The sequence below is a fragment of the Rhincodon typus genome, chromosome 33 (genome assembly GCF_021869965.1).
Source record: "Rhincodon typus isolate 14 chromosome 33, sRhiTyp1.1, whole genome shotgun sequence".
Classification (NCBI taxonomy): Eukaryota; Metazoa; Chordata; class Chondrichthyes; order Orectolobiformes; family Rhincodontidae; genus Rhincodon; species Rhincodon typus.
In genome coordinates this window covers 2,732,890-2,804,978 of record NC_063364.1, presented here as the reverse complement: position 1 = coordinate 2,804,978, position 72,089 = coordinate 2,732,890, and the positions used below count along the sequence as shown (strand labels likewise).

Genomic DNA, 72,089 nt, shown 5'->3' with positions numbered 1-72,089 from the left:
CTGGGGGGATGGTGAAGACTCGGCAGGGCTGAGTGTTGCTGTCTCCTCTGGAGCTGCTGGCTGTGGAGGCGGTGGACAGAGCGACGTCGGTGGTGGGCAGAGTTGCGTTGGCGGTGGCGGATGTGACGTCATCTGTGGGTTCTCCGACAGTGGCCTCATGGCCAATGGCGGCGGGCACATTGTGGGGAAGGTCCTGGGTAGGGTTGGGGATTTGGGAGGTGGAGGAAGCCCGTTTTGGGTGGCAGGCACCAGTAAGTTTACTGTACTTACGGTTTTTAGTGTCCAATAAAGCTGAGTAGAATTGTGAGTTCAGGTTGTGGATCCTACGAAGAATAAAAAACAGGAGAGGTCCTTTGCAGGTCTGGGAGAGGGAGGATTTGAGCTGGGGTAGACTTGATTGTAGTGCTCGGAAATGCCGGCGCATTGCTGCGAGTGTGTGTTTCAGGAGTCGCAGGGAGAAACGCTTCTGAAGGATCTCAATGCTATGAATGTCGACATTGTCATGGTTGGGGCCAAATTGGGAAGGCCTGAATGCAGACTGTAGTCCACTGGGGATGATCTGGTTCCGCAGGCAGGTACTAAGAAAGTTGATGTGGCTGTAGTACCTGGTTTGCTTCAGGACACGGTCGAGCAGTTTCAAGGCCGAAGAGATTATGAGAGAGTTGCAGTGGGAGAGAGATCCCCTGAGGTTTGTCCGGAGGGAGGAGGGTAACTTCTTCAGGGTATCTCCCCTCCCACTACCGCATCTCAAAACCAGCCCAGCTCGTCCCCGCCTCCCTAACCTGTTCTTCCTCCCACCTATCCCCTCCTCCCACCTCAAGCCGCACCCCCATTTCCTACCTACTAACCTCATCCTGCCCCCTTGACCTGTCCGTCCTCCCTGGACTGACCTATCTCCTCCCTACCTCTCCACCTACACTCACCTTTACTGGCTCCATCCCCGCCTCTTTGACCTGTCTGTTTCCTCTCTACCTATCTTCTTCTCTATCCATCTTCTATCTGCCTCCCCCTCTCTCCCTATTTATTTCAGAACCCCCTTCCCCTCCCCCATTCTGATGAAGGGTCAAGGCCCGAAATGTCAGCCTTCCTGCTCCTATGATGCTGCTTGGCCTGCTGTGTTCATCCAGCTCTACACCTTGTTATCTCAGATTTTCCAGCATCTGCAGTTCCTACTATCTCTTTCATTCCACTGACTCTGTCTATACTTCATCCTGCCTCAGGAAAGCAGCCAACATAATCAAAGACCCCTCCCACCCTGGTTATACTGTCTTCCACCTCTTCCACTGGGCAGGAAATACAAAAGTTTGAAAACATGTACCAACAGCGTCTTCCCCACTGTTATCAGACTTTTGAACGGACCTCTCATATATTAAGAGTTGATCATTCTCTGCACCTTCTCTATTGCTGTAACACTATATTCTGCATTATGTGCCATTACCCTGATGTACTTATGCAAGGTATGATTTGCCTAGCTAGCACACAGTACAATACTTTTCACTGTACATGTGACAATATCAAATCAAAATGAATATAGCAGATAGTGTGGCATGGGTCAATGAGCTGAGGTAATCTCCCTGATATTTTCCAGGTTAACTATCCTTAAATCGACTTCAATAAAAATGGTGAATGAGACAATACTGATCTGTCTCCTCCAATCCTTCAAAATGGAGGCCAAATGCAACCAGTTTCCAAGCATGACTTTTTAAATAACTTTTTGTCCACAGGTTATCTGGTCGTGATCACATTTCGATTTGTCGGATCCTGCTGTGCTCAAATTAGCTGACTCCAACATTGTAATAGTAACTATACCTCAGTGGTACCCGATTGGGTACTTTTGGGGTGGCCTGAGATTCTTAAATTGGCTACAGAGCAGCAAACGCTTTGCAATATTCTTTTGTGAAGCACGCCTTCCCGCCCATTACAGATTCAATTTTAAAAGATAAATAGATTAGCGGAGAGCCGTCACAAATCATGTTTTGAACATTTGTATCAGAGATAGCAGGAACTGCAGATGCTGGAGAATCTGAGATAACAAGGTGTAGAGCTGGATGAACACAGCAGGCCAAGCAGCATCAGAGGAGCAGGAAGGCTGACGTTTCGGGCCTAGACCCTTCATCAGAAATGGGGGAGGGGAAGGGGGTTCTGAAATAAATAGGGAGAGAGGGGGAGGCGGATAGAAGATGGATAGAGGAGAAGATAGGTGGAGAGGAGACAGACAGGTCAAAGAGGCGGGAATGGAGCCAGTAAAGCTGAGTGTAGGTGGGGAGTTAGGGAGGAGATAGGTCAGTCCAGGGAGGACGGACAGGTCAAGGGGGCGGGATGAGGTTAGTGGATAGGAGATGGGGGTGGGGCTTGATGTGGGAGGAGGGGATAGGTGGGAGGAAGGACAGGTTAGGGAGGTGGGGACAAGCTGGGCTGGTTTTGGGATGCGGTAGCGGGAGGGAAGATTTTGAAGCTTGTGAAGTCCACATTGATACCATTAGGCTGCAGGGTTCCCAAGCGGAATATGAGGTGCTGTTCCTGCAACCTTCGGGTGGCATCATTGTGGCACTGCAGGAGGCCCAGGATGGACATGTCGTCTGAGGAATGGGAGGGGGATTTGAAATGGTTCGCGACTGGGAGGTGCAGTTGTTTAGTGGGAACCAAGCGTAGGTGTTCTGCAAAGCGGTCCCCGAGTCTCCGCTTGGTTACCCCGATGTAGAGGAGGCCACAACGGGAACAGCGGATGCAGTACACCACATTAGCAGATGTGCAGGTGAACATCTGCTTGATGTGGAAAGTCTTCTTGGGGCCTGGGATGGGGGTGAAGGGGGAGGTGTAGGGGCAGGTGTAGCACTTCCTGAGGTTGCAGGGAAAAGTTCTGGGTGTGGTGGAGCTGGAGGGGAGTGTGGAGCGGACAAGGGAGTCACGGAGAGAGTGGTCCCTCCGGAAAGCAGATAAGGGTGGGGAGGGAAAGATGTCTTTGGTAGTGGGGTCGGATTGCAGATGGCGGAAGTGTCGGAGGATGATGCGTTGGATCCGGAGGTTGGTGGCGTGGTACGTGAGGAAACATTTGATTCTGTTTTCCGCTTAGGACAAAGGCTTGGGGCAATTGAGTGATGTTCACTTTCCCTCTTGAGAGAGAGAGAGTAACCAAAACAGAATTTGTTCCGGTAAGTACATGGGGAAATTTTATTTCGGAAAGAAGTGGGCGGATCCTAATAACATATTGGTTCAGCAAAATGGAAAGTCCGCATCAGGTTGCTGCTAATAAAAACAAAGTGGTCGGTGTGTCGGACTCAACAAGCAGCTGAGAAAGACCAGCACTGATCATTATGGACCACGATTCACACTCCAAGCAGTTCGTCTACGTGTTGGTGAAGGATTATTTGAAGTTTGCGTTGGATGGATCTCAGTCAGTTCCTGCGACTAGCAGCGCGGCTGAAACTCTGCGTAAGGCGGCCGCCCTTTTCCAGCGAGTCAGGGAACACGAGTTTGAACTCTACATCAAACAACTCAAACTCGCTTCCATAGAGGACGTGAAGCGAGCGTTTCCCATTCTAATGAACGAGATCTCCTCAGATGGGAAGGATAACTGGGGTAGACTTGTGGCTTTGTACGCGTTTTGTGGAGAGTTAGCGAGGCATTTGAGAAGGAGAGGCATTCCAGAGGAAGAACTGGTTGAGGACATGGCTCAGTGTATGGCTCATCACACGTGGACCCTCAAAGCTGCGTGGATCCAGGAGAAAGGCGGCTGGGTAGGAAATTGCTTACACTTCATCAAACACTCACCGCTAGATTACCCATTGTTCCGCTCTTTGCAGATGACGGAAGTTTGTGTCACGGTGTTGCATTCATTCATAAAATTTACTTCTGTTTTTTTTCAACTAGGAGAAGGGTTTCGTAGACTACTTTAAACAGGAAAACCCCGGATTTGTGGAATACTTCCGGCAGAAAAGTCCCCGATTTTCATATGCGAAGTTAGCAGCTGTCACAGGGATTATTGCAGCATTCTCCTTTGTGCTCTACCAACACTGAGAATAGGGAAGTGGCTGAGCTCTCTACACACCGTAACCGACCTGCAGAAGAACATTGACTCCTGACGGGAGAATCTGGACTTGGGTTTTATTAACCTTTTATAACGTTTGTTTCATCTCAGCGAATTCATAACGTTGAAATACAGTAAACTCTGATTTGTAATAAAATGTACATTTTTTATTTAAATAAATATTTCAGTAAGAAGGTTTGCATTTGTGTAGAGCCTGTCATAATCTCAGGATATTTGCAAACACTACAGCCAAATCTAGTGTTTCAGATGTGATGTCACTGTTGTAATGTTGGATATCCCACAAAGTACAATATGATAATAACCATGTAATTTGTTCTAATGATGTTGGTTAAAGGATAAACCTTGGCTAGGACCCCAAGATAGGAGAGTGGTAGTATCTTTTACATTTGTATGAGGGACAGCTAGGAGCCTTTAAACGTTTGGGAGAGGTAAAGAACATGAGAGTAGGAAATAGTAGGTTTTGTGAATTGGAATACCAGATACCAAGGTGTAGAGCTGGATGAACACAGCAGGCCAAGCAGCATCAGCGGAGCAGGAAGGCTGACGTTTTGGGCCTAGACCCTTACTATCTTGTGAATTGGAAATTGTGTTTGATGAACTTTCTGAAGTTTTTTGAAGTTGTTACAAACAAACTTGCTCAAGGCGAGTACAGTTAGATTTTCAGAAGGCTTTTGATAAAATCCTGCATAGGTTGGTTAGAGGTAGATAATGTTGAATTAACGATTGACTAACAGACAGAAAACAGACTGTAGGAATAAATGGATTATTTTTGTGTTGACAGCCTATGACTATGGGAGTCTGTGAGGATCACTCCTTGGGCTCCAGCTGATCACAATATATAGCAATGATTTGAAGTTGGGGACCAAATGTGATATTTCCAAATTTGCGGATGAATCAAAGCTAAGTGGGAGTGTGTAATATTTCTGAAGAACAGTCATATTGGATTTGAAACATTAACTCTGCTTCTCTCTCCACAATACTGCCAGACCTGCTAAGTTTCTCCAGCACTTTTTTTTCATTTCAGATTTCCAGCATCTGCTCTGTTTTGCTTTTATTTAAGTGGATTATATGTTGTAAGGAAGATGTAAAGTGGCTTCAGGAGAATTTAGATAGGCATAGCAAATGGGCAAGAACATGGCATATAAAATGTGAGGTTATCCACTTTAGTAAGAGAAACATGTAGAGTATTTCTTAAATGGTGAGAGGTTGGAAAATGTAGATGAAAAATATCCATATTACAGAGGAGGAGGTGCTGGACGTCTTAAAATGCATAAAGGGAAGCTGGGGAACTGATTGCTGGGCTCTTTGCTGAGATATTTGTATCATTCGAAAGCCACAGGTGAGGTGCTGGAAGACTGGAGGTTGGCTTACATGCTGCCACTATTTAAGAAAGATAATAAGGAAAAGCCAGGGAACTATAGACTGGTGAGCCTGACATCGGTGGTGGGCAAGTTGTTGGAGGGGATCCTGAGGGACAGGATTTACATGTTATTTGGAAAGGCAAGGACTGATTAGGGTTAGTAAACATGGCTTTGTGCGTGGGAAATCATGTCTAACTTGAGTTTTTTAAAAGAAGTAATGAAGAGGATTGATAAAGGCAGAGCAATGGAAATGATCTATGTGGACTTCGGTAAGGTGTTTGACAAGGTTCCGCATGGTAGAGTGGTTCGCAAAGTTAGATCACGTGGACTACAGGGAGAACTAGCCATTTGGACACACAGTTGGCTCAAAGGTAGAAGACAGAGGGTGGTGGTGGTGGAGGGTTGTTTTTCGGACTGGAAGCCTGCAACCAGCGGTGTGCCAGGAGGATCAGTGTTGGGTCCACTGCTTTTTATCATTTATACAAATGATTTGGATGTGAATGTAGGAGGTAATGGTTAGTAAGTTTGTAGATGACACCAAACTTGGTGGTGTAGTGGATAGCCAAGGAAGTTACCCCAGAGTACAACGGGACCTTGATCAGATGGGCTGGTGGGCTGAGGAGTGGCAGATGGAGTTTAATTTAAATAAATGTGAAGTGTTGCATTTTGGAAAGGCAAATCAGGCCAGGACTTATTCACATATTGGTAAGGTCCTGGGGAGTGTTGCTGAACAAATAGATCCTGGAATGCAGGTTTATAGTTCCTTGAAAGTGTAGTCGCAGATGGACAGGATAGTGAAGAAGGCATCTGGTATGCTTTCCTTTATTAGTCAGTGCATTGAGTATAGGAGTTGGGAGGTCATGTTGCGGCTGTACAAGTCATTGGTTAGGCCACTTTTGGAACAATGCGTTCAATTCTGGTCTCCCTGCTACAGGAAGGATGTTGTGAAACTTGAAAAGGTTCAGAAAAAATTTACAAGGATGTTGCCAGGGTTGAAGGGTTTGAACTATAGGGAGAAGCTGAATAGGCTGGTGCTTTTTTCCGTAGACAGTCGGAGGCTGAGGGGTGACCTTATAGAGGCTTATAAAATCATGAGGGGCATAGATAGGATGAATAGCCAAGGTCTTTTCCCCAGGGTAGCAGAGACCAAAACTAGAGGGCATAGGTTTAAGGTGAGAAGAAAAGATTTAAAAGTGACCTAGAGAGATAATTGTCATGGAGGTAATGCAAAAAAGGTTCAGCAGACTTGTTCCCAAGATGGAAGGACTGTCCTATGAAGGGAGATTAGGCAAACTGGGCCTTTTTCTCCAGCGTTTTGAAAAATGAGAGGTTATCTCATTGAAATCTACAAAATGCTTAAAGGGATTGGCAGGATAGATGCAGGTAAGTTAGTTACCCTATTTGGGAAGTCTAAAACCATGAGGTACAATTTAAAAATAAGTAGGATGCCATTTAGGTCTGAGATGAGCAGAAATGCTTTCTAAGAGGGTTGTGAACCTTTGGAATTCTCTACCAAAGAGGGTTGTGAAGGCTCAGTCTTTGAGTATGTGTCAGAGATTGATAAATTTCTGATTTCTGGCAGCATACAGAGCTGTGAGGATGGGATGATTAAAGCTTCGATTGATTTGATTTATTATAGTTACATATAGCAACATATAGTGAAAAGTATTGTAATACATGATAACTAGACAAATCATACCTTACATAAGTACATCAGGATAATAGAACAGAACGCTGAATATAGTGTTACAGCTACAGAGAAGGTGCAGAGAAAAATCAACACTTAATATATGAGAGGTCCATTCAAAAGTCTGATAAGTGGGGAAGGAGCTGTTAAGGGTACGTGTTTTCAAACTTTTGTGTCCTTTGCCCAACGGAAGAGAGTATAACCGGGGTGGGAGGGGTCTTTGATTATATTGGCTGCCTGAGATAACGGGAAGTGTAGACAGAGTCAATGGATGGAAGTCTGGTGTTCATGATGGACTGGGCTGCGTTCGCAACTCTCTAATTTCTTGCTGTCTTGGGCAGAGCAGTTGCTATGATGAATCTGGATAGGATGCTTTCTATGGTGCATCTATAAAAATTGGCAAGAGTCATTGTGGCCATGCAGAATTTCCTTAGCCTTCTGAGGAAGTAGAGACATTGGTGTGCTTTTTTAACTGTCACATCTTCGTGGATAGACCAGGATAGATCGTTGGTGACATTTATTCTGAGGAACTAGAAGCTCTTGACCACCCCCACTTCAGCACCATTGATACAGACAGGGGCATGTCCTCCACTCCACTTCCTGAAGTCGATGACCTTCGTTTTGCTGATATTGAGGGAGAGATTGTTGTCTTTACATCCACACCACTGAGCTCTCTATTTCCTTCCTGTACTCTGTCTCTTCGTTATTTGAGATCTGACCCACTACAGTCCTGTCATCAGCAAATTTGTAAATAGTGTTAGACCTGAATTTGGCTACACAGACATGAGTGTGTAAGGAGTATAGTAAGAGGCTGAGTACGCAGCCTTGCAGGGCAACGATGTTGAGGATTATTGTGGAGGAGGTATTGCAGACTATCCTTACTGATTGCAGTCTGTGGATCAAGAAGTCAAGGATCCAGTTGTAGAGCAAGGAGCAGGGTCCTTGGTCTTGGAGTTTGTAGAGAATTTTGTTACAATTATGGTGTTGAAGGTGGAGCTAACGTCAATAAATAGGAATCTGATGTAGGTGTCCTTGTTATCCATATGTTCAAGGGATGAGTGTAGGGCCAAGAAGATGGTGTTTGCTGTGGACCTATAGTGATGGGAGGCGAATTGTAGCGGATCAAGGCATTCTGGGAGGCTGAGGTTGATGTGTGCCATGGCTAACCTCTTGATGCCCTTCATAATGATGGATGTCAGAGGGATGGAAGTCATTAAGGCACATTGCTTGATTTTTCTTTGACACCGGGATGATAGTGGTCTTCTTGGGAACCCTACACTGGAATAAGGAGATGTTAAAGATGTCTGCAAATACTCGCGTCAGCTGGTCTGTGCAGGATCTGAGTGCATGGCCGGGGCTTCCATCCTGGTCAGTCGCTTTCCATGGGTTCATCTTCAAGAAGGCCAATCTGACATCTGCAACAGTGACCATGGGTACAGGTGCACCCAAGGCTGTTGGGGCGGGTGACAACATTTTACTGACATTCTGCTCAAAACGAGCATGGAACACATGGAGCTCATAGGGGAAGGATGCGTTGTCATCAGCGATTCTAGTCGATTTTGCTTTGTAGCCCGTTATATCATGTACATCTTGCCACAGTCGACGTCTGTTTGTGTGGTTAGTCTGGGACTCTAGTTTTGTCTTGGCATACCTGATGGCTTTACGAAGATCGTACCTGGATTTCCAATATAGGTCAGGGTCATTTGATTTGAACGCCTCAGACCTGGGCTGCAATAGGGAGTGAGTCTTCTGGTTCATCCATGGTTTCCAGTTGGGGAACACTGGGATTAATTTCTTAGGCACGCAGTCCTCAACACACTTACTGATAAAGTCCATGACGGCAGGTTGGCCACTGAGTTCTTAAATGTGCACCAGTCCACCAACTCCAAGCAGTCATGTAGGAGCTCGTTCATTACCTCAGACCAGCATTGTATGAATTATGATTGACTGTAATTGTGTTGAATGTCAATGTCAGTTTGGTGCAGCCAGTCCTGTAAGAATATGATGTGTCAGTAGGATCACATTTAGGAGACAGTGACTGTACCATAACATTTAAGTTAGCCATAGAACAGGACAAGGAGCAATCCAGAGTAAAATTCATGAATCAGAAGAAGGCCATCTTCAACTCAGTGAGAATGAATCTGGCCCTGCTAAACTGAAATAAAAGATTAACAGACAATTGCATTAATCAAACCAGAAAGGCAGCTACAACAACAAATTCATAGTGTGTTTGGGATTGTTTCTTAGAGCAATATGTCATGGAGCCAACCAAGGAGCAGGCTATTTGGAATCTGGTAATGGATAATGAGGCAAGTTTAAAAATGAATTCTGAGTAAAAGATCCCTAGGAAGTGGTGATCATAACGTGATAAAATTTAATATTCAGTTCAAGAGTGGCAGATGATTTTTTATAGAATCCCTTCAATGTGGAAACAGGCCCTTCAGCCCAACAAGTCGACACTGACCCTCAAAGCATCTCACCCAGACCCATCCCCTATAACCCACCTAATCTACACATTCCTGAACACTATGGGCAATTTAGCATGGCCAATCCACCTAGCCTACACATCTTTGGACTGTGGGAGGAGACACAGGGAGAATGTGCAAACTCCACACAGACAGTTGCCCAAGGGTGGAATTGAACCCAGGTCCCTGATACTGTGAGGTAGTAGTGCTAACCACTGAGCCACCATGCCACTGCTAATGGGCTTGTTACTGTGTTATATTTGTTTCTCTATCAAACAGTTATGTCACTTTTGAGATAACTGTCATTGTCTACCTTTGCAGTCCAATTTGCCAATGCTAAGCTGGTGTGTGGGAATCTGGAGGTAATACTAGAGAGGAAAACTACAGAGCCTAGAGAACATAGAAAGATAGGTAGCACTAAAGTAAGAAATATAAAGTGTGAGGTGGGGGCAGACTAAGACAGAAGTAATAACAACTACATTATGTTTGCTGTCCGTGTACGTGAATGAATGGTATCTGGCAAATAAGATTTTTGAATTGCAAGTGCAGGTAGCTGCATGGAAATATAATGTTGTAGCTCAACAAAGGTGAGGCCTGGGTCCAAATATTGGTCTTCAGGAAAAGTAGCAAAAGAAAGTATGAGGGGTAGCAGTATTCATTAAAGGCAGCATTAGAAAGTACAAAAACAGGATATCCCAGTCATCAAAGAAAGAATCTACTTAGCTAGAGCTAAGCAACAGTGCAGTTTACCTTTACATCACTGAGTACATTCTGTTGGCTGCCATCTATATGGGAAACAATCTGAGGGATAAATTTGCAAGCAAAATGCAGAAAAGTGCAGCAACTATAACTAATTATCATGAGAGACTTTAGCTAAATACAGACTACCAAATGGAGACTGGGTCATGGCTGAGGTATTAAAATGAGTCTTTAAAAAGAAGGAAGAATCGGTCTGAGTCATTATGATAGAGGTAACTGAAATAATGGATAGACTGAACATTGCTAAAGTGGTGTTATTGAACATGAGATAACAAGCAATAGAGCTGGATGAACACAGCAGGCCAAGCAGCATCAGAGGAGCAGGAAAGCTGACGTTTCGGGTCTAGACCCTTCTTCAGTGTTATTGAACAGGTTAGTTGTACTTAAAGTTGATTTGGCACCATGATTGGATGAGATGCTTCTGAAGATATTGAGGGAGGTGGGAATAGAAATTGTAGAGGCATTGGCCATAAACTTTCAATTCAATTTAGATATGGGTGTTGGGATCTGGAGAATTGCAAATGTTACATCCTTGTTCAATGAAAGATGTAAGGATAAGCCAAACAATTACAAATCAGTTAGTTTGATCTTGGTAATGCAGACACCCTCAGAAAGGACAATTTGGGACAAAATTAATGATCACTTAGGATATATGGATCAACTAAACAAAGATCCTTTAAAGCATGGACCTTTTAAGTGCAAATTCTGTTTAACTAGCTTGTTGAATATGTTGATTATGTAACAGAGGATTAATGAGGAGCAGTCACTTAGGATATGTGGATTAATTGAGCAAAACTAGTACAGATTTTTTAAGCGCAAATTGTGTTTAACTAACTTGTTTATGTTGATTAAGTAACAGACAGGATTAATGAGGGCAATGCAGTTGATGTCGTGTACGTGAACTGACAAAATTTGTTTGACAAGTTGCCAATCAACAGACTTGTGAGTAACATTAGAACTCATGGAATAAAAAGGGACATTAGCAACATGGATACAAAATTGCTTGAGTGACAGGGAACAGAGACTAATGGTGACCAATTGTTTTGCAGACCAACTGTTATTACTAAGACAGTGCTTTTCTTGCCACACATTAAATAGCTAATCTCGAGTATTTGGTGCATAATTTCAAAATTTGCAGGTGACAAAAAAACTTGTAAATTTTATGAAATACAAGGATGATAATTTTAAACTACAAAAGGACAGTTGTACAGTCAAGCAATTAGCAGATGCAATTTAATGCAGGGAAGGGTCATTTGATTCATTTTGGTGGAAAGAATGAGGAGAGGCAATTTAAAATGAAGGCTGCAATTCTAAAGGGAATGCAGAAGCAGAGGGACCTGGGCACAACGCATTGAAGGTAGCAGGGCAGTTTGAAATGTTGTTAATAAAGCATACAGGATTCTGGGTTGTATAAATAGAGGCTTTGGCACGAAAGCAAAGAAATTATGATAACACTGCATGAAACATTAGATTGACCTCGGCTGGAGGATTGAGTGTAATTGTACACACTGCACTTTAGGAAAGATGAAAAGGTGTTTACAATGGAGCAAAAAGGATTTCATGAGAATAGTTTCTGGGATGTGGAACTTCAATTATTGAACTGTTTGGAAAAGCTGGAGCTGTTTTCCTCGGAGAGAAGAAGATTGAAAGGAGATTTCATACATGTTCACATTTAAGGAGGTAATTCATGACTCTCAGCAAAAATACATCCCAGTCAGGGGGAAAGTTTCCAAAAGAGGGAATAAACCAACCATGGTTAACCAAGAAAGTTAAGGAGAGTATTAAGTTGAAAAAATAAAGCATACAAGGAGACAAAAGTCAGTGATAGCCCCAAAGACTGGAATAAATTCAGAATCCAGCAGGGGACTAGAAAGATAATAAAGACACAGAAAATACCAGGGCAAAAAGGAAGAGAGAGGTCAAAGCCACATAGGTCTCTTAGAAAATGAATCTGGGGAAGCAGTTATGGGAAGAAGGAAATGGCAAAAGAGTTCAACAGATATTTTACATCAGTCTTTATACTCCAAACATACCATTAATACTAAAGAATACAGAGGTTGGGGGTGTCGGGGCAGAATTAAGTACCATCAACATTGCTGGAGAAATAACATTAGTCAAACTAATAGGGTTAAAGGCAGGTATGTCCCCTGGGCCCTGATTTCTTGCAAAGTAGGATCCTCAGAGAAATAGCTGCAGAGATAACAGATACATTGGTTGTAATTTTCCAAAATTCCTTGGATTCTGGAGAAGAACCAGAGTATTGGAAAACTGCCAGTGTGACACCCCTAATCAAAAAGGTGGAGGCAAAGTAGCCTAACATCTTTTTAATTCATTCATGTAGATGTAGGCATTGCTAGCTAGGCAAGCAAATATTGCCCATTCCTAATTGCTTGGAGGGCAGTTAACAGGCAACCACATTGCTGTGGGTCTGGAATTGCATGTAGGCTGGACCAGGTAAGGATGGCAGTTTCCTTCCCTAAAGAACATTAGTGAACCACATAGGTTTTTCCTGACAATTGACAATGGTTTTGTAGTCATCATTAGACACTCAATTCTACATTTTAAAAATTGGATTCAAATTCCTCCATCCTCCATTGCAGGATTTGAACCTGTGACCCCAGAACATTATCCAAGTCTCTGGATTAATAGTTTAGTGATAATACCACTGGACCATCCCCTCCCCTATTGTTAGATAAGTATTGGAATCAATTAGTAAGTAGTACCAGAACATTTGAAAATCATAATCTAATCAAGCAGAGAGTCAGCATGACTTCATGAATACGAAATCAGGTCTGACTAATTTATCAGTGTTTTTAAGTAAGTCTCGACTTGAATAGATAGAGGTGAACCAGTAGAAATGTTGCATTTGTACTTCCAGAAGGCATTCGACCAGGTACCTCACAAAAAGTTAAGTAATAAGATAAGAGTACACTGTGTTGCGGATAGTATATTGACATGAATAGAGAATTGGGTCATGGGAGTTAAACAGGGAATGGAGATAAGGAAGGCATTTTCAGAATGGAACCTGTTACTGGTGTTTTGCCATGGCGATGAGCACTGGGGCAACTATTTTTTTACAATGTATGTTATTGACTCGGAGAAAGAAAGCTAGTTCTGGTCACAATGAGCAGTTTTGGTCCCCTTATTTAAGAAAATACATTATTTCATTGGAAGCAGTTCAGAGAAAGTTCACTAGGATGATCCCTGATATGGAGGAATTAGCTTATGAGCAAGAGGCTGGGATTCTACCTGTTGGAATTTAGAAAAATGAGAGGTGATCTCATTGAAATAAAATAACTCTTGCAGAGCTTTATAGGGTAAACAGTGAGAAGACACTTCCTCTCATGGGACAGTCTGGGACTAGAGGGCATTGTCTCAGAATTAAGGAGTGCAATTTAAGACTGAGATGTAAAGGAATTTCTTCTCTCAGAGAGTTGTGAGTCTTTGGAACTCCTAACCACAGAGAGCTGTGGGGCCAGAGACTTTGTGCAGAGACTTGTGTATATTTAACTCTGAGATAGTTGGATTCTTGATCAGTTGTGGAATCAGGGGTTGTGGGAGAAAAAGACAGGAAAGTGAACATGAGAAATGTCGGATCAACCACAATCCTATTGCATGGTGGAGCAGGCTCGAGGGGCTGAATGTCCTACTTCACTTCCTAATTCTTATAGTCTTACAATCTAAAACTGTAATGGAGAAATGGGCTGCTTTTAAAGGGGAAATTGTTTCGGGATAGTCAGACTACATGGCCACAAGGAGGAACAACAAACAAAGCTATCAGTGTACCTGGCTGATTATGAATAAAACAAAGCAGAAGAAAAGTGCATACTCACTTCCTGCTGAGTGAAAAAATCCTTTATCCCCTCTAAACCTCCTGCCCTTTATTTTAAATCTATGCCTTTTGGTATCGACCTCTCTACTAATATGGGAACACAGAAAATAGGAGCAGGAGCAGGCCATTTGGCCCTTCGAGCCTGTACCACCATTCAATACGATCATGACTGATCATGCAATCTCAGTATCCCATTCCCGCCCTCTCCCCATACCCCTTGATCCCTGTAGCTGCAAGGGCCACATCCAGCTCCCCCCTGAATATATCTAATGAACTGGCCCCAATAGCTTCCTGTGGGAGAGACTTCCATAGGCTCACAACTCTCTGAGTGAAGAAATTCTTCCTCATCTCAGTCCTGAATGGCTTACCCCTTATTCTTATACTGTGACCCCTAGTTCTGGACTTCCCCGACATTGGGAACATTCTTCCTGCATCTATCCTGTCCAGTCCCATTAGGATTTCGTATATTTCTATGCAATACCCCCTCATTCTTCTAAATTCCAGCAAACACAAGCCCATTCGATCCAGCCTTTCCTCATATGTCAGTCCTGCCATCCCGGGAATCAGTCTGGTGAACCTTCGCTGGACTCCCCCAGTAGCAAGAATATTCTTCCTCAGACTAGGAGACCAAAACTGCACACAATACTCAAGGTGTGGCCTCACCAAGGCCCTGTATAACTGCAGCAAGACATCCCTACTCCGATACTCAAATCCTCTCACTATGAAGGCCAGCATGCCATTAGCTTTCCTCACTGCCTGCTGCACCTGCATGCCAACCTTCAGCGACTGTTCCACCATGACACCCAGGTCTTGTTGCACCTCACCTTTTCCTAAACTGCCACCATTCAGATAATAATCTGCCTTCCTGCTTTTGTGACCAAAGTGGATAAACTCACTTTTATCCACATTGTGTTGCATATGCCGACTATTTGCCCACTCAGCCAGTCTGTCCAAGTCACCCTACAGCCTCTTAGCATCCTCTTCACAGCAAACTCTGCCACCCAGCTTAGTGTGGTCTGCAATATTGCAGAGATACTGCATTAAATTCCTTTGTTCAAATCGTCAATGTATATCGTGAACAGCTGAGGTTCAGCACTAAACCCTGTGTTACCTAACTTGTCACTACCTGCCACTTTAAAAAGGACTTGTTTATTCTAATTCTCTGCTTCCTGTCTACCAACCAGTTCTCTGTCCATGTCAATACATTACTTCCAATACCATAAGCTTTAATTTTCCTTACTAATCTCTTGTGTGGAACCTTGTCAAAAGCCTTTGAAAGTTCCGATACACAACATCTACTGATTCACCTTTGTCCACTCTACTGGTCAAATCCTCAAAAAATTCCAGAATATTTGTCAAGCATGATTTCCCTTTAGTGAATCCATGCTGACTAGAACCGATTCTTCCAAATGCTCAGTTATTACGTCCTTAATAATTGACTCCAGCATTTTCCCCACCACTGATGTCAGGTTAACTGGCCTATAATTCCCCATTTTCTCTCTCCCTGCTTTCTTAAAAGAGTGGGGTTACATTATCTGCCCTCCAGTCCATTGGAACTCTTCCAGAGTCGACAGAATGCTGGAAAATAATCTCAAATATATTTGCTATTTCTAGGGCCACTTCCTTAAATACTCTGGGTTGCAGAATATCAGGCCCTGGGGACTTATTGGGTTTTAATTCCATTAATTTCCCTGATACTATTTCCTGACTAATAAGGCTTTATTCAGTTCTTCCTTCATGCTAGACCCCTTGTCCCCTAGTATTTTCTGAAGATTATTTGTTTTCTCCTTAGTGAAGAGAGATCCAAAGTAATTGTTCAACTGGTCTGCCGTCTCTGTTGTTCATTATGAATTCACCTGATTCTAGCTGCAACAGACCTAATTTGTCTTCACCAGTCTTTTTCTCTTCACATGTCTACAAACGATTTTGCAGCCAGTTTTTACATTTTCTGCAAGCATACTTTCATATTCTATTTTCCCTTTCTGAATTAAACCGTTTGTCCTCCTCTGTTGAATTTTAAATTTCTCCCAGTCCTCAGGTTTGTTGTTCTTTCTGGCCAATTTATATACCTCCTCCTTGGCTTTAATGCTGTCCCTGATTTCCCTTGTTAGCCATGGTTGAGCCACCTTTCCTTTTTACTCCTACGCCAGACAGGGATGTACAATTGTTGAAGTTCATCCATGTATTCTTTAAATGTCTGCCATTGCCTATCCACTGTCAACCACTTAAGTATCCTTAGCCAGCTTATCCTAGCCAATGCATGCCTCATACAATCAAAGTTAGCTTTCTTTAAGTCCAGAACCCTAGTCTCTGATTTAACTGTGTCACTCTCCATCTTTGTGAAGAATTCTACCATATTATAGTCACTCTTCCCCAAAGGATTTCGCACCACAATGTTGCTAATTAATTCTCTCTCATTACACAATACCCAGTCTAGGATGGCCTGCTGTCTAGTTCATTCCTCAACATATTGGTTGAGGAAACCATCCCTCATACATTCCAGGAAATTCTCCTCCATCGCATTGCTACCAGTTTGGTTAGTCCAATCAATGTGTAGATTGAAGTCATCCATAATAACTGATTGCATGCATCTCTAATTTCCTATTTGATACAGTCCCCCAACATCACAACTACTGTTTGGTGGTCTGTACACAACTCCCACTAATGTCTTTTTCCCTCTGGTGTTCCGCAGCATCACCCGTACTGATTCCACATTATCCAGGCTAATTTCCTCCCTTACGATTGTGTTAATCTCCTCCTTCACCAGCAATACTATCCCACCTCCCTTTCCCTTCCGTTCATCTTTCCTGAAAATTGAATGACCCTGGATGTTGAGTTTCCATCATTGACCACCCTGGAGCTAGATCTCTGTGATCCCAATTACATTATATCCATTAGTAACTGTCTGCACAATTAATTCATCCACCATATTACAAATGCTCCTTGCATTTTGACACAGAGCCTTCAGACTCATTTTTTTTTGACATTTATTGCCTTTTTAGAATCATTGTGGCCCTTTTTGATTTTTGTCTTCAGTTTCTCTGCCTTCCGCTTCCACTTTTCCCATTACTGTCCTTCATTTCTGTCCCCACTTTACTTCCCTCTGACTTCCTGCATTGGTTTCCATCCCCCTGCCATATTAGTTTAAACCTTTCCAACAACACTAGCAAGCACTTCTGCTAGGAAATTGGTTCCAATCCTACCCAGGTGCAGACCGTCGGTTTGTACTGGTCCCACCTCCCCCAGCACCGGTTCCAATGTCCCAGGAATTTGAATCCCTCCCTCTTGCACCATCCTTCAAGCCACATATTCGTGTTTGCTATCTTTCCCTTCCTACTCTGACGAGCATGTGACACTGGTAGCATTCGCGAGATTACTACCTTTTGAGGTGCTACTTTTTAGTTTAACTCCTAACTCCCTAAAATCAGCTTGTAGGATCTAATTTTTTACCTATATCATTGGTGCCTATATACACAATGACAGCTGGCTGTTCACCCTCCCCCTGCAGAATTTCCTGCAGCTGCTCTGAGACATGCTTGTCCCTTGAACCAGGAAGGCAACATACTATCCTGGACTCTCTTTTGCGGCCACAGAAACGCCTATCTATTCCCCTTACAATTGAATCCCCTATCACTACAGCTCTGCCATTCTTTTTCCTGCCCTCCTGTGCAGCATAGCCAGTCACTGTGCCATGAACCAGGCTGCTGCCACCTTCCCCTGGTGAACCATCTCCCCCAAAATGTTTTGGAGGAAGATGACTGCAGGGGACCCCTGCACTACCTTCCTATTCTTCCTCTGCCTGTTGGTCACCCATTCCCTAAGTTCCTCAGTAAGTTTTATCTTGGTGTGACCAACTTACTGAGACTTATGGATGCTCCAAAGTGAATCCAGCTGCAGCTGCAGCTGCAGCTGCAGAGCTGTCAAGCGATCAGATAGGAGCAGCAGCTGGACACACTTGCTGCACATGAAGGAGTCAGGGACTTTGTAATTCCCACATCGCACAGGAGGAGCGTGACATGGGTCTGGGATCTCCTGCCATGACTTAACCCTTAAGTTAACAACAATAGCAAAGTGAAGAGAAAATAAGAGAGAAGAGAAACTTCTTACCAGTCACCAGCCACTCACTTGCCTGCTGTCTGTGACTTCACTGTTACACTTCCTTCTACTTCTCCTTTACACTTGTGTCTTTAGCAGCTGCAGTAGTTCGCTCCTGCTCCGGTTGCCTTGCCTCACTGCTGCTTGCCTTCCTCAGCAAAGCCCGGTGTTCACTTAAGCTTACACTTAAACCTCCAGCAGCACTTCAACCACAAAGCTGCCCTTCTCAAAATGGCTGCTTCGAAAATAGCCACTCTGCTATGGCTTGTCTTCCCTTTATTCGCTCCTTGCCTTCCTTTTATTCACCATCTGGCGCTTACCCTACCAAGGGAAAGATTTGTTCCTATCTACCCTATCTATGCCCCTCATAACTTTGTACACTTCAATCAGGCTTCCCCCTGAGCCTTCTCTGCTCTAAGGAGATCCAAGCCAATCTAGTTTCTCTTCATTGTTGAATCATTCCAGCTCAGGCAACATCTTGGTGAATCTCCTCTGCAACCTCCCTACTGCAATCACATCCTTCCGATAGTATGTTGGCCATAACTGCATGCAGTACTCTAGTTGTTGCCTAACTGATGTCTAATAGAGATCCATCATAACCTCCTTGATCTTGTATTTAATACTTTGATTAATAAAGCAAATACCACATAGGCCTTTTTAACCACCTTATCTACTGTCCCGTTGCCTTCAAGGATCTGTGGACATGCACAGCAAGGTCCCTCTGATCCTCAGTACTTCTTAGGGTCCTACGATTCATTAAGTACTTCCTTGCTTTGGTAGTCATCCAAAATTCGCCTCACACTTTTCCAGATTAAATTCCATTTACCATTGTTTTGCCCATCTGTCCAGACAGTCATTACTTTCTTGGAGTCAAAGACTTTTCTTTGTGGACGATAAACAGCAAAGGGTCCAGCACTGAACCTCACTTTGCACCACTGGACACAGGTTTCGAATCTGAAAAGCAACCTTTGAACATCACCCTTTGTCTCTTGTGAATAAGCCTATTTGGATCCAAATTATTAAATTGCCCTGGATCCCATGGCCTCATCCTTCCTTGAGCAGTCTGTCAGTTCACACCTTGTCAAAAACCTTACTGAAGTCCATGTGGACTATATCAATTGTATTACCCTCAATTTCAATTTTCCTTTATGATCTACCAACACTGAAAATAGGAAGATGACTGACACATAGCAAGCTTTCCAACATGTGAAAGCTGATTCATGAAGGGAATTTGTTCACATTATTATATTGTTTTTAAATGCATTCACAGGATACAGGTATTGCTGGCTAGGCCAGTATCTATTGACTGCCCCTAATTACCCTGGAGAAAGTGGTGATGAGCCACATTTTTGAACCACTGCAATCCTTGGATGCAGCTACACCTACAGTGCTGTTAATGAAGGAGTTCCAGGATTTTGACCAAACATTCGAAATGCTACATCTCACCCAGAAACTGAAAACATATAGTTTTAAATAACCTATAATTGAGATTTGATCTTTATTGAAATAAAGAGTCTGTGGTAAACTGTTCAAGTGACACTACTGGTTTGCAAACAGAGCCATTGTGTTCTGACACTTTGGGTATAGTTGGGATTTGGGTTTCTGTCACTTTGGAATAGTAAGATCTGTCAGAAATACCTTCAACGTTTTTGTTTACTTTTCTACTGTCAGTAATTAACTAAAATCAGGTACGGGGACACAGTGATATCGTGTTAATGTCAACCAGAGGTTAATGCTCTGAGGAGATAGGTTCAAATTCCACCATGGGAGCTGGTGGAATTTAAACTCAATTAATAAAGTTGGAAATAAAATCTAGTCTCAGTAATAATGATCATAAATCAGCGGTGTGGTGTATTTTAAAACTTCACTGTCCTTACCTGGTCTGGCCTACATGTGACTTCAAAACCACATGTGAGCTGACATTGGAAAAATTAAGATGAATCAAATCAGGACACCAATGGAAGGACAATGATATTTGATTTAGTACGAATGTGAAACAACATCAGAAATGGCAACATACTGAATAGAGTGGAAGAATTTCATACCCTTGGCAGGAACATGGCTTTAAACAATGTAAGGTTGGGGACTAGATATTCCCAACCATGGTATTTTCTTAAGGTAAAGTAGAAAAGAAGAAGAGTGCTAGAATTATTAATTTAGGATTAAATTAGAAATCATAGATTTTATTAAATGAACTGTCAGGTGGAGTATGGCGTTGAGAAATAGTAAGGGATTTGCTACAATATTTGGATTCCTATGTGGGTCTTGTTCTATGAGAAGAATCTGCCAATATCAATTACCATGGAAATAAGTCAGATAAAGGAATTGCTGGACATGTATCCCTGAAAAGCTAGAATCATGCAAAATAGCATAGATTTTAACCAACAGATGGGCAACAACACTTGGTCTGCCAGTAAACTCATTTTTACTTCTTAATAAATGTTTTGCTTCCGTACAACTCCAAGTAAGAGAGAGAGCCTGAGTTCTGGAACAGACCATGTGGGAGGTCTGAGAACAGGTCCAAAGTTCATCAAAAAAAAACCTTTCGGTGAAAGTTCACAGCAGACTGATTGTGAAATTACAAGCATCTCTGGAAATCAGAACCAGAAGAAAAACAAACAAAACAGTGAAATTTCATAGCTGACCTTGGAGAGACCTCATTATCGGAATTAGTCACAGCTGGGAGTGTCAGGATTTCATTGTTTAGCTAAATGTTCGTTTTTAAGACTTATAAAACTTATAACTTAGAACTTAAGTGTTAAGTTATCACAGAGCAGTGTTTTTAGGATAGTAAAACTGTGGTATTTTCTGAGTCTGTAGATTAAGATCTAGTGATGGCCTTCGATTTGTCCATTTCCCAAAATGAATCTTTGTGGCAAAGATTTTATTTGATGATCACGCGCAACCTGTCACACAGGGCTCTCCACTGTTAAATGACTTATAGTGCCATCATGGTTCTCCATGAAGAGATTGGTCATGCATTTTGTGAAGATAAGTCTCAAGTGCAGGCGGCCTTTCACGTTCATCAGTATAAAAGATGACTTTGAGTGAAATAGTGCATGCAAATACAGAGTAACTCTTGTCAAAACAAAATAAATCTCCATTCAACAATGTCCACAGGCTGTACTATTAGAACACCATTGGCACAATACTTGACAAATTTACAGACGTTTGCAGTCAGATATTAAAATAAAAGCACAATGCAGCAAGTTTCTGTATGGGTTCTGCACACCCTTTGTATCCTGTCAGATGTGGGAGGTTAGGGAGAAGCTCCTGATTACTAAGCCTACAGGAGTATGTTTGATTGCGAATCCTATTGGATCGGTTGGAGTTCAGTTATCTCAAACAAGTATGCTGTTTTGGAAAATGTGGGGGTTGATGGACTCACTGGGGAATGTAGCACTGGCAGCCCAAGTTTCCGGTACTAAAACTGGCTCTACTGGGGCTATGTCAGGTTCCAACTGATCGATTGTGATCGGGGTCTCTCTAGTCAGGGATGCAGACGTTTCTTTGGCCAACAGCAAGCCATCAGAATGCTCTGTTGCCTCTTTGGTGCCGGGGCAAAGATATTTTGGAGACAGTGCAGAATGGAGAGTGACCAGTTATTGTACACGTTGGTATCAATGACATAGGAAGAGAAAAGAACGAGGTTCTGAAGAGAGAATATAGGAAATTAGGCAGGAGTTTAAAAAGTAGGTCCTCAAGGGTATCAATATCTGGATTATACCCAGAGAGTAGGAATAGGAGGATAGAACAGATGAGTGTGTGGCTGAGGAGTTGGTACAGGGGGCAGGAATTTGCATTTTTGGACCATTGGAATCCCTTCTGGTGTAGAAGTAACCTGTATAAGGACATTTTGCACCTGTATTGGACGGGGACCAATATCCTGGTGAGGAAATTTGCTAGTGCTACTTGGGAAGATTTAACCTAGTAAGGAAAGGCGGGGTGGGATGGGGGTGGTATCCAAAGAGATATTGAGAAAAGAGATGAGTCTGAGACTAATACATTTGAGAAGTGGTGCAAGTCAAACAATCAAAGCAGGCAACAGCAAGGCAGAGAATGAGGTAAGACTGATAAATTAAACTGCATTTATTTCAATGTATGAGGCCTAACAGGTAAGGCAGATAAACTCAGTCCGTCGTTGAGAACATGGAACTGGAATATCATAGCTATTACAGAAATGTGGCTGAGGGGAAGATCAGGACTGATAGCTTAATGTTCCAGGGTATAGATGCTATAGGAAAGATGGAAAAGAGGCAAGAGAGGAGAGGCAGTGGAGTTTTTGATTAGGGACAAAATTACAGCTGTACTTAGGCAGGATATTCCTGGGAGTACATCGCTGAAGTTATTTGAGTGGAACTGAGAAATAAGAAAGGGATGATCTCTTTGTTGGGATTGTACTACAGGGATCCCCAATAGTCAGTGGGAAATTGAGAAGCAAATTTGTAAGGAGATCTCACTTATCTGTAAGAATGGTAGGGTAGTAGTGGTAGGAGATTTTAACTTTCCAAACATAGACTAATGATCAGGGCTTGGATGAGAAGAATTTGTCAAGTGTGTACAAGAAAATTTTACTGTTCAGTGTGTGGATGAACCTACTAGAGAAGGAGCAAAACTTGACCTTCTTGTGGGAAATAACGCAGGGCAAATCACTGAGGCGTCAGTGGGGAAGCACTTTGGGCTTGTGATCATAATTCTACTGGTTTTAAAAATGTAACAGAAAACCATAGACCTGATCCAAAAGTTAAAGTTCTAAATTGGAGGAAGGCCAATTTTGACGGTATTAGGCAAGAATGTTCAAAAGTTGATTGGGAGCGTATATTCACAGCTAAAGGGGTGGTTGGAAAGTGGGAGGCCTTCAAAAATGAGATGAGAATCCAGAGGCAGATTTCCTATCAATGTGAAAGGCAAGGCTTGTAGGTGTAGGGAATGCTGGATAACTAGAGAAATTGAGACTCTGGTCAAGAAAAAGAAGGAAACAGGTATGGATGGCTGCGATTGAGTGAATCCCTCAAAGAGTATCAGGGCAGTAGGAGTATACACGGGAGGGCAAAAAGAGGATATGAGATAGCTTTGCAAATAAGGCTAAGGAGAATCCAAAGAGATTCAACAAATACATTAAGGGCAAAAGTGTAACTAGGGAGAGAATAGAGCCCCTTAAAGATCAGTACGGCCGCCTATGTGTGGAATTGCAGGAGATGGGGGAGATACTAAATTAATACTTTGCGTCATTATTTACTGTAGAGAAGGATATGGAAACTAGAGAACTCAGAGAAATAAACAGTGATATCTTGAAAAGTGTCCATATTACAGGGGAGTAGGTGCTGGATGTCTTAAAATGCATAAAGGTGGATAAATCCCTGGGATCCGATCAGGTGTGTCCCAGAACTTTATGGGAAGTTAGGCGAGTGATTGCTGGGCTCCTTGCTGAGATATTTGGATCATTGATGGCTGTGAGTTAGATGTTGGAAGACTGGAGGGTGGCTAATGTGGTGCCATTATTTAAGAAAGGTAGTAAGGAAATGCCAGAGAAATATAGACCGACTAGCCTGATGTCAGACGTGGGAAAGTTGCTGGAGGGGATTCTGAGGGACAGGATCACATGTATTTGGAAAGGTAAGGACTGATTAGGGATAGTCAACAAGGCTTTGTGTGTGGAAAATCGTGCCTCACTAACTTGAATGAGTTTTTCAAAGAAGTGACAAAGAAGATTGATGAAGGCAGAGCAATAGACGTTGTCTGTGTGGACTTCAGTAAGGCGTTCAACAAGGTTCAACAAGGTTCCTCATGGTAGACTGGTTAGCAAGGTTAGATCACATTGAATCCAGGAAGAGCTAGCCATGGGGATGCAAAATTGGTTTGAACATAGGAGATAGAGGCTGGTTGTGGAGGGTTGTTTTTTGGACTGGAGACCTTTAACCAGCAGGTTGCCGAAAGGATCAGTGCTGGTTCCACTGCTTTTTGTCATTTATATAAATGATTTGGAATTGAATATTGGAGGAATAATTAGGAAGTTTGCAGCTGACACCACAATTGGTGATGTAGTGGTCAGTGAAGAAGGTTATCTCAGCGTACAACGGGTCCTTAATCAGATGGACTGAGGAATGGCAGATGGAGTTTAGATAAATGTGAGGTGTTGCATTTTGGTAAGGCAAATCAGGGCAGGACTTGGCACTTAATGGTACGGTCCTGGGGAGTGTTGCTGAACAAAGAGACACTGGGGTGCAAGTTCATCGTTCCTTGTAGGTGGAGTGACAGGTGGACAGGGTAGTGAGAAAGGCGTTTGGTATGCTTGCCTTTATTGGTCAGTGCATTGAATGTAGGAGTTGGGATATCATGTTGCAGTTGTACATGACATTGTTTAGGCTACTTTTGGAATACTGCATTCAATTCTGGTCTCCCTGCTATAGGAAAATGTTGTTAAACTTGAAAGGGTTTGCAAGGGGTTGGAGGGTTTGAGCAATAGACAGAGAATGAATAGGCCGGGGCTATTTTCCCTGGAGCATTGGAGGCTAAGGGGTGACCGTATAGATGTTTATAAAATGATGATGGGCATGAATATGGTGAATAGTCAAGGTTTTTATCCCAGGGTAGGGGAGTCCAAAACTGGAGGGCATACGTTTAAGGTGAGAAGGGAAAGATCTAAAAGGAATCTAAGAGACAACTTTATCACACAGAGTGTGGTGCATGGGTGGAATGAGCTGCCAGAAGAAGTAATGGAGACTGGTACAATTACAACATTTAAAAGGCATCTGGATGGCCACTTGAATAGGAAGAGTTTAGAGGGTTATGGGCCAGATGGAACCAGATTAAACATATCTGGCCAGCATGGACGTGTTGTACCAAAGGGTCCGTTTCCATGCTGTACAGTTCTGTGATTTTATGACTCTAAAATATGGCTAGAGAACTGAAAAGCTTTTTCCACACTGCCCTACGTTCCAATTAGAAACACTATGGAGAGAAAGCAGAATTAATATTTTGGGTCTGGTGACCCTCCTTCGGAACTGATTGTAGCTACAAAAATGTTGGTATATATTCTGAAGATGTGTTTCGGCAGGGGGGGGGTGGGGAGTGGGATGGGAAAGAGTAAATGACAGGTCAAGATGGAGCCCAGAGAGAGAGAGAGAAAACAACAGTTGGCCAGAAAAGGAATGGGTAAATGTCCTCGGAGAAGAATGAATAGCAGCTAATGGGGACCTTTCTTGGCTGACAATGGGTTGTTTGTGGTAGCACGCCATGCAATGACAAGGCCAGGTCTGTAGGGGTTGGGGTAAGGACACAGGAGGTGTTCAAGCCCTAAAATTGTTGAACTCGATGTTAAGTCCAGAAGGCTGTAGGGTTCCCAAGTGGAAAATGAGGTGCTGTTCTTCCAGTTTGTGCTGAACTTGTAACAAGTCTGAGACAGGTATATTGGCCAGGGAACACGGTGGTGTGTTCAAGTGGCAGGCAACCAGAAGCTCAGGGTCTTTCTGCTGACAGAACGTAGGTGATGCTCGACTTAACAGAACTGATTATTTTTGATCTTAAAAGCTGCTTTATTTATATTAGAAAAATCATCAGCTTTTTTAAGCGTCTTTCAATGGAAAGAACTTGTCACGCTCTTGGTCTGACCAACACATGAGTTGTGCCCCACATTCCAGTTAACTCAATTCAAGACATACTGCATTGATACAGTTGCCACAACCTGAAAAGAAATAAAAAGACTAGGTGTTAACTGTAGAAATTGTTACTGTGAGAATGTTAGCAGATGGCTATGTTTGCTTATGGTCAGAGTAGGGTTTGCATTAAGACTAAGGACAGGGTTACCACCAAGGGTATATTTGGGTAAGGTTAGGGACAGGGTCACGTTAGGGTTAGTGTCAAGCAAGGACCTGAGAGGATAGCATGGTCAGGGTGAAGGTGAGGGTGAGGATCAGGTTCAGAGTCACAGTGAGGGTGAGGGTGAGGGTCAGAGTCGGGATAAGGGTGAGGGTGAGGATCAGGTTCAGAGTCACGGTGAGGGTGAGGGTCAGAGTTGGGGTGAGGGTGAGGGCGAGGGTGATGGTGATGGTCAGAGTCAGGATAATGGTGACGGTCAGATTCGGGGTAAGGGTGAGGGTCAGAGTCAGGGTAAGGGTGGGGATGAGGGTCAGAGTCGGGATAAGGGTAAGGATCAGGGTGAGGATGAGGGTCAGAGTCAGGGTGAGGGTCAGAGTCGGGATAAGGGTAAGGGTCAGGGTCAGGATGAGGGTCAGAGTCGGGATAAGGGTAAGGGTAAGGATCAGGGTCAGGGTGAGGATGAGGGTCAGAGTCAGGGTGAGGATGAGGGTCAGAGTGAGGGAGGACCGAGGGGCGGGGCTAAGGCGTCAGGGGCGCGGTCGGGGCCGATGGGCGGAGCCTCCGAGGACAAAGTACACTCGGGGTCCTGGTCAACACGCGCGCTCCCGTTGTTGATGGAGGGTGGTGGCGCGCTGCTCGCTCCCAGGCCGGGGAACATGGCCGCGCTGCGAGCTGCGAAGAAGGCACTGCGCCTGGAAATGAAGCGGAAGGTGGCGGCGCTGAGTGACGCTGAGAAGCGGAGGCAGACAGAAGCCGTCAGCCGGCGGGTGAGTGACAGCGGGGCGACACCCGCCCACCGCCATGTCCCACCGATTACAGCAGGCCCAACCCCCCCCGCCCCCCGGAGGAGGCTTTCCAGCAACTTCCATCAGGCAGACCTGATTCCCCTCCCCCCGACTGAACTACCCCTCCCCCCTTTGGATCCGCCCCTTCACTGACTCCCTCCCCCCTTCAATGGCTCCCTCCTGTACACTGAATCCCTCCGCCCTTGATGGCCCCCCTCCCCCTGACTGAACCCCACCCTTGATAGCTCCTCTCTCCCTCATTGAACCCCTCCCCCTGACTGACCCCCACCCTTGATAGCTCCTCTCTCCCTCATTGAACTCTGCCCCCTGACTGACTCCCACCCTTGATAGCTCCCCTCTCCCTTTCTGAACTGCTCTCTCTTTGATGTTCCCCTCACCCTCCCCCTCACTGAACCCCTCTCTCCTCAATGACCCTCTTCCCCATAATGGCTCCCTTCCATCTCACTGATTCTCTCCCCATCACTGGTCTGAGATTGGAGATTAACTCTGTTTCTGTCAGCACAGATGCTGCCAGACCGGCTGAGTTCTCCAGCACTTTTTTGTTCTGTACTCCAGCATTTGTGGTATTTTGTTTTTACTTGAAGTTCTAGAATAGTCCAATGCTAATAAACATAGAATTCGGCTTGAGTTTATGCTTGAGTCTCTGTAGTTGGGGCTTTAGCCCTCTCTGCATGGAGGTCAAGATGATACTGTTCAGTCAATTAGGAATTCTGGTGGCATCAACTCACTATTACTGCTACTCCTTGTCTACTTTATTTCAGTGTTTTTGTTTATCCTGTTCAACCCTTCATAGTTCACCAATTATTCTTTGTTCAGCGTGGTCACTTGCTGTGTTACATTTGCAGTGCATAGCAAGACACATTGCTTCTCCCCCTTTCATCTCGTACGTTGCCCATTTCCCTGTTATCCAGTGGCTGCATTTTCTGCCTTACTCGACTAGTGTTTACATAAAACATGAAGAGAAGTCTGTAAATTCAGGAGACATGATACAATGGTGAACCATGTATGGTGGTATTCAAAGAGTCAACTCAAACCAGAGACCATACTGCAGCTTTCAGAAATGGTAATTTTTTTTCTGTAAAAGCTGATGTTATTTTTATTTACGTGCCCAGTTTATGTTCACATAACCCACAACAATTAAAAGGAAGAAAATAAAATTTTCCTTTCAATATCTCTAGCAGTATATATGAATTATAAGATTTTAATGAGATATTAATAGATTAAATGAAGGGGTAAAACTGCAACAAATAGATGTCAGGGCAGCCAAATAGGAGGTCAACAGCTTTGGATCTAAAACAGATAGAATATAGTACTTTCCAAAAAGGCACATGGCATTAAAGGGAGGTGGGGTGTCGAGTAGTCGTCTGTCAGCTCTCCAGCACCCTGGTTGTACTACACCTATGTGCATTTGTGGGCACCACACCTTATAAAGCATATATTGGCCTTTAAGGGCCTTAAATTGTATTATCTGGAAATTAAAAGGTTGAGTGGTTCTTTTAATCACTGTTTTCAAGATATTAAGATGAACAAATAAGATAGATAGAAACAATTCCTGCTTGTTGGGGAGTCTAGAAGTAAGGCATGGCCTAAATATTAGAATTAGATCTGTCAGGTGTGACCTTAGGTTATCGGTTTCCAGGTGGCTGCCGGAAATGGAAACAGAGAGGTCCAGGAAGGAGAGAGAGGTATCAGAGATGGTCCAGGTGAACTTAAGGTTGGGGTGGAAGGTGTTGGTGAAGTGGATGAACTGTTTGAGCTCCTCGTGAGAGCACGAGGCGGCGCTGATACAGTCATCAATGTAACGGAGGAAGAGGTGGTGTTTAGGGCCAGTGTAGGTACGGAAGAGGGATTGTTCCACGTAACCTACAAAGAGGCAGGCATAGCTTGGGCCTGGAAACCGATATCCATTTCAAGCCCACCAACTCCCACAGCTACCTAGAATACACCACCTCCCACCCACCTTCCTGCAAAAATGCCATCCCCTATTCCCAATTCCTTTGCCTCCGCCGCATCTGCTCCCAGGATGAGGCATTCCACTCCCGAACGTCTCAGATGTTCTTGTTTTTCAAGGACTGCAACTTCCCCCTCCCCCCCAACCCCAGTGGTCGATCGTGTCTCCCGCATTTTGTGCAACTCATCCCTCACACCCCCTCCCTGCAATAACAACCAAAACAGAATCCCCCTCGTCCTCACATACCACCGCACTAACCTCCAGATCCAACGCATCATCCTCCGACACTTCTGCCATCTGCAATCCGACCCCACCACCAAAGACATTTTTCCCTCCCCACGCTTATCTGCTTTCCAGAGGGACCACACTCTCTCTGAGACTCCCTTGTCTGCTCCACGTTCCCCTCCAGCCCCACCACACCCGGCACTTTTCCCTGCAACCGCAGGAAGTGCTACACCTGCCCCTACACCTCCCCCCTCACCCCCATCCCAGGCCCCACATCAAGCAGATGTACACCTACACATCTGCTAGTGTAGTATACGTTATCTGCTGTTCCCGTTGTGGCCTCCTGTACATCGGGGAAACCAAGCGGAGGCTCGGGGACCGCTTTGCGGAACACCTATGCTCGGTTCGCACTAAACAACTGCACCTCCCAGTCGTGAACCATTTCAACTCCCCCTCCCATTCCTCTGACGACATGTCCATCCTGGGCCTCCTGCAGTGCCACAACGATGCCACCCAAAGGTTGCAGGAACAGCAGCTCATATTCCGCTTGGGAACCCTGCAGCCCAATGGTATCAATGTGGACTTCACAAGCTTCAAAATCTCCCCTCCCCCTACCGTATCCCAAAACCAGCCCAGCTTGTCCCCGCCTCCCTAACCTGTCCTTCCTCCTACCTATCCCTTCCTCCCACATCAAGCCCCACCCCATCTCCTACCTACTATCCTCATCCCGCCCCCTTGACCTGTCTGTCCTCCCTGGACTGACCTATCCCCTCCCTACCTCCCCACCTACACTCACTTTTACTGGCTCCATCCCCGCCTCTTTGACCGGTCTGTCTCCTCTCCACCTATCTTCTCTATCCAGCTTTTATCCGCCTCCCCCTCTCTCCCTATTTATTTCAGAACCCCCTTCCCCTCCCCCATTTCTGAAGAAGAGTCTAGGCCGGAAACGTCAGCTTTCCTGCTCCTGTGATGCTGCTTGGCCTGCTGTGTTCCTCCAGCTCTGCATCTTGTTACCTCAGATTCTCCAGCATCTGCAGTTCCTACTATCTCTGACCTTAGGATAGACTTTATGTACAGAGTGTGGCACATGTTTACAGTGATTTTCCATATACTGTAATTGAAGGCTAGGTCAATTGTTAATTTTAATTCTGGGATTGATAGCTTTTTACTAAATAAAACTATTAAGGAATATGGTGTGTATCTATGGAATTAGGTTACAGAACAGCTGTGATCTCATTGGAAGAACAGGCTTAAGATGCTAAATAGCTTCCTATTGTTCCTATGTTCTTAGGATTCCTACTGACCACATCTGTCATTCTATTTCAGCTGATCGCTCACCCCAAGTACCAGAATTGCCAAAGAATCGCAGTCTTTTTAAGCATGTCTGATGAAATACAGACAGAAGATATAATAAAAGATGTTTTCCAGTGTGGAAAAGAATGTTTCATTCCTCGATATAAATCTGGAAGCAATCACATGGATATGGTGAAACTGGGCTCTGCTGAAGAAATTCACCGCCTTCCTCTGACGTCTTGGAGCATTCGTCAACCTGCTGAAGATGGTTCGCTGGAAGAAGCTTTAACTTCAGGTTGGTAGTGAATGTTTAGGATTTTAGGATGTGTGATGCTCTGAGGGTCGCTGTGGACTTGTTGTGCCGAGGGGCCTGTTTCCACACTGTAGGGATTCTGTGATTCTATGATAAACCATTCAGAATCTTCAGTATTCTACTTGATTAAGAGTTCTGTTTTTAACACCACATACCCTCACTGTTTTATGCCCCTTATCGGTGCATCTCCTAAAACCTTCATCCGTGCCTGTATTACCTCCAAATCTGATTATTTCAGTGCTTTTCAGCCTCCGTAAGTATATCTCTTCAGAGATCCGAAACTCTGCTGCCTGTATGTGAACTTGCACTTAGTCCCATTCATCCTTGTGCACACTGGTCCATTTTTGCTCTCAGCACCTCAATTTGTATGTTCTCATCCTTGTGTTCAAAATATACTGCCCAACCTTTGTGACCTCCTCCAACTATCTGAAACTCTATGTTCCTCAAACTCAGACCTCAGGATTTGGGTTCTGATGTTCAAAGTTACAGGTTAAGAGTACGTGATTTCCTCTCATGATTGAAGTACTTACCTCATCAACTGTGGTAACATTTGGGCTTTGTAAAAATACCACAGAAAGAAATTTAAGAAAAACAAATGACTGTTTGGTTTTTTTTTTACTTTTGTTCCTTTTTGTAATGTGTCTATGCAGTGAATTTTGTGGTGGTAGGTTGAATGTTGCCTCAGTTAATTTTCCATCAAGCTCAATTTGGATTGAATTTTAACTAGCTTGGCAAATTGGCTACTGAGATTGTTTTTAAAATCAGAAGTCACACAGCACCAGGTTATAGTCCAATAGGTTTATTTGAAATCACAAACTTTTGGATCTTAGCCCCTTTGTCAGGTGATGTGAGAGGGAATCAGACAGAACACAGAATTTATGGGCAGAGAGATCAAAAGATTGTACAAATGGTGCGAGTTGAGTGATGAATAATAAGTCCCTGCAGGTGATTTGAACTGTTTGACGGTGTGAGTAAAGTATCAACAGCTGAATAGCAAGCGAAGGGATCACCGAAAATCCGATTCAATGAGGCAGAGAGATAATTACAGAACATTCAAAATAAGATGGTGTTGGAGACAAACCAAATGACTGGAATAACACGATAGGTATAAGAGTCACATGCTGAGGGTCTAACCAAAGTCATAAGCAGTCCAAAACTGTACAAACTAATTAAGGTAGAGAGATCATGACAATTTATCAAGGTGATGGTGACAAAACAGGACAGTAAGGAAGATTTTACAGATACGGTGGGGTCACATGTAGTGCAGCATGAACCCAAGATCACGGTTGAAGCCATCTTCATGGGTATGGGTATCTTCATGAGTTCTGAGGAAGGGTCACCGGACCGAAACGTTAACCCTGTTTTCTCCTTCACTGATGCTGAGTTTTTCCAGCAAGTTTGTTTTTGTTCATGGGTATGGAACTTGGCTATCAGTTTCTGCTCGGCGATTCTGCATGGTTGTGTATCTCGAAGGCTGCCTTGGAGAGCACTTGCTCGAAGATAGGAGGCTGAATGTTCATGACAACCAGTTCTTTATCCAAGCACATGGAACAGCCATGGGGATCAAATGTGAACTTGTCTACTTTGGCAGGAAGAATAGAAAAGATGTATTCTATTAAATTGGGAGAGATTGCAGAATTTGTTGCTGCAGTGGGATCTGGGTGACCTGGTGCACATAATCACAAAAACAGTTAATGTGGACACGCAGCAAGTAATTAGGAATGCAAATGGAATGTTAATATTTATTGCAAGGGGATAGAACGTAAAAGTAGGGAAGTGTTCCTGAACCTGTACAAGCATTGATGAGCCCACAACTAGAGTATTGTGTATAGTTTTGGTTTCCTTATTTAAATAAAGAATATAAGGGAGTTTTTGTTCTTTCAGTGTATTGTGCATTTGTGGAATTCTTGTCCTCCAAAAGTAGTGGAGGTAGAGTCAATGACTTTATTCAAGGCAGAGTTGGTAGATTTTTGATAGACAAAGGATTCAAGGTTTATGGGGGAAAGTGGGATCAGCCATGATCTTATTGAACAGTGGAGTAGGCTTGAAGAGCTAAATGACCTAATCTTGATCCGAAGTTCCTTTGGAGTTTCTAAATTTGTATATGGCTTATCATTATCCATAATCTTTCATATTCTTGACCTTGTGATAAAATCTAGAATTCTATTAGTTGTTTTAGTCTGGTCAGCCTAGGGTGCTGCTTTTAATATCCAATGAATATAGCCCCCACATTCCCTCTGTTGTTTCATTCACAGTTTAATCACTACTGTGATATGTCAGACCAAATTGCATTGCCTTACATTTAATAATAGTATATTCTGTCTTCCATTTAGCCCATTCACACATCATGTCCCTTTGCAGCTTCTATTTTAGTAGCATCTGCACGTTCCGACACCACTAGATGCTTCGTTCTTAGTTAAACACACTAAAATTATCCCTGACATGGATGTTAACAGTGCTGCAATTACCAAGATTAGTTGTCTTCTTTCCTTAAAAAAGGCATTGTACATTGGCCATTCTCCAGTTCGCAGATCATACTGACATTAAATGAGTGCTGAAATATAATTTCTAGGGTCTTAGCAATTTCCTCTTTCATCTCCTTGCTCCACTTCACATCTGTACTCTCTTTCCTCATTTTCTGAAAATCTACCCTAGTCCAATCCAGCACTTTGTTTGTTTGTTTTTTTTCCCCTCCCTCTCTAGTTGGGCTACCTCCATTAATATCTCTCATTCTACAATCTATGTGCTCCTCCAGTTCTTGCTTCTTGAGGATCTCTTGGTGCTAGCTCTGGAATCCAATCTCCCACCCTCCCCATCCGACCCCAAGCTTCTATATTTCTTCAATTCTCTTTCTTTAAGATGCTCCTTAAAATCTGCTTCTTTCATCAAGATTTTGGCCATCTGTGCTCGCATCTCCCTACGTTAATCAGTGTCAAATTTTGCTTTACAATTCCTCTGAAGCTTTTGCAACTTTAATTCTACTAAAAGGTGTTACGTAAATGAAAGTTGTTACTGTTGGACCTTAAACCTTGTCATGCTGTCATCACTGCCCAAAAGGTACTTCCCAAAATTAGCTCCTTGACCTGAGCTATCTCATTATCCCTAATGAGATCAAACAGTGCCTTCATCTGCTTGAGGGAGGCGTCTTGCATATGTTTTGATCCCCTGCTAATTCCCTTATCTTTCTGATTGTAGATGTGTTTTGTATGTAACAGCTACTCTTCTTCACCTGCACCCTAACCCCTGGGCAAGGATTTCTCCTTGGCCCCCTCCTATTTCTCATCTGCAAGCTGCCCCTTAGCAACTGAAAGCAACAAATGCTGGAGTGGGTCAGGCATCATCCATGGAGAGAGATCAAGCTTTATCACAGTCATCCACGCTCAGAACGTTAGCTTGCTGTCTCTCCATGGATGCTGCTTGACTCACTGTGATCTCCTGCATTTGTTGTTTTTGGTTTGGATTTCAGCATCTGTGGTAATTTGCTCCTGCACCTTTAGCAGCACCCATGTCTTAACTGATTCCAGAACTGAGCTTCTCATTATGGCATCACTAAGACCACCTAGTTCCACCTCTTAAACATCACTCGACTTCACCTCTATCTGGGCTCATCTCCTGGTGACACCCTCCATTCATGTATTTATTATATCCGGATTTGACAATTAATTCACTCCTGGCTGCTTGCCCACATTCTAGCTTCTGTAAACTCCAGGTCTGTCAATTTGGACCAAGTTCTGTTCAGTCATCAACATTGTTCTTGATGATTCACATTTATTACTGATCAAGAAACACGTTGATTTTAAAATTCTCATCTTGTTCTCAAATTCCTCCATGGCCAAGTTTCTAACTTTAATCACCTGCAACCACACTACCCTCCTGCACATTCTGATTTTGCCCACTTCACTGTTGGCTGTGTCTTCAGTTGTCAAGATGATGAGTTCTAGAATTCTTGACTGTACCTCTTTACCCCTCTGCCTTGCTTTTCTCGTTTATGATGCATCTTAAAACCCACATCTCTGACCAAACTTCTAATCTCCATCCTAATGTTTCCTGATGTTGCTCAGTGTGATCCTGTGAAGTTCCTCATGATGTACTATAATGTAAAGGAACTTTGTAAACATAAGTTGTTGTTGTTAACCACTATTGAATCCCCTATCAACATTCCCAGGGTTACTTTTGACTAAACCGGACCATTCACTTAACTACTGGAGTTAACAAGCGGATCAAAGTTTGGGAATTCTGCAGCGAGTAATTTGGCTCTTGATTTCCCCAGGTCTGTTCACCATCTACAAGCCAAAAGTCAGAAGTGCAGTGGAATACTCTCCACTTGCATTGATGAGTGCGGCATCCAGCTGACAATGACTACCATTTAGAAGGACAATGATGGTAGACCCATTAGAACACCACCACCTGTGTTACAGACCATTCTGAATTGGAACTATATCACTTTTCCTTCTCTGTCACTGGGTCAAAATCCTTGAACTCTCTCTCTGACAGCACTGTGGGGGTACCTACACCACATGGTCTGTGATTGTTCATGAAGACAGCTCACCAGCACCTTTTTCAGGATAATTAGGGATGGACAATAAATGATGGCTTTGCCTGTGGTGCTCGCATTCTCATGACCAAAGGAAAGATTCCAAGATGTATTTCCTCCCCCTGCACGCAGCCTACGCAAGAGGCCTGCAGCCTGAAAACCCCTCTCAGTGCATTCTCCATTACTGATACTATAAGTTTGTATTTAAAGAGCTATTTGTTCAAATTTATTTTGCTTATAGTTGCAGTTCCTTTGGTGTCACCGTCATTATAATTAATTAATTTCCCCACCAGGTGGCAGAGTATGACAAAATTTAGCAAATTGGTGGGTTAAGCGGTGTTCTTATACACCAAAAGAAAGTTAAAACAATTGGTAATGAGGGGACAGTAATGCACTACACTGCCATCAATCAGTTCCTCAGAGGACATCCTGCTGCAATCAAAGATGCACTGTAAAGTCAGTAATCTGGAACAAATTGGAATAATTAATTTTATTGCTGTGAAACCTGCCACAACGAAATGCAGACATGAATTCCATTCTCTATTTTCACATTCACGAACTAAAGTTCTACTTGGTGACTGGACTTGTCTTAGAGCCACTGCCACCCTGTGTCCCTAACTGTGATAGGGCTTCAGTCCCATTTCAAGGGAAGATTTAGTGATGGTGCAGGAAGCACTCTTGAAGAAAATCTTGGTTAGCCATAGATTCTGCTTTTGTTTGCAATAGTGCTCCCAGGTACTTCACAAAGCTAGGGCAGATAGTGAGTAGGATGTGTGTGTGTCTGCCTGTCGTATTGCATGGGTGAGTGGGCGTGCGCACGTGTGTGTGTTATGCGGGTGGGTAGGAGCATTTTAGAATCTATGATGCTTTTGAAATATTTGATCAGTATCCTCTCTCATTTGTTTTATTGTACTCAGGCTGCACAATACAAATATCATTGTCACTCTTTTTGATCTGTTTCAGTCTGTGTGGAGTAGGTACAGAGTTCTTTTCAGACCTTTTTTGTTGTGCTTTGGTACAATTGAGTGGCTTTCTAGGCCTTTGCAGACTACAGTAGAGTTGCCCAAATTGGTGTGGGCCAGACTGTTTAATGACAGCAGATTTCAGTTCTTGTGTCTTGGTAATGAGTCCATGGTTTTGCAGGTTTGGAGACCAGTCACCTACTTGAGATACTTGGCCTCTGTATTTGGAGGAAAGTCCTTTCTATTTATGGGGATCTTCTAATTCTAAGTTTATTTTTGAAAACTGGTGACTATTGAATGAAAACAAGACAGAGGCAGGTGAAGAGTTACACAGTAATGTAGAGGCAAGAAAGAAAGTAAACGTCATTGTGGAGCCTAATTCATCTTGGGCCCCCATGACCCCCCGCTACTGACATTGCATCAACTGATTTCTCTCTATCAGCTTCAGTCCTGATTTGTCCCTGATGTACTGCCGGAATTATAATCCATGTGATTTTCAGCTTGTGCTAACACTTCTCTAAAGCATTACTTCCTTGTCTCCACATTGCAACTATTTGTAAACTTATAAGAGAATCATTAACCCTCTGTTTCTACATTATCATGAACCTTCCCTCCTCTCCTGTTTGTCATTCTCCCTTTCCTGGTTTAGTTTCCTGCTGTTCTCTGCTGCTCTTGTCATGAAGTTTGCAGTTGTTTTCAAGTCCCTGTATACTACAGCATGGAAGACTATTTGCTGTAATATAAAATTCTAAAATGATAATTGACCTGAGTTTCTGGGTGTGTGGTCCAGTAGACAGTCAGTCGATAGGAAGCAATAGCTGTAAACCATGAGATTTTTTTTACTGTCTCATTTAATCCAGTGACACTGAATCCACGTGTAGCCCCTATACCCAGCACGGATGCTGAACCCCCAACTCACACTGTACCTCTCTTTTCCACCCCCCCGCCATTATCGAAATTCCTGAAGAGGCCTTAGACAGTGTAGGCCACATTCATACCTTGGGAATCTAACGTCATCAAGGGCAGGCATTGATGAAGAGGGTCAGAACGACCTTCATTGTGCCAGTATAACCTTTGGCAGCCTGAGGAAGAGAATGTGTACCTCAAATCGACGAAATAACAAGTTCATGGTCGATAGTGCAGTAGTGACACCCACCCTCCTGTATGGGTCAGAGACATTGACAAGCTACACAAAGCAGTTCAAATCCCAGGGGCAGTACCACCAGCACTACCTGTGCAAGATCCAGGAAATCCATTTTCAGGAGAAGTGCATCAGTATCAGTGTTCCTGCTCAGTCCAGTATCACCAGCATCAACACGCAGGATCAGCTCTGCTGGGCAAGCCACATCACATTGCCTGAGATGAAACTCCCAAATCAAGTACTCCATTCAGAGCTTCAACACAGCAGTTCCCTGAGGAAGTCCTGCCTTGACAGAGAAAGGAGTGCATGGCAACCTAGGCATCCCGCTTTCCTATCTCCCCAACCACTGTTCGTCCCACCTGTGACTGATACTGTAGGTCTTTCACTGGAGTCGTCAGTCACCTGAGATCTAATTTTAAGTTAATTCATCCTCCAGCATGAGGGAGTGCCCAAGAAGAAGGTTAAATCATGATAGGCTCAGGATAAAACCTAGGCCTTGGCTGCTTGTTGTTAGTCAGCACAAACCATTTATCCACTGACCTCTTTGAGGCAACTTTTGTTTTTTTTTTATTTGCTGAGTTTAGCTTTACTCTGTTCTGAAGAAGTCATACTGGGCTTGGAACGTTAACACTGTTTCACTCTCTAGAGATGCTGGCAGACCTGCTGAATTTTTCCAGCACTTTGTTTTTATCCCAACTTTAGTCTGATTCAGAATGCTATCATTTCAATCAATTACAGCTTGAATTTCAATGCTGAAAGAAGCTTTATTGAAAAATCTGATGCACAGAACTATTTGCATTGATTCTAGATGGTCACATCCATATAGACAGGCATGAGAATCATTCGGCAAACACCAAATCTTTGATCTGGCCCTTTAAATGTGAGAATTCCGGATGTGAAAGCCGCTGTTTACATTTAAATGTGTCTTTCTTGTTAACAGATTTTGATACCAGGTGCAAATGTGGATTAATCATAGGTTTTACCACCATGGTGTCAATTCTACAACTTTCTCTATTGGTATAGTTCCTACCTGGAAAACTGAGCTTACTCTCAAAGCTTTGCACTGTGATATACTTCTTGCAGTGGAAACTGCATCTCCACCATCTCAAAACTGAGTTTGCTTCAGCCAGTTTAACAGATTTAAAACCGAGGAGAAATTAATTCTATGAAACGGTCATGAATCTGTGGAATTGACTACCCTAGATTGTGGTGAATGCTGGGACATTAAGTAAATTTAAGGAGGTGATAGAGTGATAGCTAATTAGTGATGGGTTGGAGGGTTATGGAGAGTTGGCAGGAAAGTTGAGGCCAAGATTAGATCAGTCCTGATTGTGTCAAATGGTAGAACAGGCTTGAGGGCTGAATTGGCTGCTCCTGCTTCTAGTTCTTTCATTCTTACATCCTTCATTCTATCTGACCTTCTTTCTCCGTCCCTGTATGTTGGTGTCTCCCTTACTGTCCGTGCCACTTATTTAAAGAGATATTTGTTAACAGGATAGCTTCCTGGAGCATAATGTGCAGCAGATATTAAGCATTTGTTAATTCATAAACTATCTTGAAATCAACATTGATTCCCAGAGATAAACATGTTAGATTTTCCTCTTTGGTGAAGGTGAGCTTACTATAGGTGAGCTGTTATCATACACTTGTGCACGATAATTCATTGGGTAGTCAGAAAATATTGACCAATTTGTGGCAAAGGCCTCTGGCCCACCAGCACAGAAGAGAAGAATTTATCTCAATCTTTCTCGATCATTATTGAGCAGAATGAGTCAGTAGAAATCCCTGAAAGCTGAGTGATCCATTCCGACTCCAGAGACTCCCAGAAACCAGCTTGACCCATACCTGGTCTCCTTTGTGGAGATCCAGGATCACAGTTTTGATTGAGAGCTGGGAACTGTTTATTGGAAGCACGCTATGGATCACAGTGACCATCTTATTGTTCTTGATCAGGGCCACATCTGTCAGCAGTCCCCTCCCTGGCAATGAAGAGTAACAGAAAAAATACAGCCCACACTTGGGACATGTGAACTTTCCAGTCTTGTTACTGTAACCCTGTCCAAGATTCACATTGACCTCATCGTACACGATCGGATCCACAGGAGTCAGCACATGGTTCATTGTGGAGCGCTGTACATCATAAACCACATCCAATTCTGACAAAGTAGAAAATGATCATTGAATATGATGACTATTAAAAACATTTTTAACCTCTAAATTGAGAGATATTTTTAATAAAATGTAGGGATGCAAACAAGTTAAGCACCGGCACAATGAGCAATAAGGAGGTGGAGGTGAAGGACAGTCACCTGTACTTCAGAAACAAAAATAGAAATTGCTGGAAAAGCTCAGGAGGTTTGAAGAGATATCAGGGTTGACGTTTCGAGTCTGGTGACCCTTCCTTCTCATCACAGATGCTGCCAGACCTGCTGAGCTTTTCTCGCAATTTCTGTTTTTGTTTCTGATTGATTTACAACATCTGCAGTTCTTTCGGTTTTATTTAGTACGCACCTGTACTTTAGCATATTTGTAGCTTTTCTAATGAATCATTCTGCAACTATTTTTCTTCACTTGGCGAGTTAAGATGACCTTGGGTCTTTCCTCAAACTTTCTGATGCTCTGGGTTGTGGATAATGTCAGTATTTTTCCTCACATCTTCCCTTCTCATATTTGAAGATGTGTGCCTTAATAGGGGACAGATGTATGAGCGGTATACCTTGCCTTCACCCAGTTAGTGCACTTTATTGAGGGGAACTTGTGTTGGGTGATCAAATGGCACCTCTTTCAGATGATCAGGATGAATAAAAAGAGATCATCCATGGAGAGATACTAAATTAATCTCCCACCACCACTGCCCTACTCTCTGATATAAGAAAAACCCTCTGCCCCCATCTCACAGAGCCATCACCTGTACCTACTTAGTGTTAAATTTCTTTTGTCACCAGCGACACTCTTTTGGGCAGTGCTACTTTTGTGCTGTACCCTCATGCCATTTGGAACTGACTGAGTTGCTATTCAAACTTATTTCACAGCTCAGCAAAGTTCATCCTGTCTTGTCTGGATTAGATTTGAACCCAGATGGTAAAGAGCAATGTCTTTTCCCACTTCACCTTGTAGTTCCCTATTCAGATGGGTTTAGGTACTCAGTTACAGTTGGAAAGACAGTAAGCCCTGAATATGTCCTTGCTGAGCATCTGCACCTTCAGCAGGCATCAGTGGATGATGATCAGAGATGGGAACCCTGGCTAATTTTCTTTTCTTGTATCCCAGTCCAGAGGTTCTGAACCCGGTGTTAGGATCCCTCGTTGGCTTTACCACCAAGTTTGTATGTTTCAGTACCTCCATGTGCTGTGCATCTAGCCATTGAGCCACACTGAGCCTTCACAACGCACCATCCAGCACATCTACACTCCATGGTTTTCTTTTTCTTTCTCATTTTTTAGTTATTAATGGATGTCTCATCGACCTGATAAATGTCCTAGTTTTATAAGACCTTAAAACCATAAGATTTAGGAACAGAATTAAGCCATTTGGCCAATGGAGTCTGTTCCACCATTGGATCATGGCTGATATGTTTTACAGTCCCATTCTCCTGTCTATTCGCCCTAACCTCTGATTCCCTTACTGATCAAGAATCTACCTATCTCTGTTTTAAATACAGTCAATGACCTGACCTCCACAGCCTTCCGCAGCATTGAGTTCCACAGAGTAACCACCCTCTGGCTGAAGAAATTCCTCCTCATCTCAGATCTAAAGGGCCATGCCTTCATGAGCCTGTGCCCATGGGTCCTAGTCTCTCTGACAAGTGGAAACATCTTCGCCACTATTCAGGCCTTCCAGTATTTTTAAAATTTCAATCTGATCCCCACTTATCCTAAATTCCTTTAAGTGCAGATCCAGAGTCCTCAACTGCTCCTCATTTAACAGACTCTTCATTCCTGGGATTGTTTTTGGCGCTTTGTCTGGAAATCCTCTTGGCCAGCATATCTTTCCTTGGATATAGGGCCCAAAACTGCTCACAGTGTTTCAAATGAGGTCTGACCAGAGCCTGATACAGCCTCAGTAATGCATCCCTTCTCTCATATTCTAGCCCTCTCAAAATAAATGTTAACATTGCGTTGCCTTCCTAACTGCCAGCTGAACCTGCATGTTAACCCTAAGAGAATCCTGAACTTGGACTACTAAGTCCCTTTTGTGCTTCAGATTTCTGAAGCCTTTCCCCATTTAGAAGATAGTCCATGCTTGCATTCTTCCTACCAAAGTGCATAACCTCACACTTTCCCACATTGTATTCTATTTGCCACATCTTTGCCCACTCTCCTTGCCTGTCCAAGTCCTTCTGCAGCCTTCTTGCCTCTTCAAAATGATCTGTCCTTCCACCTGTCTTTGTGTCAACTGCAAACTTCGCAACATTAGCAACAATGCCCTCAATTCCTTCGTCCAGATCTTTAATGTATAACATCAGTAGTTGGCAGTGCAGAACTCCACTATTTACCGGCTACCATCCTGAAAAAGATCCCTTTAACCCCCCTCACTGTCTTCTGCCAGTTAGCCAATCCTCTCTCCATGCCAGTACCTTGGCCCTAACACCCATGGGCTCTTGTCTTATTTAACAGCCTCCTGTGTGGCACCTTGTCAAAGGCATTCTGAGAATCCAAGTAGATCATATCTGCTGGCTGTCCTTTGTTTAACTTGCTTATTACCTCCTCAAAGAATTCTAACAGATTTGTCAGGCATGAGTTGACAAAGCCATGCTGACTCAGTCTTATTTCACCATGTATTCACTGCTGCTCTACTGTCTTCTCTGCGAGACTCCCTTCCAATCAGTTCTGGCCAGATTCTCCCGTATGTCTTTGTAGTTACCTTCACTCAATTTTACTACGGTAAATTATAATAATACCAGTACTCTGTAGTCTCATTCTTAATAATGGACTCTGAAATCTTACCAATACCAGAGGTCAGGCTAACTGGCCTATAATTTCCTGTCTTCTGTTTCCCTGTCTTTGTAAAGAGAAATATTACATTAGCCATTTTTTTTTTTTGGTCCTCTGGGACCCTCACTCCCTCCAGTATTTTTTTCTGAGTCATCACCATCACTTCTACAATCTCCTCAGCTGTCTCCTTCAGAACCCTGAGGTGTAGTCTGTTCAGTCTAGGTGATCTATCCACTTTAGACATTTCAGCTTCCCTAGCACCTTCTCCCTATTGAGTGGTCTCAACACTCATCTCTGCTCCCTGACTCTCTCAAAGTTCTGGTATGCTACTGGTGTCTTCCACTGTGAAAACAAATGCAAGGTATCAATTCATTTCCTTTGTAATTTCTTTGCCATTATTACTTCTCCAGTGTCCACCAATGCCTCTCTCTTACCTTTCATATTTCTAAAAAAACTCTTGCAATCTTCTTTTATATTACTAGCTAGCTTACTTCCATATTTCATCTTCTTTCCCGTTACTGCTTTTTTTAGTTAGTCTCTGCTGGTTTTAAAGTCTTCCCAGTCTTCTGGCTTCCCAATAATTTTCACCACATTGTGTACTTCTTTTGTTTTATGCTGTTCCTGACTTCCCTTGTCAACCATGGTTGCCTTGTCCTCCCTTTAGTATGATTCTTCTTCCTTGGGATGAATTTCTGTTGTGCCTCCCAAATTACCCCCATTAACTCCTGCCATTGCTGCTCTACTGTCTTTTCTGCTAGATTCCCTTTCAGTCAGCTCTGGCCAGATTCTCCCTCATGTCTTACTTTCATTCAATTATAATACCATTAGATCTGATTCAATCTTTTTGCTCTCAAACTATCTCCTGATTTATTTTCTAACCCACATCCTGACTCCTGCTAGGAGGCTTGTACATAACTGCCATCGGGGGTCTTTTTTCCTTTGTGGTTCCTCAATTCAATACAAGTACAGTCTATGCCACTCCCCCACCCCGCCAATTTCACTTCTTGCTGTCGATTTAGTTTCAATTTTTAGTAACAAGGAAATCCTGCTCCCTTTACACACCTACCCGTTCTTTCAATCAGATGCGTATCCTTCAATATATACTTCCCAGCCCTGATCCCCTTGTAGCCAAGTCTTTGTGATGCTCACAACATTGTAGCACAGAATGAAATCAGTGGATACTAGCTCATTTACCTTGTTTCGTATACTGCATGCATTTAAGGACAACACCCTCGGTCCTGCATTGACTGCCCCAGTCCTCATAGTTGTTCCCTCATCTGATGTGCCTGAAGTCAGATTCCTGCCCTTTCCATACTCTGTCTTATGACTTGGTCTTGAAACTTGTTGGGAATGTTGCCTGAACTCACCTTTATTCCAAGTAAAGGTAGGTCCGAGCCTGGCTTTTGCTTCTGTGATCAATTTCAGTAGATTAATTGGTTTCATTTCTTCATTTGCAGCTCCCTGGAACAAATTGAAAAATTGGAGGAAATGATTGTTCATTTTCTGATATGCACAGCTTAAGGTCAGCATTTGCAGGATGTTAAAAACAGAAAATGCTCAAGAAACATAGCAGGACAGACAGGATTTATCAGAGACAGACACAGAGTTAGTGTTTCAAGTCTGATATGACCCGTCTTCAGAATTGAAAGGGGCTAGAAAATGATGCTTTTTATGTTGTTGATAGAGGGAGAGAAGGAGCAAGAGGAACATACTGTGAGGGTGTCCAGAGCAGAAGAAAAAGGGGTTTTAATAATCGTAAAGGAGAGATTGAGATATCAAGTAAGTGTTAATGATTGGTTTGAATAGGAGAAAATAGGTCAGGTTTGCTGGGCGCAAAGCCAACAAGATAGGGAGGTGAGTAATATGAGTTTATAGTTTGAAGTTTTGAATTCCATGTTGAGTCCTGAAGACTGTAAAGTATCTAAATAGAAAATGAGATACAATTTCTCAAGTTTGTGTTGAGCTTTGTTGAAACAATATAGCAGGCTCAGGACAGGAATATTAGCATGGGAGTAAGATCGTTTATTGAAACGGCAAGAAACTGGAAGGTCAGAATTGCTGTTACAGGCAAAGCAAAGGTGTTCAGCAAAGTAGCCACCCAGCCTGGTCTTGCCAATGTCAAAGAGACTGCATTGTGAGCAGTGAATACAGTAGATTGGATTGAGAAAGGTAAAAGTAAATTTCTGCTTCATCTGGAATGTGTGTTTTGAGACGTAGCTCAATGAGGGAGGAGGAGGTTAAAGGGCAAGTGTTACATCTTCTGTTACATGGGATGTACCATGGGGAGGGTGGGGATGAGGAAGTGTTAGGAGTGATGGAAGTGTAAACCAGCCAGGGTGTGGTCTCTGGGAATGCTCATAATGGAGGGGAGGGAGCGATGTTCTTGCCGGTGGCAGCCTGTGAGACATACAGGAATTGGCTGAGGATGATCTTTTGAATGCAGGAGACTGATGGAGTGAAAAGTGAGGACAAAGGGAATACTATCATTGTTCTGGGAAGGAGGAAAAGAGGTGGAGGTGGAATTGTAGGAAATGGATTGGATCTGGCTGTGAACCGTGTCAACCACGGTGGCTGGGAATCCTTAGTTGAGGGAAAAGGAGTGCACACTGGAGACAATCCCGTGGAAGGTCGTGTTATGAGAACAGGTGCTGCAGAGAAACAGGATAAATGCAATAGAGTCCTTCTAGTAGCAGGGTATGAGGAGGTGTTAACTGTAGGGCCTTCATGAGGTTGTTGATGATAGTGGTGGACAGCCTGTCCTCAGAAATGGAAACAGCAAAATTGAGGAAGGGAAAGGAAATGTCAAAGACAGACCAGGTGAAGATGAAAGAAGTATAGAAGTTGGAATCAAAACTGATATTTTTTCCGATTCCAGGTGAGAGTGTCAGTGATCATCCATGTATTGGAGAAAGAATTGTGAGAGCAGTTCCTGAATAGGACTGGTTCAAGAAATATTTTTCCCGACAAAGGGAAAGGTGTAACTAGGACCCATGCAAGTGTCCATATCCACTCCTTTGACCTGAAGGGTGAGATGGGATAAAAAAATAACTTTTTCAAAGCGAGAACTAGCTCAGCCAGGTGGTGGAGTGTGGTGCGTGATGGGGACTGTTCAGGCATCCTTTCAAGAAAGAAGAAGAGTTGCCTTCAGACCATCCTGATGGAGGATGGATGTGCAGAAGGATTGCACATCCATGGTGAAGAGGAAGCAGTTCAGGCCAGACAACTGGAAATTCTGGAACTGATGTAAAGTGTCAGAAGAATCACAAATGTAAGTGGGAAGAGACTGAACCAAGGGAGAAGAAGTAGAACCAAAATATGAAGAACTGCAGGAGCAGGCTAAAACAATGGGTCAGTCCTGTTTGTGAATTTTCGTAAGTAGGTAGAAGCAGGCTGTGAGGCCCTGGAAGTTATTGCATCTTCTGAGGGAATCTAAAAGTTGGGGGCTTTGTTTAAAACTAAAGTTCTCCCATTTAAGATAGATCAAGGTGAGGATTCTATGTGTTTTTCGTAATTGTTGCACTATCTCCTCAGTGAGCAATGGAGGCACGTTTATCAAATATATACTAGGCTGAGTTGACAATGACAGAAATTGTTGGAGAAACTCAGCAAGTCTGACAGCACCTGTGGAGAGAGAAAAAGAGTTCACGTTTCCAGTCCAGTGACCTTTCAGATATTCATGAATCAAAATTCCCCTAGGACCACTGTACCTATGCTGTATTGGGTGGAGGAAGAAATACGTTTTCTTTATGATCGCATTTTGCTGTTACTCCCACAAATGTTTAAATAGTCAGCCAGATAGTTATGCTCTGCTTCTGTGATAAATTATATATTTTCTGTGGGCAAGGTAACTGGATTAGGAAGGGATATGGTCATGCAGGGTTTTCACTTTAGCGATGAGTGTTTTAAATTGGTGGTGTTGGGGTACTTTGAGCTGGATTGGTAAATTAGGACAAGATTGGGTGATTGGACATGCTGATAGAGGTGGGAGGAGGCCAATTTGGAGCAATAGCACCTTACATTTATACATCACTCTCTTTGAAATAAAGGCCAACATTCCATTTGCTTTCCCTATGACCCATTGAACTTGGATGCATTTGTGATCATGGATGAGGATTCTTAAATCCCTCTTTCTGTAGTCTTTCCCCATTTAAATAATATTCAGTTCCTTTAAACTTCCTGCCAAAGTGCATAACTTCACATTTTCCCTCATGTTCCATCTGCCAAGTTTTTGCCCACTCACTTAACCTGTCTGTATCCCTCTGCAGATTTTTTGTGTCATTCTCACCAATTGACTTCCCACTTATTTTTGTATCATCCACAAGTTTGGCGATGGTATGTTCAGTTTCTTCATCCAAGTCATTAAGATACATGATAGTTAATTGTGGCCCCAGGACTGATCCCTGTGGCAGACCACTAGTTACAAGTTGCCATCCTGCAAATGCCTCTTCATGCCAACTTTGTCTATTAGCTGGCCAGTCCTGTATTTATGCTAATTCATTACCTCTAACACCACGTGCTCTTATATTGTTAAGTAGCATAATGTATGGTACCTCATCAAACGCCTACTGAAAATCCAAATATATAACATCCACTACTTCTCCTTTATCTGTCCTGCTTGTTGCCTCCTCAAAGAATTCTAGTAAATTTGTGAGTCGTGATTTCCCCTTTGGGTGGCTATGCTGACTCTGCTTGAGCTGTTATGCATTTCTAAATGCTGTGCTATTACATCCTTTATATTGGAGTAACATATTTCCAATAACAATATCAGTTATTGTAACTGGCTTGTAGTTACCTGTTTTGTTATTTTTTTACCCCATTCCCTCTTTAAATAAAGGTGTTACATTGGCAGTTTTCCCATTCTCTGGCACTTTTCCAGATTTTAAGGATTCCTGGAAGATTACTACCAGAACGGCCACTTTCTCTGTTGCTGCTTCCTTTATTATTCTGGAAAGCATTCCATCAGGCCTATAGTCTTATCGGTCTTTAGTCCTGATAGTTTCTCCAGCACCTTCTCTCTCGGGATAATTATTGTATTTCAGAGTCACAGAGTCATACAGCACGGAAACAGACCCCTCGGTCCAACTCATTCATGTCGACCAGGTTTCCCTAACTGAACTCGTATTTCACCTCATACTTTTGTCCCTTGAACATTGAGAAATTTTGGGATGCTATTAATGTCTTCTCCTATGATGACAGATGCAAAGTATTTATTTAACCTCTCTACTATTTCCTGGTTCCCAATTATTATTTCCCCAACCTCATTCTCTTAAGGGCTTATGTTCACTTTGGTTTATAAAGAAGCTTTAGCTGGCCATGTTGATATTACTTGCAAGTTTACATACAAAGTTTAGTTCTTCCCTATTTATTGTTCTTTTTATGTTTTATTTTTATTGTTGGTTTTAGGAACGAGGTTGACAGGGGCAGGAGGCCCAAATCATTAGCCAGATTTCTGATTTTGGAGAAATGTAGGTGTATGAACACTAGGCAGACCTATAATGGCCTGGCACTTGCTTCCTGAGCTCTGCATTCAGCCCCTTTTGGACAAAATGCAGGTAATTGCAAATGTTCATAGAATTATGGAATTCGTACAGTGCAAAAGGAGACCATTTGGTCCATTCATTTTTATGTCAGCTCTCTGAATGAATGTCTTACTGGTGCTGTTCTCCTACCTTCACCCCATAACTTCACATATTTTATTGGACATGTTTCTTGTACACATCATGGGTACATTTCAGGAAATTCCAAAGAAGTTAATTTAGTTAATTTTGATAGATAGCAAATCATATGGGAACACTTAGGGGAATGTAATAGAAGATCATGAGAGACAGAGAGGGGGCAGCTGGAAGGAGAGATGGAAAATACATAGGGACAAAAGGAGTAAGCAACATGGTGAGAGGGCGAAACATATGCAGAGAAAAAGATACATAGGGAGAGAGAAATGGAGTGAGTTGGAGACACAACAAGAGGTAGCTGAAGACTTGACCACCAATGGTGAATCAATTAAAGTCAGGGTTATGGTTAGGCCAAAGAGGCCAGAATTAATTGAGTGCAGGTATCGTAGAACATTGTGGGCTGGAGAATATTACAGAAATAGAAAGGCACAATGTCATGGAGGGATTTGAAAATAGGGTTGAGAATTTTTAAGTCAATGTGTTCTTTAACTTGGGACCAGAGTAGGTTAACAAGCTCACAGGTGGATGGGACTTTGTGAGATCCAAGGCATGAGAGTTTGGGTGTTGACAGTCGAATTTTGGATGATTCTCAAGTTTATGAAGAGTATGAGAGTGGACAATGAGGAGTGCATGGAAATAGTCAATTCTAAAGGGAGCAAAGGTATGACTGAAAGTTTCAGCAGCAAATGAGCAGAGAATGGTAATGGTGATGTGATGGGGGTAGAAATAGATGTTCTTGGTGATGGCATGGATATCGGATCAGATACTAATCTCAAAAATAAGAGCAGGCCAGGCAGCATCAGAGGAGCAGGAAAGTTGACGTTTCGGGTTGGGACCCTTCTTCTGTGCTCCTCCAGCTCCACACTGTGTTATCTCTGACTCCAGCATCGGCTGTTCTTATTATCTCATCTCAAAAATCATATTTAAGAAAAAAAAAATTCATGGGATGGGTATATCACTGGCAAGGCCAACATTTGTTGTCCATCCTTAACTGAACTTGAAGTATGTGGCTTGCTCCCCCATTTCAGAGGGCATTTAAGAGCCAGCATTGATGTGGGTCTGGAATCAATGTACTCAGAACAGCAGATTTCCCTAAAAGGCATCAATGAACCAAATGGGACTTTTCATGACAATCAAAATGGTTTGACCATTGCTGAGATTAATTGTGGATATATTAATTGAATTTAAATTCCAATATCTGCTGTTGCAGTCATTTGAACCCTGATTCCCGGGAACAATAGCTTGGACTTCTGGATTACTAGTCCAGTACCATAACCATCTCCTCCCTAAACATACATGTGTAACTGATGCTAAGGTTGTGAACAGTGTGGTTCAGCCACAGACAGTTACCAGACATTAGAATGGAGCTAATAACTAATAAGTAAGGCAATCAAGGGTTATGGGGAAAAGGTCTGAAATGCAGAATTGAGGATTATCAGATCAAAGATTGTCTCCTGAATGGTGGAGCAGACTCAATGGGCTGAATGGCCTATTTCTGCACCTATGTCTTATGGTTCCAGCATTCACAGTACTTAACTTTTATACTAGTTAACGGGGAATTGGATTGAAGGAGTGAGAGTCTCATTAACAAATTCTGTTCAGTGTTGGCATAAAGGGAGCTAGGGGAGCAAATAGAGCAAGAAATGAGTTCATTGTTATGACAGGATGGAACCTTAGAGTAATTTTGGGCAAAGCAAAGGGAGTAAAGTAATGGAGACAGCTAATTGGACAACCTTTGTGTTATTGACTAAAACACCATGAGCATGTTGGAGATGAGAGTGGTAGAGACAAGATAGATGAAGAATTGCAGTGGAGGAAAGAAGCTATTACCTTTGGATGCCAGTTCATTCCAAGAATAATGTGTAGTTATGGCACATGTCAGCAGAACTGATAATATTTTATGTGATCTAACAAGATCTGGCATTAAATGACGAAGCAAATACAGACAAGCATCTATATTGCCTCATGAAACAAGGGAAAATATGTAAAAAGGAATAGGGAAACATGACAAGCGGGCAAGGAAGGCAGAAATGGAGAGGGAGAAAACAGAGAAATTATCATTTCTTGTAAGATAAAGGGGGAGTAGAAGGACAGGCATGTAAAATTAGTATGTCATCCTTACCTGAAAATCTTCTTGTATACTTTCCATGACACTAATCTGATAAATGCAGTAAAACAGGATTAAACACAAAAAGTTTCCTTGAAATAAAAAAAAGTTATTTTATGTGAGATAGAATGTACTAGATATATAAAGCATCAACAATCATTGATACTTGAACCTACCAATCCAAAGGAATCCATTCTTTAAATTGACTTTGAGATCAAAGTACCCTCTCTTCAACTTGTTCTCAACCCAATGTTCAGCCTGTGCTAGATCTCCAGGTTTTATAGATCTTACTGTTTCTTAGCTTTCTTTTTCTGCAAGTTCCTGCTCCTTCCTTCCGATTTTATAAAGAACGGTGCCCCTGGTCACAAACCGCAATCCAATGTCATTCAAATCTTGGTAAACATACAAGTGTTATAACCAAAACACTCATGTACATGGCTTGCAAACTTCAATAATTAAGATGTTGTCTCCAATAGCAACCAAGTGCCATTCAGACATCTTAGGAAGCAATGGAATATTTTCAACTTACATGCTCAAAATATCATTGTATAAAAATCACTCTACACCCTCAACTTGATTCCTGTTAGATGGCTCATCCAAACCATGAATCATTCAGTTTCTCGTGATAACACTTTTGTCCTTTATTATTTTTTCAACACATTAACATGATCTTTGCTGCCATGAATCCTCTCCACCTGTTCCTCCAATCAAATACCATATCCCATATACTGTATGTCCCCTGCATCCCGGTTACACTGAAAATTTAGACTCATTGCTCCATCTCCCAGTCTAACTCATTCTTCCAGAGTGTGGTCATGAAAAGAGTGTAGCACTCAATCAGGAAATGTTAGGAATTTGGGAGAGCGGGAATTAGGTGTAGAGGAGGGAGGAAATAATGTAATTTATGTCAAAAAAAGCTAGCACCCAAATTCAGCAGGTGTTAGAGAAGGTGAATGGAACGTTGGTTTTTATTTCAAATGGAATTGAGTATAGCAGTAGAGAACTCTTACTCAAACTGTGCAAAGCAGTAGCTAGACCCCTCCTAAAATACTGTGAACAGTTTTGTCCCCTTATCTAAGGAAAAATATGCTGGCATTAGAGGCAGTTCAGTGAAGGTTCAACAGGTTTATTCTGGGCATAGAGGAATTTTCTTATACAGTCATAGAGACATACAGCACAGAAACAGATCCTTCGGTCTAACCAGTCCATGCCAAACATAGTCCCACCTGCCTGCTCCTGGCCCATATCTCTTTAAACCTTTCCTATTCATGTACTTATCCAAATATCTTTTAAGCATTGTAATTGTACCCACATCCACCACTTCCTCAGGAAGTTCATTTTGCACATAAATGACCCTCTGTGTAAAAAATTTGCCCCATGTGTCTTTTTAAAACCTCTCTCCTCTCACCTTAAAAATGAATCCCCCTAGCCTTAAAATCCTCCATCCTGGGGAAAAGACACCTACCATTAACCATATCTATACCCCTCATGATTTTTTGACCTGCTATAAGATCAAGTCTCAATCTCCTACACTCCAGTGAAAAATGTCACTGCATGTCCAGCCTTTCTTTATAACTCAAACCTTCCATACCTGGCAATATCCTGGTAAATCTCCTCTGAACCATCTCCAGCTTAATAATATCCTTCCTGTAACTGGGCGACCAGAGCTGGACACAGTTTTCTAGAAGAGGCCTCACCAATGTCCTGTAGAACCTCAACATGGCTTCCCAACTCCTGTACTCAAAGGACTGAGCAGTGAAGGCAAGCATGCCAAATGCCTTTTTAACCGCCCTGTCTATATGTGATGCAAACTTCAAAGAATTATGTACCTGCGCCCCTAGGTCCCTCCATTCTACAGCACTGCCCAAGGCCCTACCATTAATTGTATAAGTCCTATCCTTGGTTGTTTTACCAAAATGCAATACTTTGCATTTATCCAGATTGAACTTCATCTACCATTTTTCAGCACATTGACCCATTTGATCAAGATCCCTTTGTAATCTTAGAAAACCTTCTTCATTGTCCACAATGCCTACAATTTTGGTGTCATCTGCAAACTTATTAACCATGCCTTCTATATTCTCACCCAAATCATTTATATAAATAACAAACAAAACAGGACCCAGAACTGATCTCTGTGGATTATCAGGAGAGTTTGAGTAGATGAGGCCTGTACTCATGTACGATTCTTGGGGGGCTTGACAAGGTAGATACTGAAAGGTTGTTTCCCCTTGAGGGCCAATATGGGGCCAGAGGGCATAGTTTCAGAGTAAAGTTTTACCCACTTCAGACAGTGATGATGAGGAATAGCCTCTGTCAAAAGGTAGTGAATACTTGGAATTCTTTACCACAGAGATGCTGTGTCGTTAAGTATGTATTCAAGGCTGAGACAGATTTTTAATCAGTCAGGGAATTGAGGGCTAATGGGGAATAAGCAGGGAAGTGGGAGTTGAGAATTTCGTTCTGAAGTAGGGTCACTGGACCTGAAATGTTTACTGTGCTTTCTGTCCAAAGATGCTGCCAAACTACTGAGTTTCTCCAACTGTTTCTGTTTTCCTTTCAGATTTCCAGCATCCATAGTTCTTTTGTCCTTTGTTTGGAGTTGAGAACTGTCAGATCAGCCAAGATCTCATTGAATGGTGGACCAGGCTTGATGAGCCAAATGACTTACTTCTGCATCTACATATTATGGTCTTTTGGTCCACTGTTTGGAATTGTACCTAGCACACACAGGAAGATAGCTGTTGTTCCAGGAGGCTTGACAGCATCACCCAAGGATATCTCTGCAGGAATTCCTCAGAGACCTGGGCCCACAGCTGCTTCATCAATTACCTTCAATCAACCATATGGTCAGGACTTAGATGGTCACATGATGCACCGTGTTCTCTTCCGTTCATGACTCCTAAAATACTGAAACAGTTTGTGTTAATATGTAGCAATACCTGGACAATATTCTGGTTTGGGTTGATAAGTGGCAAAGAACATTTATGTGATCCTAGTATTAGGTAGCGACCATTTCCAGCTAACTATCTCCATTTCTCCAAATCAACAGACGGCTCTGCCACTAAGCAATTGAGGACGATTCTGGGAGGAGTCAGCTCGGTCACCGTGATCGAGGGGAGCACAGAAGAGCTTGTGTTTAGAGAACGGTGCATGACATCCAACAAAAGGTGCTGCTGAGAAACGACTGAGGAGAATTCTAGGATTTCAGTCACCTGAGCTATCTTCCATTGCATCTGGAAGCCTAAGATAGGCCATGTCTACAGGGACTTCGTGAACAAAACCCTGGAATAAGGGATGGAAAGAACATACCCAGCGTCGCCGCATCGGAATGGCCACTTTTGCGTGTGGCTGCATCAAGCTGTTTGTAGACCCTTGGCATGCAAACACCAAGTGTTACTAGATACTGAGGTTCTTGTGGAGGTGGGGAGGGTGTTGGGGTGAGACTGCCACACATCTTGTTCTGCAATGTGCCTTTGCAAAGGAAGTCTAGAGCGAGATACCATACTTTTTATCAAGGTTCATCCCGAGCAGCTCCGTGACGTAGGACTCTGTGCTGTACGGGCTGTTCCCCGGGACGCACATCGAGACAACATCAACTGTGCCTGGAGGACCATCAACCCAGTGAAGGACGCTGTTTGGTCTGCCTGAAACTTGTTGGCCTTCCAGACAAGGAGTGTACCTTGAGTGAGTGTTGCACACTGGCACATTCCAAGGTGCAGGACTACAGGGAAACACTAAAGCTTGGGGCATCTGCTGCTAAGGCACAGTGGGGAAGGACCACTGTCTGCGGTCTTTCTGCTGAAATTAAATGGGGGTCTGTTGAGTTATCAGACTCTCCTAGTGACTCAAATGCATGTGAATATAGTCTTATATGTGTAAGAGATGTCTTTGGTTTGTTTGGAAAGAGTCCTTGATATGATACTGTATAGAACCAAACCACATTTGTGACTATGTATATATACAGAGGTTTTTCATATATAAGGTGTGTTTTTGAAATAAAAAAAAGATTCTGGGAGGAGTCATGTGAGGCCATCAGCCGAGCGAGCAGAGTGTGGGTCGTGCCACCCACTGACCAGTGTGCGCAACATGTGGACACAGGAGTGTGGGTCCCTGCAAAGCCATGGCCTCTCACACACCGTTTTTCTGTTCTCCCTCTCTGTCTTCCAGGAGGTGAAGAGTCAGCAAGTCTTGCTCTTTGCCTTGGAGATTTCCAAGATAATCTTCCAACCCACAGTCTGCTCCATGGAGCAGGATGAGATGTGCTGACGTTTCTTCTTCCAGAAGGTGCACAAGGAGAGTTCTGTGATCAGCAGCCTGAAGGAAGAAGATGGCTCAGTAACATCATCTCAGTCTGACATAATGAGAATCAGAAAATACTTTTATGCCAGACACGAAGCCCATAGATAGATGACAGGAACAGCTGGGAGGCCACACTATCACAGAGGTCTTAGATGACAGTACATAGGAGAGGTTGGACCAGCCGTTATCTCTGAGTGAGCTGACCAAGGCCCTTGAATCCCTTAGAAAATAATAAAACTCCTGGGCTTACGGGCCGAGTTATATTCAGTTCTGTGGGACTTGATTGGCCAGGATCTGTTGGAGGTGTATGACAGTATGCTTCTGGCAGGTACCATGGGCAAATCCATGAGGAAAGGTATCGTTACCCTCATTTACAAACAGAAGGGGGAGAGAAAGGAAATTAGAAATTGGTGACCAATTTCACTGCTGAATGCACACTACAAAATCCTGTCTAAGGTCATCACCAACTGGGTCAGGTCTGCTCTGGGATTGGTGATTCACCCCGACTAAACCTGTGCTATACCAGGCGGGATGATCTCTGAGAGCCTTGCACTCCTCAGGGATACGAACATCTACGAACAATGGGGTGGACTGGCCTCATCAGCCTGGACCAGGAGAAGGCCTTTGACAGGATATTGCACACAAACATGTGGGACATGCTCTCCAAAATGGGGAGGGAATTGGCAACTGGATCCGACTGTTCTACACTAACATTGTTAGTGCAGTCGCAATCAATGGGTGGGATTTAGAAAGCTTCCCAATCAGATCTGGAGTCTTTCTTGCCTTGTTTATGTGTTGTAAAAAGCCCTTTGCTGAGGCAATCACGAAGGATGTGAGCCTGAGAGCGGTGACTTTTCCAGGCACTGGAGGCCTGCAGGTCACACCCTCCCTGTATATGTCACCGTTTTCTGCTCGGATCCACTGTCAGTGTGCAAACTCATGAGCATCTGTGACCAGTTCGACCTGGCCTTGGGTGCCACGGTAAATCGATGTAAGAGCAAAGCTGTGTTCTTTAAGAACTGGGATGACCAATCCTTCATTCCCTTCACCACTGGGACAGATTACCCGAAGGCGCTGGATTATGGCTCAGAGAGGCCAGGGCACGTGCAAAATCTTAGGAGTGCATTGCCAAGTGAAGCAGAAACTGGTCCTTTGGGACCACCACTCCCTCTCCATTGCAGGTAAAAACCTGGTCATCAGGTGTGAGGCACGATCTCTGTTGTTGTACATAGCACAGGTATGGCCCATCCCTCAAAACTGTGCTGTTTCATTCACCCGAGCCATCTTCCATTTCATCTGGAAGCCTAAGATAGACCAGGTCTGCAGGGACTCCATGTACAAAACTCTAGACAAGAGGGGGAAACAGTGTACCCAATTTTGCCCTCACCCTGATAGCCACCTTTGTGTGCACCTGCATCAAGCTGTACGTAGACCCTTGGTACACAAACACCAAGTGTCACTGCATACTGAGGTTCCACCTGTCACCAATGTTGTGAAGGATGGGACTGACCTCATTGCTGTGGAATGCTCCAAGTAGTTGGACCATTCCTTATCTCCTGTCCTTCATGGAGAAATTTTCAAAGAAAAACACCTTTGACATAAGTCCATCGGGAAGTGGTTAGCACTCAGCGTCCTCGAGACCCTGCAAGAAAAGGAGAGGATGGATCCTGTCACATGGTTCCCTGAGCAGACTGTCAAAGTCATTTGGCAGAATGCCTCATCACTAGAACTTTCCAAAAAGCAACAAGACATTGCTTGGCTGGTGGTGAGAAGGGCATTAACCTGTGAGATCCTTCATGTACACCCAGTCAGCCTGTGCCACAGCACACTGCCCTCAAAGTGGCTGTGGGGAGTTGAGACTGTCACACGTCTCCTTCTGGAATGTGTCTTTGCAAAGAATGTCTGGAGGAAGATGCAGTAATTTTTGTCGAGGTTCGTCCTGAGCAGATCCGTGACATGGGACTCTGTGCTCTACAGTTTGTTCCCTGGGACACACACCACAACAAACATTAACTGCACCTGAAGGACCATCAACTCGGTGAAAGTCACTTTTTTATTGATTTGCCCAAACCTTGGTGGTCTTCCAGAACAAGGAGTTGACCCTGACTGAGTTCTGCAGACTGGCACATTCCAACGTCCTGGGCTATATGCTGAGAGATGCATTAAAGCTTGGTGCAGTGGGGAAATACTACTGTTTGAGGGCTTCCTACTGAAGGTAAATGGGGGTCTGTTCAGTTATCAGACCCTCCTAGTGTGTCAAATATATGTAAATATTAGTATTGAATGTGTAAGAGAGGTCTTTGGTTTTATGTATACTGTAACTCCAACATTTGTGTCTGTGCAGAGCCGAATGTTTTTTGTGTCAATCTATCTATATGAAGATTTTTTTATGAATAAAGTATATTTTTGAAATTAAAAAAAAGTTTAGGAGGTAACAGCTCAGTTATTGTGACTGAGGATGGGAGGGCAGAAGAACTGCTGTCAGCAAACAGTGTGGAAGTATCTAACAGAGGGCACTGCTGAGAAATGATTGAGGAGGATTCTATGGGAAATCGGCTCAGTCACCAGGGACTCTACAGGAGCAAATAAAAGGCATTGCTCTAGCTGAGTGGCCATTTTGTAAAGGGCTGCTTTGTGGTTGAAGTGCTGCTGGAGGTTTAATTGTGGGCTTTGGTCAAAAATGGGCTTTCGTGAGGAAAGCGATCAGCATACAAGGTAAAGGTAAAGGTAAGGTTCTGCTGTCTTACTGTGAAGGGTCAGAAATGACAGTTTCTGACAGCAGCCATAGGGCAGTGGCATGCTCCTCCTGCCAGATGTGGACGATCAGAGTCTATATTTCCTGACAACAATGTTTGCAGGAAGTGTGACTGGCTGCAGCTCCTTAGAGCTGTTTGGTTGGAGCAGCGGTTGGACACACCGAGGAGCATACAGGGGGCAGAGACTGTGTTAGACACTAGTTACAATGATGTGGTCACACCACAGGTTCAGAGATAACAAGGTGTAGAGCTGGATGAACACAGCAGGCCAAGCAGCATCAGAGGAGCAGGAAGGCTGGCGTTTCGGGCCTAGATCCTTCTTCAGAAATTCCCTGGAATTTAAAAACTTAAGGGGTTATTTGTTTGATGTTCCCACATTATTAAGGGAGCAGATAGAGTAGATAGAGAAATCTATTTGAGTTGGTTGGTGAGTTTAGATAGAGCAGGAATAGTCTAACAAGACAGCCTTAAATAGACATTTAAGAGTGAAATTTGGAAATATTTATACACACCAATTGTGGTAGGAATGGAAAGACCATATCATTTTATTTCTGTACTTTTGATTGTGGATGAAATGGAAAGAAAAACATTTTACAACCAAGGATTACAGACGCTGTACTTTTAAAAGTTCCCGGAACTCATGGGGTGTGGTGTTTACACTGTTGCTTTATTCAAGCAGTGGAGAAAAATGTCTGTAGAATGCTGAGCACCAGGGAGTTTATTCAGAGAGAGATTTGGATGATAACAAGTAGCTAATTGGATTGTGGAACTGTGTCCAGTCATGGATGCCAAGGTTCATCAGCCTGAAGTCCGCTCTCTGATTAGTTCCAATTTAGCTGAATAACTTCAAGTCTTTAGATTGCTGGAAGAGCAGGGTGTGTGTGGGTTGTGTGTGTGTCTGCTGTAAAAACAGCTGAAGTCTGAAGAAAAGTTGGCTATTTTCTCCCCCCAGTTGTTGTGAGTTGTTGTCTTTAAACGATAAATAACAGTCTTTGCAGTTAGTGTATGAGTCCCCTCGTGCCTCCTGTGAAAAAGTGAAAGAAACTCAGCAACAGAGATTGAAGAACAGAAAGCCAAAAGGATCACCTCAATGAACATAGTTGACTGGTACTATTGAACTGAGATTCCCAGCTTTCTCCCCTTCTCCCCTCCACCCAAATAATCTGTTTTTGTTTCTGTCTGTTTGTATGTGTATGTAGGGCTTTTCAACTGGAGTTAGAGTTTTAACTAGCAGAGCCATATGTTGATAGTTCATAGCTATTTACTTGTGATTAGAATTTACTTGTTTGTAATAAAAGTGGTTCTTGATCAGTAGAGGAACCTGGTCACTGAGTTCTGCTTTCTTGATTCCAATGGACAGGTAAATCAGAGACTTTGCATGCTTTGAATAGACCATAACCTTTTGTAGTGATCCCAGGAGTGATCACCACACTTTCCCAAATGCGTCATGATAGAAATTTGGAATTCCCTTCTGAGATATTTTTTGTCATGTGATGTCAGCGTTGTTGCTGTGCCAGCATTTGTTGCTTAACCCTAATGACCCTTGAGAAAGTGATGGGAAACCTTCTTGAACTGCTGCAGTCCATGTAGTGTAGTTTCACCCACAGTGCTGTTGGGAAGGGAGTTCCATGATTTTGACAGTGAAAGAATGTTGGTGCAGTTCCAAGTCAGGATGATGTAGTTCTAAGTCAGGATGGTGAGTATCCTGGAGGGGAACCCAGTGATGTTCCTGTATCTTCTATCCTTATCTGTCTAGGTGGTACATGTTGCAGATTTGGCTCCATTACCTTCTTCCTATGACCTACAGTCTTTCAAAGCTTAATATTTGTGAACCTTTGCCCTGTACTTCACCATCTGCCTTCTCTCCTGATCTTCTTCCAGAATTTTTCGGCAAGTCAGAAAAATACGGGGTGGATGTGGGGTAAGCAGCAAATAACGGGTGGAGATGGAGCCCAGAGAGAGAGAGAAACAAGTTGGCAGACAAAGGAATGGGTAAATGTCAGCCTGGGAGAATGAATAGCTGATAATGGGTATAGTTAATGGCTGAAAATGGGTTGTTTGTGGTAGCAGTCCATGTGATTAGAAGGCCTGGTGTGTGAGGGTTGGGGTAAAGACATGGGAGAAGGTGCTCAGGTCTTAAAGTTATTGAGATTGATATTGAGTCCAGAAGTTGCATGGTTCCCAAGCAGAAAATTATATGTTCTTCCTGCTTGCGCTGAGCTTTGCTGAAGCACTGCAACAACCCCAAGGCAGAAATTTTGGCTAGGGAACATGGTGGTGTGTTGAAATAGTAGGTAACCAGAAGCTCACAGCCATTTTTGGGGACAGAATGTAGGTGTTCCGCAAAATGGTCACCCAATCTGCACTTTGCCTCCCCAGGATGGAGGAGACCACATTGTGAGCAGTGGATACAGTGAAAGGAAGATGGTGTAGTTCCAAGTCAGGATGGTGTGTGGCCTGGAAGGGAATTCCAACTGCAGTAAAACATCCTTTCTCTTGTACTCCATTCTCCTTGCAATGAAGGCCAGCATGGCAATTTCCTCCCTATCTGCATGCTAACTTTGTATTCCTTGTACAAGTGCACCAAAGTTTCCCTGAAGATCAAAACTAAAATGTTTCAGGCCTTTTTAAAATATTCTGCTTTTCGATTCTTACTGTCAAATGAATAGCCTCAGACAGCTCCATCTTATAGTTACTTTAAGCAATGTGTTTGGATATATTATGACACACTTCTGGGTAGGGTGAGAGCTGAACCCAGGCATCTAGCCCAGAGGAAGGGACACTACCATTGTGTGACAAGATTCCTGCCCCACATTATACTCCTTGTGTCACCTTGTTACCGTATTGTCTTGAAGCACGGAGCCATCAACTGCTCTTACCTCTTTGTTCCAAGCCTGAGGGCCGCTCTGACCTTCACTTTAAGTAGTTAGTTGGGGTCCACACTGAGAGGATATGTTGATTAATCGTGTGAATCTGCACCATGAGTTGCTTGGGCTTTGGGAAATTGAATTTCACTCTCACACAACAGCATCAGGAAACCACAGGCCACTAATTTTGAGCAAGTGAACAGCTATCAAAGACAAAAATGACTGAGCTGTTAACTGAGATAGTAGGAACTGCAGATGCTGGAGAATCTGAGATAACAATGATGAACACAGCAAGCCAAGCAGCATCAGAGGAGCAGGACTGTTGGTTATTTCAGATTGACTGTTTCAGCATTGTATGGGATTTATCAACATTTTGTGCCCAACAAGCCAGGGGATAACAATCAGGGAATTCAGTCACGCAAGCTAGATAGATTCAGACAAAAGCTGTTTGTCAGGCATTCCAAGTCAGATGAGATATAACATGGTTAAATATAGAGTGAAACACCTTCAATATCTTGTGTCAAACACACCATATCATGGCAAAGCTGTTTATCACACATTTCAAATACAAGATCGATTAGATATAGAGTCACTTGTGATTTGCACCAACCCAGTGTAGTAACAACAACTTGTATTTGCAGTGCACGGTGGTGAGACCATAGAAACATAGAAACATAGAAGATAGGAGCAGGAGGAGGCCATTCAGCTCTTCTGGTCTACACTGCCATTCTTCATGATCATGGCTGATCGTCCAACTCAGTAGCTCAATCCTGCTTTCTCCCCATTACCTTTGATCCCATTTGCCCCAAGTGCTATATCTAGTCACCTCTTGAATACATTCAATGTTTTGGCATCAACTGCTTCCTGTGGTAATGAATTCCACAGGCTCACCACTCTTTGGGTAAAGAAATGTCTCCTCATCTCCGTCCTAAATGGTCTACCCCAAATCCTCAGACTGTGACCCGTGGTTCTGGACACACACACCATCAGGAACATCCTCCCTGCATCTACCCTGTCCAGTCCGGTTAGAATTTTATACGTCTCTGTGAGATCCCCACCTTATTCATCTGAACTCGAGAGAAAACAATCCCAATGTAGTCAATCTCTCCTCATACGTCAGACCCACCATCAGCCTGGTAAAACTTTGCTGCACTCCCTCAAGAGCAAGAGCATGCTTCCTCAGGAAATCATAGAATCCCTACAGTGTGGAACCGGGCCCTTCGGCCCAACAAGTCCACACCGACTCTGACAGCATCCTACCCAGACCCATCCCCCTTTAACCCACCTAATCTACACATCCCTGAACACCTTGGGCAATTTAGCATGGCCAATCCACCTAGCCCGCACATCTTGGACTGTGGGAGGAAACTGGAGCACCCAGAGGAAACCCATGCCGACACGGGGAGAATGTGCAAACTCCACACAGACAGTCGCCTGAGAGTGGAATCGAACCCAGGCCCTTGGCGCTGTGAGGCAGTGGTGCTAACCACTGAGCCACTGTGCCACTCAGTAAGGGTAGCATGTGATTGAAATTTAGTATCCAACCTATGGAGATTGTTTACAGTCTGGTCATTAAGTGTTTTTTTTATATATCATCATCATCACAGAATCCCCACAGTGTGGAAACAGGCCCTTCAGCCCAACAAGTCCACACCGACCCTCAGAGCATCCCACCCAGACCCATCCCCCCTATAGCCCACCTAATCTACACATCGCTGAACACTACGGGCAATTTAGCATGGCCAATCCACCTAGCCTGCACATCTTTGGATAGTGGGAGGCAAACAGAGCACCCACTTACCTTCAGCGACTGGTGCACAAGGACGCCCAGGTCCCGCTGCACACTCCCCTCTCCCAATTTACAGCCATTCAGGTAATAATCTGCCTTCTTGTATTTGCTTCCAAAGTGAACAACCTCACATTTATCCAAATTATACTGCATCTGCCTTCAATTTGTCCACTCACCCAACCTGTCGAGATCATGCAGAAGGATCTCTACATTGCACCCAACTTGGTATCATCTGCAAACTTGGAGATGTTACATTTAGTTTCCTAGTTCAAATCATTAATATAATTTCTGAATAGCTGGGGTCCCAACACAGATCCCTGTGGCACCCCACTAGTTACTGCCTGCCAATTTGAAAAGGACCAATAATTCCTACTCTTTGTTTCCTCTCTGCCAGTCCATTTTCTATCCAGTCAGTTCCCCCAATCCCGTGCACTTTAATTTTGCACAATAATCTCTTATGTGGGACTTTGTCAAACGCTTTCTGAAAATCCAAATATACTACATCAATTGGCTTTCCCTTGTCAACTCTAAGTTACATCTTCATAGAATTCCAACAGATTTGTCAAGCATGATTTCCCTTTCATAAATCCATGCTGACTCTGTCTGATGCTGTCACTGCTTTCTAAATGCTCTGCTATAAAATCCTTGACAATGGATTCGAGAATTTTCCCTTGGGCTCACCGGTCTATAATTTCCTGTTTTCGCTCAATCTCCCTTTTTGAATATTGGAGTTACATTAGCCTCCCTCCAATCTGCAGGGACTGTTCTGGAGTCTATAGAATCCTGGAAGATGACCACCAATGCATCCACTATTTCTAGAGCTACTTCCTTAAGTACTCTGGGATGTAGATTATCAGGCCCTGGGGATTTATTGGCTTTCAATCCCAACAATTTTCCCAGCACCATTTCTCTACTAATATTCATCTCCCTCAGTTCTTCCCTCTCACTAAATTTTGCAACCTCCAACAATTCTGGTACTGTAATGAAATAAATTGCAATCACACAGAAGTATTTAGGATGGGAACCAAAATGGGTAGGCACATGAACAGGTGATAGTGAGCAAGATTTGGTGTGGAGTAGAATATGGATAGCAGGAGTATGCAGCAGCTCCAGTTTAGAGGGTGTAAGATGGGATACTGACCAGGAGACGATGGAATAATCAAGTTGAAGGTAATTAAAGCATGGATGAGGGTTTTCAGCTCCAAAGCTAAACATGAAATGTTATACCAGTGTGAGGCTGTTGTGGAATGATTGACAAACTGTCAGCACTTCAGATTGATGATAACAGAAACCCAATTTGAATAGTATTTTGATTCATTGGTCTTGGTATGGAGCTTTAACTGGATGCATAGATGGCACATCAATTAAAGAGGGGATTACAATAGAGCCTTCCACTCATCTTGAAATGAACCTACTGCCATTTCTGTGATACACCAAATATCTGTATAGTTTGATGTGCTGTAGTGGAAAAGCTTGAATTTCAGTAGTGTCTTTCATATCCTCAAGATACCCCAAGCTAATGAACTACTTCTAATATGTAGTCACAGTCGCAATGTAAGACAGCACAGTGTCCAAGATGCACACAAGATCCTGCAAACAGCAATGAGATATGTGATAAGATAATCTATCTTTGGTTATTAAGTATTGTCCTGCTTAACTTAGGGAAAATGTTATTTTGAACTATTTGAACTATCAGCCTTCATTTAATGTCTCATCAAAAGGTGGCACCTCTGACAACAGCATTTCCTCAGTCCTGCACACAAGTATCAGCTTGGTTTAGGTGCTCAAATCTCTAGAATAGGGCCCGAATTCTTAGCCAGATAACCGTTAATAGCGAATTTGTCTGCTGGTAGGATTATGATGTTCTTGTATTTCTTGAGTTTATCCAGTGCTTTTGTCTCTGATGTCTTCAGGATTCCCCTTTGTTCCTTCTGTGTAGTGTGGGGATTATAGTTTGTTGGATGGTTTGTTGTGTTTCATCTATGAGCCTGTTGTCTTTTAATGTTGATGTTGAATTTCATCTGCAGATGCCTACTAAACAAACAACAACAGGAGGACACAGCACGCCCTAACACACTGGCCACACTGCCATACGTCAAGAAAGTATCAGAACTGACAACAAGACTCCTAAGACTACTAGGAATCATTGTGGCCCAAAAGCCGACAGCCACTCTATGACAAACACTTACAAGGATTAAAGACCCCATTCCCACAACATGCAGAACCAACGTGATTTACAAAATACCATGCAACGAATGCCACAAACATTATATTGGACAAACAGGAAGGAAACTAGCCATCAGAATACACGAACATCAGCTAGCAGCAAAACAGATGATGAACTCTCCTTGATAACAGTACACTCTGACAATGAAGTTTAACTGGGACAAGGTAACCATAGTAGCCCATGCCAAACATAGACACACACGGGAATTCCTAGAGGCATGGTTCTCTACCCGTAATGCATTCAACAAAGATATAGAATTGGTCCCCATATACAGACCCATACAGATCAAAACCAGAAATGACACCACTCATCATAATGGACCAGACAGTATAAAATCCAAGTGGAGTAGAATAACATCACTTCATTGAAGGCCTCACTGACGATGTCAACTAACATCTGAGTGAAAACAAGCCAGCTAAGTGAGTAAGTCAACAACCTCATATCTCTTAAGTAAATGGGGAGTAGATTGGAAGGTTGCATGGTCTATTCCTGTACAGGATATGTTAGCACTTCGGGAGAACTGGAGCAGAGTTAGGACTGGGAGCAGACAGAGCGCAGCTCACATGAACAACAGAAGACAATCCTGGGAAGTTCTTGGAAAATGTTTTAAGTACAGATTTTTAAAAAATGTTTTGGACGATATCATTGAATTAGTGTGTGTATAACACCAATCCTGTTCACTGTATTTGTGGCTCAGAGAGGTTTATCATTCTTACTCTTTCTGCTGTTCACGTTGGTAGGTTCTGCTGCTTCAATGTAGAGGGCTCTTTACAGACTAAACCCATGAGCCATGCAGCAAACAAAAGTTGTTCATATGACTGTGGGCGTGACAGAGCAGCAGAGATTCGTGCATTCATGTGGTAACAGCCTGACCAATCCAACTAATCTGAACAATCTACCTGCTTGTTTGGAGAACTAAGATTGACAGTTAACTGTTCTTGTTGTATCTCCACACCAACCATGACCCAACCAATCAGCACCCTCTTCTCAGTCTGTATAAATCACTGTCCCTTTTCTCAAGCCTTTATTTGTGTCCTATTCCCAATGATTGCAAGGAAAAAGCTTTGATTTGTGGAAATGTTTTCCTGTTGATACTTGATCACATCTGTAGTTGCAGATGCTTATTGTACCTGCATCCTGTGTATCTGTGTAGGTGTTGTTAAAAAACCAAACAAGAGGTGGCTTTTTCTAACCTGTTCTATAATTTAATGAGATTCTGGCAAATCTGTGACCCTAATCATATACCCATCTTTATCCCATATCCCTTAATGTGTCTGGGTAACAGAAATCCACTATTTCAGACTTAAGATAGACAACTAATCTAACATCAGTTCTCATTTATGGAAGAGTTCCAAACTTTTACCACCCTCTGTAGGTCGAGATGTTTTCCAATTTCCCTCCTGAAAGGTCTGCCTCTATTTTTTACACAATACCCCCTAGTCCTAGACTCCCCATCCATCACAGATAGTTAATCTCAATTTACCATATCTATTCCCTTTGGTATCTTGAACACTTCAATATAATCCTTGGAAATGAGACAAAATTCTGATTATCCATTTGTTAAGGGTTGAATATTGGCAGATTAGCAAAAAAAAAATCCTTTGCTCTTTTTTTGAATATTGCCAAAGAATCACTCTCATCTTTTTCAAGTCAGGATTGTAAGTGTCTTAGAGGGGAACTTGAAGGTGGTGGAGTTCCCTTTTGTCTGCTGCCCTTGTCCTTCTAGATGGAAGTGGTCATGGGTTTAGAATGAGCTGTCTAATGAACTTTGGTCAATTTCTGCAGTGAATCTTGTGGATAGTAATACACTGCTGCTACTGAGATTTGGTGGTGGAGAGAATGGGTGCTCATGGATGTGGTGCCAATTAAAGCATCGTAGATGGTGGAAAGGCTTTAGGAAGTTAGGAGGTGGGTTACTTGTTTCAGGATTCTGAGCCTCGGACCTGGTCTTGTAACCATGACATTTATATGGGTAGTCCAATTCAGTTTTTGTCCATGGTAATCTCCAGGATATTGATGTTGACACTATTGAAAGTCAAGAGGAAATGTTTAGATTCTCTCTTATTGGAGAAAGTCAATGCCTGGCATTTATGTGGCATGGATATTATTTGCCATGTGTCAGCTCAAGCTTGGATATTATTCTGTTGCATTTGAATATGGACTGTTTGTGTTTCTGAGGAGTCATTAATGATGCTGAACATTGTGCAGTCATCAGTGAATATTCCTGCTTCTGACCTTATGTTGGATGTAAGGCTATTGACAGTTGGGCCTAGGAGACTAAAATCCATTCTGGAGAATATAACAGCATACAGATATTGAATTCATGTTCTTTTGATGCTTCCTTTGTCGAACTTTCTAGGGAAACCGTTGTTTTCCGAAACGCTGACTGAGGCACTATTTGGAAAATGTTTTTAGAACATGTGAATCATCTCTTTTTTCCTGTGCTATGTGTACAGTTGAGTTGAGTTAAGGGAGAGGGAGAGATTTTGCAATGTGAGTTGTATTCAGGTTTTCTGCAGTGATTTAAGTGACAGTGGGATATGAACAGATTCACATTTCCACATCGGTTTCCCAGCTTCATGCTGAGAAATAGACATTTAATGCCACACAGTGGAAAATGAAGAGTATTTCAGTGATTATCGAGATCAATTTGAATTATTGATTTTGTCCAGTCTACACTGCTTTCGAAGATTTAGAATTAATAGGAAACTGCTGTACAGTTGGGATTTGACGTTCATTCCAATTATATTTGCGAAAGGTGCCATGAAAAGTGACCTCATGAATATTTTGCAGACATCAACAAAATAATTATGACCAACTTTAAACTTAATTCCAATCAATCTCATTATGTATCACAGTGTATAGGATGGGACATAGGACTAAAAGTTAATGATGATATTCAACTGCTGCATGAGAAAATAGATTGTACAGGATGGGAAAATAGGCTGGGTAAGTTTAGAATAATACTCAACAAGCTGCATGATCCTGAATGAGTCCTATGAACATTCCTTCAGGAACCGAAGATGACACCTGCACTTGTTTTCCCATGCTGTGTTGTCTGTACCAGCCAGCAGCTTTGTCTTGCTGTATCTGCTTTCTTAATGCTGGCTCTTTATCACACAGTATAAGAGAGAGAGAGAGTTTCATTCAATTAAGGATGGGCAATAAATGCTGTCTAGCCAGTGACACCCTCATCCCATGAATGAATAAAGGAAGTCAAATATGGAAGGAGGAAAGGAAAACCAACAGAAAACAGGGTTTCCCTCCACTCCAACAAAGAAAATGTTGAAAAAATGATAATACGTAAGGAAGCTAAAGCTGTTCCAAATCAGAATTCATTCATTAGAGAAGTGTATGCCTTTCCTACTGACAAAATGTCCCACTGCAAATGGGCGGATTTCACAAAGTAAAATGCATCCACCTTTTATGAAAAATGTTGTGATTTCCAGTCGGTTAACACACTATGACCTTTGCAATCAATCCAAATTCAACATTTTTTTCAGATTCTTTTAATTCTCATGTTACTGCTATGAAACAAAGTGCTTGCAACTCACATAATTTATGTGCCTCAAATCTGCCTACAATATCTACTGTATCCCCTTCAGTTACCAAAACAGTAATTGTGACACAGTCAGAATTTTTACCTTCCTTTCACACAGATTGCATTAATATCAAACCCAATACCAACATGTATGGGCCTGTCAAGAAATTCAAACCCATTGTTCAGAATCTGTACAGAAAGATGAGTGCTCACACTGTTCTCTAATGGAAGCTATCCAATCCAAAGCAAAAAACAGCTTTAGAAAGATTTCTGATACAGTGATAAATGGTAACCTTAAAAGAGATTCATTTATTGTACCAGAGAATGAATACTCTGCACTTTTGGCATCAAGTGGAGCACACCAGTGGAATTATAAAACTGAAACAGACAACTTCTGCAGTATCAAAAGAACTACAGGATATAAGGGGATATTCTCAAACAGGACAACCAGCCACTGCATTTTGTGCTCCTCCTCTAGATTTTCCAACAACTGAGAAGTTCACTACCAAACCTGTTATGAATATAGAAGAGGCACGAACTGCATTAGTAGAAGTGATTCAATGTGGCACTGGTGCAGCTTGCTGTTAGGACCCCTGAAAGGATGGGGGACAGTTATAACTGGAAAAAGGGAGAGCTGGGGACCAAATTTCTGTGCTGTGAAAGTGCACTGAACCTTGTAGAAGTGTTAACTCTTTGTGATCTGGTTTGAAAGCACCTTTGTTTGTTGGTTGCTTAATGGCGTCCTGTACAATTTATGTCTTTTTGTTCCCTGAAGTTCGAGATCTGGGGATACTTTGAAGTTTTGGTTAACATTTTGGGAATATCTGGTGATTTGAAAGTGTGTTGTGTGCCTGTATCTGTGTAGAGCATGTATGTTAATGTAATGACCTTTTAAGAAACCATCAGTGGTTGTGTAAAGCCAAAATTTGTGAAATGTTGATTCCAAAATTTGGTTCGGAAAGCTTGGTAGACATCTATCTTTTGGAATTGAGTCCATGTTATGTTTGGACTGGGTAAATTTTAATTCCAGAAATTACCATGTTTGGAATTTCATTTACTGGCCAGGATGAACTTCCAAATATTGTTTTGACATGAGTGAATCTTTAATTGTGGATGGTAAGATTGACTCATTGTTAATATCCAAGTGATAGGGACATTGGAATGTTGAAAATGCAAATCCTTGTGTGCGGGGAGTTTAGGAAAAGCAAATTTAACGAAGGGGTGAACTTTTCCTTCCTTCAAGGAGGAGGAGAGACAGATGACATAATTATGTGCAGGACTTTACGTCCCACCCGCTTTTGAATCCGTACTAATTTAATACTAATTAACCCATTCTGCTTAACGTGGAGTGGATGGAGCTTGTTTGTTTTTTCTTAGAAATTGGAGACACTGAAGGCTGAACCCATTTGCAGAATTTCAATGTCGCAACACAGTGATGGATGCAGTACCCTCAACCCATCAAACAATTCATCAATAACGCATGTCAGTGTTGGGGATATACTGTGGAAATATCAACTGTAGTGAGTGCCAGGAATTTTGAAACCATTGAGCCTGGATACACTTAAGCATATCATGACAAAAACTATATTAAGACTCACATGACAGGGTATTCTAAAACATTTAAATAGAATAGTTACCTGAAAATCTAAAGGGATTCTGGAAAATGATAGAGTGCATGCACACGCAGTCTCAATGAATGAATACATAAAAAATGGTTAGTAACTTTAAGGGAGCAAACAGAATACTGAATGTGGAAAAATTTACACAGAGATGTATCAAATATCTAGAATGAACAGTCAAGTAATTTTAAGAAAAAGATGGGTCATCTTAGAGAAAGAACAAATTACATTGTGCCTGAATAAAAAAGAAATATTTGACTTCTGTTTTAAAACATTATAAGATTATGTCCCATGGACTATCAAATCTCTACAGATCTCTGGAATCAGATATGATGGTAATAGTTAAATTGCAAAATTGGATGAGATGAATTAATTCAGGTTGGAGACTGGTGGATGAAGACAAAAAAAAGTTGGATTAATGGGTACAAGTGGCAATTCAGGTTAAAATATTACAGTAGTGAAAAGGAAATTTAGATGAAAGCACAAAACTGATAACTTTCTCTTGGTAATGTTTGTGTCCTTGTATTTCTTGATAGAAAGATTGAATCAGTGATGAAGCCACTACCCAAGGCATTGAGACCATATGTGGAGAGATAAGTAAAACCTCATAGATCATTTGATAAGATCATGTGGGAGTCAAGAATGCATGACATGGTCTTGGGATACTGATGTAAATGTATAAAAGTGAATGTTACCTTGAAGGTAATAAACATGAGACAGTACAAAATACATGCACTGAAGAACAAGTCTCAGACATGTACATGTACTTGACAAAAGCCATTAGTGTGGCTTCGAAGAGCACAAAAACTTAATTTAAACGATAAGACACTGACACAAAACCCATAGAGAAACTGACTTTAAAACAATGTAAATAGTATTAGTGAAAGGGATGTAAAACTAATTACAGTCAAAATAAAAATTGTGATTGGCTATTGTATCAAAATGTTACAGAAATGAAAGAATACGGATTCTGGGAGGAGTAATGTGGATGGAGTGAAAGGGCCCATCGGATGACATACAGATATTGAGCATTTGTATGACTAAACCAGTAGGTGAAATTGTAATGTGTTAGGGCAGTTAGTGTATGTGGAAAAAAGCTGAGCTAAGACTCAGGTGACATAGGAGTCTGTGGATAGGAATTGAAAAAAAAATACAAATTGAGGATCCTGAATCTGAAATATACTCAATTTTAGAGCAAAGTATGTGAATAGATTAACTTGAAAAGAATGTAGATGATATTCTGGTCACTTCAATCAGGTGGCGTGAAATGCTGGTTCCATTATGGCCTTGACTGTGGTGTGTATATTTTAGGGTCAGTCCCCAAAGGCCACTGCAATCTTTAGTTTGATGATATACCCAATTGTTGTATTCTTTGTATTGATGCTAGTTATTTTCATTGTAGTTTTAATCTTCTTGTGCAGGTTACATACACTTATTATGCATTCTTGTGCAGCCATTGCTGATTTGCATTTGCATTTGCAACTGAAATATGCGCTATCAAATATCAGCAGGGTGGAATGTATAGGATTGGCCAACAGGGTAAAAGTCAGTGATGATTTTCGACAGCTGCATGAGAAAATAGATTGTACAGGATGGGAAAATAGCCTGGGAAAGTTTAGAATAATACTCAACAAGCTGCATGATTCTGAATGAGTCCTATGAACATTCCTTCAGGAGCCGAAGATGACACCTGCACTTGTTTTCCCATCCTGTGTTGTCTGTACCAGCTTCATCACTGATTCAATCTTTCTAAAAAGAAATACAAGGACACAAACATTACCAGGAGAAAGCTATCAGTTTTGTGCTTTCATCTAAACTTCCTTTTCACTACTGTAATATTTGTCTTGCTGTACCTGCTTTCTTTATCTTTGTCACACGGTATAAGAGAGAGAGAGAGAGTTTTGTTCCAAGCTGCTATTGCTGCTGCTGCTGGACTTCGCTTCAGCTTGGATTCGTGATCAGTGCTAGGAACGAACCGAAACCTCCAGACCAGCCCTCGTTTGAGGGCTCCCTGACAGGCAGAGGAACATGAGACATCTACACCTTGTTATCTCAGATTCTCCAGCATCTGCAGCTCCTACTATCTCTGAACATGAGACTTGTTGCTTTTTCTAGAAAGGTGTGAGAGTTGTTGCTTTTCTTCCTCTTTTCTTTTCTGTTTATTATTACCACTATAATCATTTATCATTGCCATTATAATCATTTATTATTAGTCAATAAACATTCATATTTAAGCAAATTGCTGTTGTTGAGCCTTCTCAAAATTATATTTACCCGAATCTGCGAAGAACCACTTGGATACACGCTGTGATCCAAGACATACAATAATCAAGTTACTATAATCCCTCTGGCAATCGGAGAGGTAATTATATATTATCTTTGAATCCAACCTCTGGACCTATTCAGAAGGTGTACTTACACAATGCTCACATCCACTTGACCACTGTCTCCTTCCTCTGTATCCATCCATTACATCATATTCTGTATCCAGCCACAGTGATGTCACCAAGCAGGCTAGGAGCCAATCATACTGGAGGATTTTCACAGGCTGCAAACCAGAATGTTAAAAAGCACCTATAGGGATTTTGGTTTCTTCAACTTTTCAGATAAAAGAATGAAAGCATTAAGATAAAAGTGAAAATAAGGATAGACTGACTTTTCTTCTAATATTTTTAAAAATAGGTGAAATCTTTAATCAATGTGGACAAATTTGACATTTCACAATTGTTTAATCTCTTTCAGCTTTCAAAGACCAAAGACGTCTTCATTCCTTCAAATCTATCACCACCTATCATATCTACATGAGACACTGCAACAACTTCCTCAGGTTCGTTCAAAGACACCATCCAAACCCACGGCCTCTAACAGCTGGGCTGACAAAGGCAGTAGTGGGAGCACCAACACTGCAAGTTCCTCTCCAAGCTACATTTGTCCTGATTAAACTCCATCTGCCATTTTTCTGCCCATGCCTCCAACTGATCTATA

At 42.6% G+C, this 72,089-nt stretch overlaps 3 protein-coding genes across 3 annotated transcripts; 2 read left to right on the top strand and 1 right to left on the bottom strand.

Annotated features, from left to right (window-relative positions):
- The first annotated feature begins 3,045 nt into the window (after positions 1-3,045).
- LOC109921963 (bcl-2-related protein A1-like) lies at positions 3,046-4,225 on the top strand. Its single transcript, XM_020521990.2, has 2 exons — positions 3,046-3,737; positions 3,871-4,225. Exons 1-2 carry the CDS (start codon positions 3,315-3,317, stop codon positions 4,015-4,017), a joined length of 570 nt encoding a protein of 189 aa, XP_020377579.1. The 5' UTR covers positions 3,046-3,314; the 3' UTR covers positions 4,018-4,225.
- A 22,398-nt stretch (positions 4,226-26,623) lies between these two features.
- mthfs (5,10-methenyltetrahydrofolate synthetase (5-formyltetrahydrofolate cyclo-ligase)) lies at positions 26,624-43,747 on the top strand. The gene is made up of 3 exons (XM_048615914.1): positions 26,624-26,832; positions 30,374-30,635; positions 43,682-43,747. Exons 1-3 carry the CDS (start codon positions 26,680-26,682, stop codon positions 43,714-43,716), a joined length of 450 nt encoding a protein of 149 aa, XP_048471871.1. The 5' UTR covers positions 26,624-26,679; the 3' UTR covers positions 43,717-43,747.
- LOC109921965 (complement C1q tumor necrosis factor-related protein 3-like) lies at positions 38,035-50,089 on the bottom strand. Its single transcript, XM_048615913.1, has 3 exons — positions 50,019-50,089; positions 43,592-43,685; positions 38,035-39,446 (listed from the first exon to the last, which is right to left on the bottom strand). Exons 1-3 carry the CDS (start codon positions 50,043-50,045, stop codon positions 39,046-39,048), a joined length of 522 nt encoding a protein of 173 aa, XP_048471870.1. The 5' UTR covers positions 50,046-50,089; the 3' UTR covers positions 38,035-39,045.
- Positions 50,090-72,089: the final 22,000 nt, after the last annotated feature.

Coding starts and splice junctions, on each gene's coding strand:
- LOC109921963 (XM_020521990.2), top strand. CDS start 3,315: ATGGACCACGATTCACACTCCAAGCAGTTCGTCTACGTGTTGGTGAAG. Junction 3,738..3,870: donor TCCAGGAGAAAGGCGGCTGG/GTAGGAAATTGC, acceptor TTTTTCAACTAG/GAGAAGGGTTTCGTAGACTA.
- mthfs (XM_048615914.1), top strand. CDS start 26,680: ATGGAGGGTGGTGGCGCGCTGCTCGCTCCCAGGCCGGGGAACATGGCC. Junction 26,833..30,373: donor CAGAAGCCGTCAGCCGGCGG/GTGAGTGACAGC, acceptor ATTCTATTTCAG/CTGATCGCTCACCCCAAGTA. Junction 30,636..43,681: donor GGAAGAAGCTTTAACTTCAG/GTTGGTAGTGAA, acceptor CTTCATTTGCAG/CTCCCTGGAACAAATTGAAA.
- LOC109921965 (XM_048615913.1), bottom strand. CDS start 50,045: ATGGAAAGTATACAAGAAGATTTTCAG. Junction 43,686..50,018: donor GTATACAAGAAGATTTTCAG/GTAAGGATGACA, acceptor AATTTGTTCCAG/GGAGCTGCAAATGAAGAAAT. Junction 39,447..43,591: donor TACCTTTACTTGGAATAAAG/GTGAGTTCAGGC, acceptor CTACTTTGTCAG/AATTGGATGTGGTTTATGAT.